This window comes from Trichosurus vulpecula, chromosome 5, assembly GCF_011100635.1.
Source record: "Trichosurus vulpecula isolate mTriVul1 chromosome 5, mTriVul1.pri, whole genome shotgun sequence".
Classification (NCBI taxonomy): domain Eukaryota; kingdom Metazoa; phylum Chordata; class Mammalia; order Diprotodontia; family Phalangeridae; genus Trichosurus; species Trichosurus vulpecula.
In genome coordinates, this window is record NC_050577.1 from 259,364,004 (window position 1) to 259,436,092 (window position 72,089).

The following is a 72,089-nucleotide window of genomic DNA, read 5'->3' on the forward strand; positions in this document are numbered from 1 at the left end:
TCTTCTTCCTCTTAGGATCTCTTGCTTTTTTCCATTTTCTGCTCAGATGCCACCTCCTATACAAAACCATTCCTGATTCTTCCCATTGTGTGTGTATAGCACATACTTATATGCATATATATGCCTGCATGTATGCATGTATGTATATATGTATATACATACCTATCCATCTATTACCAGCTTAACTATATTTTTAGTTACTTGATATCAAATCCCAATTCTTTTACCACTGATTTAACTAAACTACATTATTCTTGTTGTCATCTCTCAGTGCTCCAGGCAATTGTCTTTCAGAGAAAAAATAACTTGTATTAACTCAAATTAACTTGCATTCATCTCTTTCTGTTCCTTTTTATGTTTTCATCTCACTCCTTACTTGAAAGAATTCAAGATTCTGGAGGGCAGGGACTTCAAAAAATAATTATTTGTATGTCCAGTGCCTATGACTTACCTTTTCTCTTATGGCAGGAGCTTAATAAAAGTTTCTTGAATATATTGTTGAAATCTAAGCATTCCTCCCACCCCCACTATTCAAGTTCCATATTTCCACATGCCTGGTGAATATCTTCAACCAGGTATCCTAGTGACATTTTAAACTCAATCTGTCCAAGACTGAACTTATCTTCCTTATGGAATCTACCCTTTCTCTTAATTTACTTATATTTGTTGATGGGAATAATCTCTTTCCAGTTACCTGGAGTAATACACTCAGAGTCACCTTAAATTTTTCCTTCTTTCTCACAGTGAATATCAAATTGGTTGATAAATTCTACCAATTCCACTGGATGAGAAGTCAGAAGACACTTAATCCAACATGTTCAGAAGTTCCATTTACCTCATCTCTAAGAAGTGGACATCCAGAATCCATTTGAAGACCTTCAGAAATGAAGAATTCGTTGCCTCTAGGATAACCTATCTTTCCATCATAATGGACATTACTTCACCTCCTACACTCTGCCATCCAGTGAAAATGACCTCTCTCTTCATCATACATAATACTCCAAATCCCATCGATTTGTTCAGGCTGTCCCACAAGCTTGGAATGAACTCTTTCCTTAGCTATATTTTTTAAAAGTCCAACACTTAGTGCAGTACCTGGAACACAGTGGAAGCTTACCAAATATTTATTGATTGAGTATGTATCATCTTTTGTAGGAAGCCTTTTCTGGTTTCCCTTAACTTCCTCTGCCATCCCTTCCAAACTATCTTTTATTTTGGTACTTTGTACATACTTGTTTTAATTAATTTTATAGTATGATACATGTATATATTATATGTTATATGTATGTGGACATATATGTATGTGTTTTTGCATGTGGGTGCAGGGGGCAAAGTGGATAGAATGCTGGGCCTGAAGTCAGAAAGACTTCCTGAATTCAAATTTGGCCTCACTTACTAGGTGTGTGACCTTGGACAAGTTACTTAACCTTGGTTGCTTCAGTTCTTCATCTATAAATTGAGTTGGAGAAGAAATTGGTAAACCACTCTATTATCTTTCCCAAGAAAACCCCAAGAGGGATCACAAATAGTTGTTCACAACTGAAACAACTGAACCACAATAACAATGACAATTTGTATATGTGTGTTATACATATATATGTATATATAGAGATAGACGGACAGTACAGCTTGTCTCCCCAATTATATTGTTGATTCTTAGAGATTTTTTTTCATTTTTTTCAACTTGTATCTGTAACACCTAGCATGGTGTTTGGCACAGAGTCTGCTTTTAATGAGAACACAACAACAAAAACAACAACAACAAAAAGTGCAGATTGACTACTGAAGAGTCTATAGTATGTTTGGGTGACTAACTTTTAGAAAGGTTTTCCCAACATTGATGTAAAATCTACCTCTTTTTAACTTCCAGCCTTTGCTCCTAATCCCTCTTTTATGTGCTCATGCTTCAGAAGCAATAATTGTGCCCCACCTACATCTTCTCTTCCCTAGGCTACAACCAAACCCCATAGACCTATGCTTTCAATTTTTTCTCCAAACTGGTCATTCGTTCCAAAAATCACTCTGCTGTATAAATACCCTACATAAAAAAATGTGGTTAGTAAAACTGAGCAATATGGCAGATGTAGTCTAAACTGGCAAAGTGGCAACATCACTTGGGGATAAAGTACTAGATGAGGAGTCAGGAGGACTTGCGTGTCAGGCACAAGGGTACATTGTAAACAATGCTAAACTTGAAGTCACGTTTGACCATTTGAATCCTCCCTATGATACTTACTGACTTTGTGACCAGAGGCAATTAAATTAATAGCTTTTAATTACAGTTTCCTCATTTGCAAAATGGAGTTAACAACTGTATTAATTTCTTTAAAAGGTTCTTTTGTGGTTCAAATGAGACAGTACATGCAAAGTGTGTGTGTATGTGATTACGTGCAAAGTGCTTGTGTGTATCTATGTACATATATACAAAGTGTGTGTCCATGTATATATGTGTATATTATATATACACACACACACACACGCTATATTGTGTATAAAATCTTTGTTGTTATAATTCTATGACCACATGTGTACTCCATTGCAATGGCCTTCAAACAATCAATCAATATGCCTTCTATATGCCAGGTACTATGCAAACAGCTAGGGATACCAAAAGTCAAAAGACAGTCCCTGCCCTCAAGAAGTTTACAACCTACTCCTATCCAAAACTCTAGTCTCTGTCTTGCTCAATGCACCCTCCATATGGCTAACATGTTAATTAACTTGAAATGCCACTTTGGGGAGCAGTATAACTCTCTGCCTCAAAAACCTTTAATGTTTCCTCTTAGTCTGCAGAATAAAGTCCCAACTACCAATTCTGACCTTTAAGACCTTTTGCAATCCTACCACAACTTACTTTTTCAGGCTAAACTCTCAGTAATCTTATACATGAATTTTCTGGTCTAGACAAACTGGCCTGCACAAAGTTCCCTGAACAGGTCTTCAATTGTCCTCCTCTGCTTTGTTTATAATGCCTCATCCTCTCCCCATCCCTGAAATTCTAAATATGCCTTACATTTTTATAGTGCTTCATAATTTAAGAAGCACTTTTACATTCACATTCTTTTGTGATTATCACAATAACCTTTAGAGTTAGGTAGGGCAGGATGTTATAATCATTCTCATTTCACAGAGGAAGAAACTGAAGCCTAGGTAAAAACAAAATGAAAACAAACTTGATTATGATGGACTGAGCATATGAATCCATACTTTCTGATTCTAAGTACAGTGTTCTTTCCCTCATACCACAAGTATGTTTTGTCTTGGTCAATTTTTTATGTGTAATCCCTGCTTATATCAAATTCTACATCTTCCATATACTTTCCAGTTTCACAACAGATTGAAATAATCTCATTCTTCTCCAAAGTTCCATATTAATTTTGACTCTCATAATAGTTCTTTGAGGTTAGGGATCACACCACTAGTCCTGTTGTGCTCCTTAGTACCTAACCAAATGTCTGGTTACAAAAGTAGTTGAAAAGTTGGTATCCAATTGATAAATGTAGAATGTTTCACAGGTTTTTAAGTTTTACAACCAATCAAATTCCAGTTTCTTAATGACCATTTTAACCTAACAACATGTTTGTTGTCACACACATTTTGAGTCCTTCTTCTGACACAGGCTGGAGATGTGACCTTGGCAAGACACATCAGTTCTTAGTGCTCCAGAAGAATCTCTTGAAATGAAGGTCCTGATGTTTATTGGTTAGGAATGTTGCTCACTATATTAATGAGATCACAGGTCCAACTCTAGAAATAAAATAAAAAGAAAGATATATATTGTAAAAAGCCATGAAGTCCATTGCTCTTCCTTTAGGCCAAACTGTACAAAACAAGACAAATAGATGGATAGCTTTTATTTTCAAGGTGTTCCTGATGAGGGAATTCACTTTGTCAGCCTATTTCTGAACTTGTTTTCTATTCATATGACCAACCTTTTCTCTTGCTCTATCCATAGTAAAGAAATGGAAATTCTTCTGATTAAAATTATCTGATATTTAAAGTTATATTTATTTATTCCAAGACCCAAGTGTTACAACATGAAACCATTTAAGAAGACAAAATATTTATATTTATGTCCCTTAAAGTTACAACTGTATCAATGTCCTCATTAACTACTAATGTAATGCTACCACTCTGCATAGTTGAATAACAAAGATGAGATTGGGGTGTGTCAAAGAAAAAAAAATATTAATATTGGACCCTGATTTTTGGCACAAATCTGCCAGAAACAATTTGATTTAATCTAATATTATACTAAATCAAAGCATTTTGTAGCCTAGAGAAAGAAATGCCCAAATTTGCATAGTCCTCTCATGCCCTCAGACATATCTGTAGCCCAGGAATTTTTAAAGTAACATTTTTAGAAAGAAAAGGTTATATATGATGTACTAAAATGCAATTTCAGGTTAATATTCAACAACAAATCACTTAATCTACTAGAACTATTCAAACTACTGGATTCTTTCCTTGACCAATCCCCTCAAGGATTGCAAGGATTTTCTCCCAGTAATCACTATTTTAATTCTTGAATAGAAAAGAGGACATTGACCATAGGTGGAGAGCAGAATGACTATTTCCTGTGATGAGGAAGGCAATGACTTTAATAAGACAAGAGATTTCTCTTTGTTCAAGATTTGTTTTCTACCATTAATCCATTTTACTAAGAAAGGCATTTTTTTTTTCTTTGACTAAGGCATCACAAGGGACAAGTCTGGAAAGGGTTTTTTTTTTGTAGAATAGGGAAATATTTATTTATTAATATTACTAGAGAAACTAAAACAAGCAGTCTTTAGTACGCTTAGTATACTTGATAGGCATTTCATGCCCACTGCTAGAAACTAAAGAAATGGACCACAGATATAGAGGAGTAGGATTTTTTTTTCTAATGTAATACCTTTTTGTGTTGATAACAGAAGGGGAGTTGAAAGTATGATAGCTGCCAGTCTCTCAGAATATATTTAGGACTTCCACAACTTTATTATTCAAATTAATTAAAATTTATTAAGCATTTATAATGTGCAAAGGACTATGCTAGATGTTTTAATATAAAACAAAAAACATAGTATATTCTCTGCCCTCAAGGAGCTAATATTCTGCTGGCAAAACATGTAAAAGTAAATAAAAAGTTTATTTGAATCAGCAGATAAAATTAACAACAGGAGTCAACTCATCAACAAGCATATACTAAACTCTTATTATGTTCTAGGCTCTGAGCTAAGCACTGGGCATACAAATGTAAGCAAACAGAAAAGGAAGTCCCTGATCTCAAGGAACTTAAATTCTAATGGAAGAAAATAACTCATAAAAAGGAGCTGAAAAGCAGTGAGCATATTGGAAATGTCTGGATGGTTAGGAGTGGAGCCAGGATGAATGGTTGGCCTCGGAACTTCCTCAAAATGTAGGTTCTGAGAGGAACTCATCAATGGGAAGAAGGGCCTTCAAGGGCAGAAGGATCTTCCAGGGTGAGAAGTCCATAAAGATGAGGGGATGAAGAAAGGGACATTTGAGGAAGGCTTCATGGAGTAGGTGAGTCCTGACATAAGATAATGTTTCTTAATGCCAGAGGTGAGAAGAGCAAACATCCTGCTACACCAAACGCACACACACATACACAACCTATGTGAATCTTGTGTGAAGGCATAGTGATGGGAGATGTAATGTCTCACTTCGGACATCAGCTAGTACTCTACATTCTACTGTGTGCTAACCCCCATCAGAACATACCTATTCTAGAAGGAGATTCAAGCTAGATTGTGGAACAGGGCTTGCTTGGAATAAACTCCAGAGAAAGTACAATAGCTGCTCTGTCCAACAGAATATTCTATGACTTCTACAAAAAAGAGGGGAAAAAAGTGATTCATCTCCCAGCATGGCAGTCTGGGCTGTGAAAGCTTAGGAATTTGGCAGCTAGGCAGTGCAGTGGACAGAGAGTTGGACCTAGATTCACAAAAACCTGTTCAAACCTGGCCTTGGGATAGATATTACTAGCTCTGTGATTCTGGATAAGTCACTTAACCTCTGTTTGCCTCAGTTTCCTCAAGTGTAAAATGTAAAAAATAACATCACCTACTCAAGGTAGTTAGGATCAAATGCAATAATATCTTTAAAGTTGAGAACTGTGCAGGACTATATGCAGGTGCTATATAAATATATATTCCCTTCCTTTTCCTCTCTTGTGGCTACATTTGCATTCTTTCTTCAGTCAGTTATAATGCTTAAAGCTGTTGTGAGGATCAAATGAGATAATATTCTTAAAGTTGAGAATAGTGCTTGGCACAGAGTAGGTGCTATATAAATGTATATTTCCTTCCTTTCTCTTCTTTGTAGCCACTTTTGCATTCTCTATTCAGTCAGTTATAGGACTGACCAGGGAGGAGACCAGCAGAAGGATTAGAGTCAGTGTCAGGGCAATAATGATGGGAGTTGCCCAAGAACACAAGTCTGAAAACACAAGGAAAACAATTCTAATGAAGAGGAAAACAGGTTTGTCTACAGAAACAAATGAGAATGCACAGGGAATCAACAGGCAAACTTTTTTATTGTGTTTTATTTTTCCCTAATTACATATAAAAACAATTTTGAACATTCATTTTTAAAACTTTGAGTTCCAAATGCTCTCCCTTTCCCCCACCTCCCCTTTTGAGAAGGCAAGCAATTCAATATAGATGTGTAGTCATGCAAAACATATTTCCATATTAGTTATGCTGTGAAAGAAAACATAAACAAAAAAAACCTCAAGAAAAATAAAGTAAAAAAAAAAAGTGTGCTTCAATCTGTATTCAAATACCATCAGTTCTTTCTCTGGGGATGGATACGTTTTTCATCATACATCCTTTGGAGTGGTCTTGGATCTTTAAATTGCTGAGAATAGCTAAACCATTCATAGCTTATCATCTTACAATGTTGCTGTTACTATGTACACAGCACATTTCACTTTCCATTGGTTCATGTAAGTCTTTCCAGGTTTTTCTGAGAGCATCCTGCTCATCATTTCTTTTTCTTTTTACATTAGTCATGTTGTAAAGAAGAATTAGAACAAATGGGAGGAAACGCAAGAAAGAAGAAAAAAAATATATAGCTATAGTATGCTTCGATCTGCATTCAGTCTCCATAGTTCTTTTTCTTTGGATATGGATAGCATTTTCCATCATGAGGGTTTTGGAATTGTCTTGGATCCTTGCATTGCTAAGAACAGCTAAGTCTATCAAAGTTAGTCATCATACAGTGTTGCTGTTACTATATACACTGTTCTCTTGGTTCTGCTCACTTCACTCAGCATCAGTTCACGTAAGTCTTTCCAGGTTTTTCTGAAGTCTGCCTGTTCATCATTTCTTATAGAACAATAGTATTCCATTACATTCATATACTACAACTTGTTCAGCCATACCCCAAATGAAGGGTATCCCCTCAATTGCCAATTCTTGGCCACCACTAAAAGAGATGCTACATTTTTGTACATATAGGTCCTTTTCCTTTTTGATTTTTATGTCTTTTTCGATGCAGTACTAGTAGAGGCATTGCGAGGTCCAAAGGCATTAATAGTTTTATGGCCCTTTGGCCCTAGTTCCAAACAGCTGTAGAGAATGATTGAATCCACCAACAATGCACTAATATCTCATTTTCCCCACATCCTCTCCAACATTTCTCATTTTCTTTTTCTGTCCTGTTAACCAACCTAATAGGTAGTGAAGTAGTACCTCAGTATTCTTTTAATTTGCATTTCTCCAGTTAAGAGTGATTTGCAGCATTTTTTTTCATATGGCTATAGATAGCTTGGATTACTTCATCTAAAAACTGTTCATATCTTTTGATCATTTATCAATTGAGGAATGGCTCTTATTTTTATACATTTGACTCAGTTTGCTATATGTTTGAGAAATGAGATCTTTATCAGAACAAACTTACTTCAATTTTTTTTCACAGTTACTATTGCTAACTGTATTTCCCTCCATCATATTCCCTCCTGTTTATTCTATTCTCTTTCTCCTTTCACCCTGTCACTCAAAAGTGTTTTGCTTCTGACAAGCGCCTCCCCTAATCTGCCCTCCCTATTCTTCCTTCTCTTATTTCCTTCCCCTCCTACTTTCCTGCAGGGTAAGATAGATTTTTGTACGCAATTGTGTGTGTATGTTATTCCCTCTTTGAGCCAATTCCAATGAGAGTAAGGTTCCCTCACTCCCTCTCATCTCCACCATGTTCCCCTCCAATGTAAAAGCTTTTTCTTGCCTCTTTTATGTGAGATAATTTGCCTCATTTTACCTCCCCATTTCCCTTTCTCCCAGTGCATTCCTCTCTCACCCCTTAATTTTATTTTTTTAGATATCATCCCTTCATATTTAATTCATACCTATGCCCTTTCTCTCTATATATTCCTTCTAAGTGCCCTAATCATGAGAAAGTTCTTATGAGTTACAGCATCACCTCCCCATGTAGGAATGTAAACAGTTTGACCTGATTAAGTCCCGTATGACTTCACTTTCATGTTTACCTTTTTAATGCTTCTTTTGAATTTTGTATTTGAAAGTCAATTTTTCTATTCAGTTCTGGTCTTTCCATCAAGAATCTTTGAAAGTCCTCTCTTTCATTGAATCTATTTTTTCCCCCTGAAGCATTATACTCAGTTTTTCTGGGTAGGTGATCCTTGGTTGTAATCCTAGCTCCTTTGCCCTCCAGAATATCATGGTCCAACCCATTCAATCCTTTAATGTAGAAGCTGCAAAATCATGTGTTATCCAGATTGTGTCTCCATGATCCTAGAATTATTTCTTTCTGTCTGGTTGCAGTACTTTCTCTTTGACCTGGGAGCTCTGGAATTTGGCTATAATATTACTGAGAATTTTCATTTTGGGATCCTTTTCAGGAGGTGATCAGTGGATTCTTTCAATTTCTCTTTTACCCTCTGGTCCTGGGATATCAGGAAAGTTTTCCTTGATAATTTTATGAAAGATAACTTTTTTTTTGCTTATGGCTTTCCATTAGCTCAATAATTTTAAAATTTTCTTTCCTGGATCTATTTTCTCAGTCAGTTATTTTTCGATAAGATATTTAACATCGTCTTCTATTTTTTCATTATTTTGGTTTTGGTTTTTTGTTTCTTGATTTCTCATAAAGTCATTAGCTTCCATTTACTCAATTCTAATTTTTAAGGAATTATTTTCTTCAGTGAGCTCTTACACCTTGTTTTCCATTTGGCCTAGTCTGATTTTTAAGGTGTTATTTTCTTCAGAATTTTTTTCTCTACTTTACCAAGCTGTTGACTCTTTTCCCATGATTTTCTTGAATCACTTTAATTTCTCTTCCCAATTTTTCCACTACCTCTCTTACTTGATTTTTAAAAAAATTTTTTTTTTGAGATTTTCCATGGCCTGAGACCAATTCATATTTTTCTTGGAGGCTTTGGATGTAGGAGCTTTGACTTTGTTATTTTCTTCTGAATGTGTTTTGATTCTCCTTGTCACCATAGTAAACTTTCTATGTCCAGATCTTTTTTTTTCTGTTATTTGCTCATTTTTCAGTACATTTCTTGACTTTTATCTATTTGTTAAAGTTGGGCTCTGCTTGCAGGGTGGAGGGTGTACTATCCCAATGATCAGGGTTTTGTGCAGCTATTCAAGGGACCTATAAGTTTATGATTCTTCCAAAGTGGTATGACCTAAGGAGAGGTGTTTGCTGCTCCCCTGGACTGTGCTTTGGTCTGTAAGTGACCACAATCACTCTTTTTTGCCCTGGAACTGTGACAAGGGTTCCTGCTCCACTGTACCCCACAAGTTCTGGTGTTCCTCTTCACCCTGAGACTGCTACCCAGGAAATCTGAGTATTCACAAAGCAACAGAGTCCTGCCTCTAGTACCAGCAAGGAGACCCCTGTAATCTTTAAATCAGTTATTCAACCACCTTCCCATTTGTGGGTTGAAATCTTTGGAAGCAGCTGCTGCCACTGCTGATTCAGTGGCTCCTAAGGCCTGCTCTTGGTTTGCTGGGTCTCGGTCTGTGCTGGCGTGGTGTGAATTTGACTGTGCTTCACTCTTACCCTAGTACAACAGACCATTCCTGCCAACCTTCTAAATTGTCTTTGGCTTAAAAAGTATGTCATCCTCTCTTTTTATGTGTTCCGCTGCTCCAGGAATTATTTTATGGCATTATTTAAAGGTGTTCAGAGAGGTTTAAGGGAGAGCTCAGGCAAATTGCTGCCTTTTCTCCACCATCTTGGATTCACCTCTAAATAGTCAAATTTTAAAGATATAAATACAGAAAATGGAAGCCAGGTCAGACAACAGAGAATGAATATGAGGTATAGCATGATGTTACAAATCATGTCAGCAGTGCTAAAGCTCTTAGTGAGTTGAGACTATCAAGGGAATCTCAGGACAACAATAAAAATAATTTTATTTTTACTATATTGGGAGAAAAAAGGGAACAAAAAAAAGATATGACCTTTGGGGCAGAAAGAACTCTGCTAACTGACGGCAAAAATGAAGGCAGTGCTGCTCAATTATTATTTTGCTTCTGTTATCTCTGCAAAGGAGACAGAATGACCTTCACACCAGAAAATGACAGAACAAAAATAACTAAGAGAAACTTGATACCCAAGATAAATACAGGGATAATAAGAAAGTACCAAGCTGCCCTTGATAAATCCAAGTCACTGGATTCAAGTAAACTGCATCCTTGATTATAGAAAGAATTAGCAGTTGTGACTGAGAAGCCATGGTCAGCAATATTAGAAAGATTATTAAAAGCAAGAGAAGTTCCTCAAGATTTCAAAAGAAACATGTTATTACAGATTTTGAGAGAAGAGAATAGATCCTGCAAACTCTAGGCTGGTGAGATTGACTTTGGTTCCTGGGGAAATCTTATGGAATGTACTATTAAATACATGATAGGCATATATCTAGATAGGGACGAGGCAATTAAAAAGAGGCATCCATCACAGAGGGCTCCATCAAGACCAGGGAATGTTAGGCTAGCTTCATTTCCTTTTTGACAGGATAACTAAACTGTTAGATGGGAGATTCTGTGGTATACTTTGCCTAGACTTAGCAAAGCTTGTCATAAAATATTTTATGCTCTTCTCATAGAGAAGACAAGGAAACATGGATTAAGCAATAATACAATTCAATGAATTTAGAATTGGTTGGTTAGCTGGACTCAAAAAGCAGTTGTTAATTGTTCAATGTCAATGGGTCAGAGATCTCTGGTAGAGTACCCAAGGGGTCTGTGTTTAGTCTAATTTGTTTAATATTTTTATCAATGACATAGATAGATAAAGACATAGATGGTGTGCTCATCAAATTTCCATATGACAAAAATCTGGGGATTAAAGTTAAAATCCTAAATGATCTTGATGGTCTAGAATGTTGGACTGAATCAAATAAGATGAATTTGAGTAGTGATGATTGTAAAGTCCTGCACTTCGGTACCAAAAAAAAATTAATTTGAAAGTATATGATAAGGGAGGCATGATTAAAGACCAGTTGTTTTGATTAAAAAAAAGATAGTTATAATTCTTCTTCACAACTTGATCACTGGGAAAATAAGTTTAATGTGAAGACATATGTGGAACCTATATCAGATCACATGCTGTCTTGGAGGGAGAGGGGAAGGAGGGGGGAAGAAAATTTGGAACTCAGAAACTTGTGGAACTGAGTGTTGAAAACTAAAAGTAAAATAAACGATTTATATCTAAAAAAAGATGGTATGGGTTGGGTGTTAGTGGACTGCAAGTTGAGTGATGTCATAGTCTAAGAAGCTGATGTAGGCTGCTTCACTCAGTTGTCAAAGTGATAAAGCCCAGGTCTGACCACATCACACCTCCCTGATAAATAAACCGCATTCACTCCCTATCACTTCCAGAATCAATAATGAATCCCTCTCTTTTACTTGTAAATCCCTGTGTACCTGGCTCCTTTCTGTCTTTCAAGTTTTCTTATACCTTTTATTTCTCCAGAGTCTGACCACCCCTCTTTTGGTAAGTCCTCTACCCTTTTCCCTGATCAAATCCTCTGAGTTCTTACATTGGTTGAGCTTGCCACTCTTTGTGAGGAAAACTTTAGGGTTCCTCTGGTGACATGATTCATCATGGATCACTCTGGTAAGAATATCCTTTCTTAAATTGCATAGCTCTGATAGTTGGAGTCTCTGCATGCCTGTGCTGTTTTTTTTTTCCTCAGGCCTCTGTAAAATTATAACTGCATGCCTCTTGTCCCTCTGAGTGCCTCTGTTGTTTTGTATACTGCATGCCTTTGTAAAGGTGAAACTGCATGCATTGGTAACCATATGCCTTTGTATGGATTGTAACTGTGTACTTTGTTAAAATTATCTATGACTACATCTGTCTTGTAGTTTTATCTGTGTTTGTGTCTTTGTAAAATGGAAAATGTTTGTGCCATGTTTGTATTGTGACTTAGATTCTGTTTTCTTGAAAGATTTAAAATGCAGCCAGCAAAAACATTTTCTAAGGACTGTAGCCAGAGGGTTTAGAGCAGTGGGATAGATGAATGAACTTTCAAAGTTGAAGCAATTGTCCCAGTAATTAAGACCAACTCCCACTTTAGGCTTTCTGAGGGAGATTAGGTTATAAGAAGAAAAAAAAAACATGTAAGAAATTTTTTTTCTGTCATTTCACCTTTTGTTATGATGGAATTACAGAAATTAAGTCAGATAATCAAAGTTTGTGGAACTCCTAAATACATCTTAGCAGATTAAGGATTTTGAAGGTTAATCATTTTAAGATTGCAGAGGAGAACTCCTGGGACCTTGGGATAATTCCAGGAACTCACTCCCTTCTGAAATATCTTAGTAAGTTTTGGGATGCCATTCTGTAGAATTTGTTTTAAGGAAAAATAAGGATTAGATTTTAGAGAAAACAGTTTAATGCTGTTTCTTTCTCAAAACTTTCTATTCCATTTCATTAGAAAATTTTACATTACATTTTTGTCTTATTACCTTGTCTAATCATTTCCCATTTTGGAGGATATCATTCCTTTATTATATGTTGACCACAAAAATAGGCTAAAATTGTAAGATGTTCATACTTATATTCTATTATAGTAACTCAGAGATATTCCAGTGTCAATCTTATTTAATAGATTTAGTATTGTACTTAAAAATGTCTTATTATATAATTTACTATAAAAGGAAAAAGAGGGATATACTTATAACAATATCATATATCATAACAGTGTAGGGTTGTGGGGTGGGGGGATTGTCTTAGCTCTGTTTGATTCCAGGCATGAATCATTTCTGACAGTCAATCATGCAGTCATACTGTATCAAAAGCAAGGCTCAGGATTAACCAGGTGGGAATTTTCCTTTTCAGAAAGGAAATAGCACGATGGGGAAAGAGAGTCAGGAGGATCCTAAGTTGTGTCCGAGGCCATCCCCAAAACTTTTCCAAGCATAGACATCACCCTTTAGCAGTTCCCAGACTGCAGCACATGCCATTTTCTACTGTTGGCTTCATGACAATTCAAAAAACTATCCCTGTAATCAAAGCTCAAATCAATAGTAAATTACAGTCCTAAGAATTTTATCTTAAATAGCAAAACTTCACTAACTGTAACTTAGGGCTTGAATATCTTTCCTAATGTTTCCCTAACAGTTAACATTTCATTTGTTCTTTACTTATAAATTAAAACTACCCATATTCTGGGATTTCAGGCATACAGGAAATACCTGATAGTTTACTCATTAATATGTTGATGTTACATCTGTAAACCATGCTCTACACTTTCATAATCGCCAAGGTTTCCGAATGAAAATTTGCTATTATGGTGAACTTATTATTATCTACTTTATAACAAAATATACCTCATTAATTATTTAACAGTTTTTAAATACTTATTTTTATCTCATTCTTTTAAGCCTGTTACATTTAAATTCTATTAAATGCATAAAGATCAAGTAATTCCAATATTAAATAAATGATTTGGAATAATAGGCAAAGAAGGGATCCTACCAAACTCCTTTTATGAAACCAATATAATAGTGATAGCTAAAACCAGGAAGAATAAAAACAGAGAAAAGAAAATTATGGACTAATTTATCCAAAACCATCAGCAAGCATTGTTTGTAATAGGGATCTGGTGTGAAATAAGGAAGCCCACTGTCACCAAAATTATTTAATACTGTATTGGAAATCCTAGCAATACAATAAGAAAAGATAAAGAAATAGAAGGAATCAAAAGAGGAAATGATGTTACAAAACTATCTCTTTTGGCAGACAATATCATATCACAAACAAAACCATGCTAGAAGAGATAGTAAGAGATACCCTATTTAAAATATCACTACACAGTATAAAATACCTGGAAGTACATCTGCCAAAACAAACCCAGGAACTATAGAAAGTTTAAATAACTAGAGAAATATAAATTGTTCATCGGTAGGTAGGGCCAATATAATAAAAATTCAGAACAAATAATCAAGAGTAGCAAAGGAACTAAAAATACATAAAGGAAGGAGGTTTAGCATTATTAGATCTTATACAATATTGTAAGGCAGTAATTATCAACACTATCTGGTACTGGTTAAGAAATAGAAAGTAGCTCATGTTTTTTAAGATATATCAGGTACAGGATTTAGGTAAGGATAGAAACAGAAAATGGTATATAAACTGAAATTCTTTGAAGTTTCCAAATTAGAGAACAAAATTTAAATGGTTGAACTAAATTATATTAAGTCAGAACCATCTAGGAACCTCTAGATTTGGAACCAGAGAAGCAGAGCCTCTTTTAGAGCTGTTCTGAGAATGAAGCCTATTGTCTAAAAAAAAAGATATCTAAGGAGCAAATAACTATATGAGATATTTGGGACTTAAAGTGTGCTGGCTAAATGGCTATTGAGGATGGGTTGGGAGATGATGTCAGTGAAATATTGGTGATAACTATTGTATGTTTATGTTTCAGTTATCTCAGGTATCTTGGTGGTATGTAAACATCTCTTCTCAGAACTAGTCCATTGTGAGCCCTCTAATAGTTTCATCTGAATGTGCCGTACCTGATTTAATGTAATTATACAATTATGGGAACTGTGAGAAAAAATTTTATTGCATTGTTTGAACCTGGCCTTGTGTGGCTGGAAAACTGGATCATCTCTATGTGTTATTTAGAGACTCTTAACTAAGGACCTATGTTATGCTTACCAGAATTCAAATATTGATTTAAGCAGTTTTCTCTAAGGATCCCTATCAGGTCCTTCTGATTACTCCAATAGCTGAATGGCAGAACCCTCTGGCAACCTCAAGGTTCATCTAGTATGTATCCAGAAGCAGCTAACATTCTGATGAGATAGCTGTCACAAGATTCCAGATGAGGGCTGAGTATAACTGTCTTAGTTTTTTCTCCTCTTCCCTTTTGGTGTGTGCTCAACTACCAAGTCCCTGATTCTAGTGTGTGTTGGCATTTTCTCCCTTTTCATTCTTGGCCACCCTCTTTTCTGCTTGCAAGCAAACAATGGCTAGCAATGATATCTGAGACACACTTTCCCAATAGGTCCCATCAAATAACTGACCTCCCAGGATAAAAATGTTCCCCTTGGCCCAACTAGCCTCTCATAGCATCATAGCTTATACCTGCCTCACCATTATTTGCCAAAAGGGTAGTAGTTCTTTCAGACTCCCTCTCTTTCACCAAAAGGGGGAAATGTCAAGATATTAAGAGACATCCTGTTTTGCAGACCTAAGACCCACCAAGTAAGGTGTGCCCTGAGATTAGCACAACAATAATCCTTTGTGCTCAACCTCTGGATGATTTCACCCTCTGGCAAAATCCCACATAATTATTGTACTGCTTTGACCAGCATCAGGTGTTCTCTGAGCTCAGACAAGGTTGATCAAGCCCATGTCCAGTCATGAAACACTGCTGTGAATCAAACTTGTCTCATTGTCGCTGTCATCCTTCATTGTCAGGGCTACAGTTTACTGTGTAGCCATTGGTATAAGTATTGGTGTAAGTATAAGAGATCTCCCCATACTGCCTTGGGTTGCTCCATGAGGAGTGGTGCCCTGGCACATATGTCTTTGCTTGTAAGTCATTTTCCTCACTTGGAAATTAAACTTTTGTTTGATTCCTGACTCCCCTGTTTCTAGCTTGCTGTGTTCAGTTCTGGCCATCCACAGGTTAGAGGCTAGTTTGGACCATTGACAAACCAAACCAAAATGTGGTTCTATTACCTTTCTTGCTTTACAAGGTACTGGCTGAAATGTTCGATGGATTCATAATGTTGTTTATTGCAGGATGTTGTTTGAATTGAAATGATGATTATATTCGAATGTTAAACTGATAAATATTATTATTCATAACACTACATATTAATATAAATTATATATTAATATTAAATGAATTTAATAATAAAATACTATATTCTATTATTAGTTAGCATTCCTCCCATTAACTACTTTAAGTATATTGAACAAAATCTGCAAATTAATAGATAGGGAGAACATTTATTAAGTAGTTACTATTTTCTAATCACTGTGCTAAGGGCTGAGGGTATAAAGAAAAAGAATCAAGACAGTCCCTACCCCCCAAAAGCTTACATTCTTGTAGTGGAAATTGAGACATAAAGGAGAGCTGGAGAGGAAGGAGGCAAGTAGGAATCCATGTAGGGGCAAGGTGGCTGGTGGGGAGGAGCAGAAATACAGGGAGGTGAGTTGTGAATAAAGTGGAGCATTGAATCCTTCCTGAAATAATGATCCCAGAAGGCATTCATCAGTCAGGAGAATAGGACCTTGGAGTGGGGGTATCTCCAAGGTGTGAATGTGGCTGATGATGAAGAGATATGTGGAAGAGGATGAGGAGTGGAATTTTGAGGCAGATTTGTTTCTTTATAAAAATAGTTGAAAAGGAAAAAGAAAAAAATTACCGAGTCAAGTCTCTGACATGAAACACAAGGAGTCATTTTATTTTATTCAAGTATTGTATTATTGAGGCAAAAATATTGAGTGGAGGGAAATGAAAGAGAAATAAACCGTGTCATTAGTTGCTAAACTATAATGAATATAAAGTAAAACTTCATATTGTGAGACCTTTTACATTTCCTCAGGTTTAGGAGCATTAAATAACAGATAGGAAATTCACCGTTTCACCTGTTTGGATGCTTCGTCAGAATATGAACATGATCCAAGTTGTACAAAGGCTATGCCTTTCAGTAGAGCACAAACTCTAGCACAGCTTGCCAAGTTAGAAGGATTACATACAAGTCTATAGATGATCAGTATATCTGTTTTCTGAGGACAAACCTTGTTAAAACTTGGGAGAAACTCTTTATTTTTTTCTTTAATATTTTTAGTTTTCTGCATTGATTTTCACAAGAGTTTGAATTACAAATTTTCTCCCCATTTCTACCCTCCCCCTACTCCAAGATGGCATATATTCTGAATTGCCCCATTCCCCAGTCAGCCCTCCCTTCTGGCACCCTACTCCCCCCATCCCCTTTTCCATTACCTTCTTGTAGGGCTAGATAGATTTCTATGCCCCATTGCTCGTATATCTTATTTCCTAGTTGCATGCAAAAACTTTTTTTTGAACGTCTGTTTTTAAAACTTTGAGTTCCAAATTCTGGGAGAAACTCTTTAATGGAAGAATGGCTATGGGTGATGATTTCTCCTGCCCTCCTTCCCTTCATATTTCCCTCTGTCCCTTCCTCTGTCCTTTCCTGCCTTCCTTCCTTCCTTCCTTCTTTGGTTCTTTTCTTCCTTCCTCTCTTCCTCCCTTCATTAGTCCCTCCCCTTCCCTTTCCTTCCCTTCCCTTCTTCATTCATGCTTTCTTTCCTTTTCTTCCCCAAAGTAATTTATAAATACTACTCTCTAATGCTTAGAGGGTTTGTAATTTGCATAGGAAAATGTGAATTCATTGTTAACATAACAGATCTTTGCAATACTAAAATATAGGGAAAGAAAATATGTATTCCAAAGTTATTAAATGCCATGAAATTAAATATTTAGATAAAATTGAAGGGATGTTGAGATGGAAAGATGTAGGCCTTAGAGAGTAGTCAGAATACTATCAAATAAAATGTTACTGATATTTTATGGAAGTATTCTTTGTACTGACATGTATGTTTTTACTGCCATGTATGTGGAGTTGATTCCACAGAAAGTTTGCTGTTGTCTGTATATGGCATGCCCCTTTTAGACTAATTTACAAATTCTGTACCCTGTTCCTTCTTAGTTTTTCTGCTCTATTTTGACTTTCGTGTGATTTCATACCAATAAGGCTGACTTTCTGTACTTCTGACTATATACTATACCATTTTTCTATAAATTGTGCTTTTTTGGCTAAGTGACAGCATGTAAGTGTGTGTGTGTGTGTGTGTGTGTGTGTGTATCTGTGTCTCCTGGTCTGGAAAATGATCTGAATGCTTCAATATTATATTATTGTTATTATTTTTTAATACAATATACTATTATGCAATATATAACAATATGTAAAGCATTATATAAGCTTTTATGTTTACAAAGCATTTTGCATATATTATCTCATTTGATAATGTATCCAGTTCAGTTCTGGAGGACATAGAGACTTCCATGGAGTAGATATATAAACAATGCAACCTCAGCACCAAGAAGAAAAAAGAAAAGTAAGCCTGCTGCATAATGAGGAAGAGAATCCATCATCATCACTTTATATGAAATTAAAATGATTTATTCCTGCCCATTATTAATTAAGTTATAATTTTACCTAGGTATTTAATTGAGATTCATGGCAGGATTTTTAGAAAGTATAATTTTCTACTCAGCCAAACTCACAGGAAAGTAAAATAAAACCTTCCTGAAACTGAAGAAAATCTAAGAAACAAACAAACAAAAAAATCCTAAAGCAAAAACTTTGATGCCCCAGAATATTGTGAACATTATGCATTGAAGCTTATATATCTGCTTTGGTGGACAGTCTCAATTCTAAGGAATACACACACACACACACACACACACACACACACACACACACACACACACACACATATCATGTTAAGCTGTTTCCATTTGGTCTGACGGTAATGAGAGTCTTATTTTTACACAAAGTGAGGATTTTTGATATTCTTTATTACCAATGAAGTACAAAACACCCAACAGAACCTGGACAAAAATCTTCATGATTTTAATGAATAAGAACATGGAAAAACATCCCTTTATATAATTTATTACTGAAACATGATTTCATCATTTCTTTCTTTCAAGGGTAAAATAGCTAGTTTATTTTTACAGATGTGTTCCATATTTCCATTTATTATATTTTCATATGTTTTCCAAAAAATCATTCATTAAAAATTAATCTTGGTTGAATGACTAGATATTTCAAGATATCATTTTAGATATGTCAGCTTTATTTTTTTAAATTGAGAACAAATTACTCAAAAAATGGATTGAGATTTGCTTAATTAATCTACAACATTTTTGATTAACTTCTTCAGTGACCCAGTTAAGGTATAGTAGATATTTCTGAAGATATTCCTAAATAAAATTAAAATTACTTTAAATTGCATGTCAGAGGGGCCAAGCAATTTGTTTTATTCCAGGTTTAACTACATAAATTAGGGATGTCAAATAAGAGAACAATGTAAACAGAATATGATGTGAGGGTGAAACTATGTCTAAGCACTGGTGATGGGTTTGCTGTACTACAGCTATTATAAAGGAACTGGGCCTGATTTCTCTAGCAAGCTAGGAATAACTTGTGAATTTTTAGGGCCATTAACTCTTTCAGGCCATAGAAGAAAAGTTTAAGTTCTGTTTATATTATGTTGCCTACAGAAACCTATTTACTTTCTTAAGTACCAACAATCTCTTACCAGATAAATCCTTCATTCTTCATGACCTCTCTGTATTTTTTGATATTGCAGATCACCCACTCCTAAAAAAAGTCAGGATTCTTAGAAAAGGAAGAGAGAAAGGAGAGAATTCAAGTCCCGGAGGACGCAGGACCTGATTCTGTTCATATTCCAATAAATAATTCTAGGCTTGTAGGTCTCTTGTACCAGCAATCATTTCTGGCAACTTACAATTTGAACCCAAGAAGTGACTCATGGTTACATTTGACTCATATACATAGATTTATTTGCTAACAGTGACCATGAATACTTGGTGAAAACATTTATGCTGTAAAACAAAAGTCTCCCAACCTATGCGTTCAATCCAGAAAGAAGCTTATTCTACATTTTTTTTCTCTCTCACTTACTTGGACTTTCATATTACTAGTATCTTCAATTAAGAAATGCAAAGAATATAAACAATCTAGTCCAACATATTTTAAAGATAAGGCTCATAGAGTTTAAATGACTTACAGAGGGTCTCACAGATAGTAAAAGCCAGTATTTTATCCCATATACTCTGGGTCTAAATCAAGTACTCTTATACTTTAAAATTCTCTCTCTCTCTCTCTCTCTCTCTCTCTCTCTCTCTCTCTCTGTCTCTCTCTCTCTCTGTCTCTCTGTCTCTCTCTGTCTCTGTCTCTCTCTCTCTCTCTCTCTCTCTCTCTCTCTCTCTCTCTCTCTTTCCATTCATTTATTTGCTTTTTTTAGTGATTGATTACTACTGGGCTCCATCTCACTTCTGATTGGCATGAAAGCTCTGCATTGGGGGGGCTCACTGTAATGATTCAGGACTTATTACAGATACCTGATCAGCTTTAGTCCCACTGAAGCTTAGAATTCTGGGGTTCAAGTAATCTACCAGCATCAGCCTTCCCTAGTAACATGGATCACAGACTCATCCCAAACACTCTTTCTACTACACCATGATGACTCTTAAACATTATCAACCATTCTGATCCATCAATTTTTAAGTAAAAATTGACACTATTTAATATCTGGATGCATTATATTCCATCTTGAAGAATGTGATCATAGTAGTTGTCAATTAATTGCCAATTTTGTATTGGCTATGATATTTATAATGTGCTCATATTATGAATCATCCTTTTGATTATCTAATATCAAGATCTTTATCTGTTCATTTTTCAATGAACCCCATCATTCTTTGTAGAGCTTGCTTCTGAGAGGGATTTCAATTACGTGTTATACTACGATGTCCCAGTAGTAGATTTAAACTTTCTCATTATGTTCTCCATTTTGCTACTACCTTTAATTTTGACACTGTACTGTGTTTCTGTTAAAGAATAATAAAATCTCTTAAATCCTGACAGCTCATAGTGACTTTTATATGAGTGATGGTTAATGTGATTTTCCATTTTAGGATCATTCTCCCTTAGATAAAACATTTTTTCCCCTCCATTGGTAGCTGCATTTTATTACTTATTTTTCCATTTGACAAGCTAGAACCTTTGATAGACCTTCCACGTAAGTGAAAAAGTTGTCAGGGATCATTGTTGCAAGCACACTCTCATTAGAAGTGAGAAGTAAATTTGAATCCATCATCTATAGTCAATTCCACAGATTAACTCTACAACTTTATTACAGGCTCATCAGATTTAGAGTTTTGTCAACTTAAAATACTGACTACTCTGTGATATTCATTCCAGTGAGGATTTTGTGATATCTCAAAAACATTTTGAAAGTGAGAGAGATGGATCAGTGGGGGAATCAAAAGAAAGATAAAGAACAGCTTTATTCATAGAAACAGGGAAGTGATAAAGAAGAAGGAGTAATGAGGTCGTGGATAGGGAGTTGAGTCTCTGGCTGGGAACTACAATTGTGATGTCCTGAGCTTGTTCATAGCTGAGGCTGATGGTCAGCAACATCAGACTTACTGGCCTGGGACCAGATCTTGAGTTGGTTGTTGGACCAGATTGCTATTTCTAGGTTCTATGGATGACCTCTTGTATTGGCAATTATGTTGGGACTTTTTAACTGTTTTAGAATGCTAAATTAATGAAATGTTTTTGATTCAGCCTTACTAGGTGCAAAGCCCCAGGCCCAAACGCCTATCTACTAGGTGCTAAGCTGATGTGGGCATGAAGCCCTCAGGGCCCTAAGGGGAGTTGCTAGGACCAGAGCCAATAGTATGCGCTTAAGCTCAGATGATGTTTGATGATGTCCAAAGACTGTATAAAAAGAGAGAACAGAGCTATTTGCTTGAGGCTGTCACTCCTGGAGGCGTGTTGGTGTAAGACTCCGGGCAGCTGCTCCAAGAGCCTCCCAGCTCACCCAGATGTTGATGGTTTCTTGGTAACTATGAATCGTATTTGGTCTGTTTATAATGTATGTTTGTAATTTGTATTTGCTCTGAAGTTCAGGGTGCTGGCTTTTCTCCCTGGACTAAGTGAGTTTATATATATATATGTTGGATTAAAGTAAGATTGTTAACCCCTTAATGTTACTTTCCTCAGTAAAGCAGATCAAAGAAACTGTGCTGGCAGCGTTCTTGTTGTTGGGCTTGTGTTGGTCTTTCACCCCCATAGCAGCTGCTAGCCAAATTGTTGCTACACCTCTTCACATTGTATCTCCACACCTGGAGCATTAGGCAAGAGAAGAGCTTCTTCTGGCCCAACTACCTATTAGTATCCTCAGACCTCCTTATGGATAGCTCAGGCTAACTTTCCCTATTTTCAGGCTGGAAAGGTTCCCTTAGATATTTCCTTAATTTTAGTTGGTTGTTGACCTTCATTGTTGAAGAGAACCAAAATGACATCACTATGTGCAGGGTAAGATACAGTGTGTCTGACTGTGGCTGATCACACCAGCATGAGCTCAGAAGGCTCTACTACATGTTGGGCACAAATAGTCCACATGAACATTTGGAGTGGAGATGTCCCTAATTTTCACATCTCGCTTTTTATTTTCATTTGTTTGTTTGCTTTGCATCTCATGGCAATTCTGCTTTGGTCATAGAGTATATCAACTTCTTTTATGGGGGCATGCCACGCTGGGTGGTCCTATGCCAGTGTCTCCTATGTCTCACAATTGAGTCCAAAGTTGTTCAGGGAGACTTTGAAAGTATCCTTGTATTCCTTCTTCTGATTTCCATGTGAGCACTTTCCTCTTGTGAGTTCTGTATAAAATGGTCTTTTAGGCAAACAAACATTTGGCATTCAAACAGCTTGAAAAAGTTCCTTTTTTTGAAGTTTGTGGACCTTAGATTAAGAACCCCAGATTTAAGGCTGTATCGATATCCAGTTTCACAGGATCATAGATTTGTAGATGAAAGGGGTTTTACAGATCATCTAATAGGAACCCCTCATTTAACAGATGAGAAACTGAGGCTGAGATATAATGTGACAGAAGTGATGAATGACGAAGGAGGAATTTAAACTTAGGGTCTCTGACTCTCTACCTAGAATTCTTTTCCACTGTCACATTCCTTCTCAGCTAAGAGTCATCATCTTCTGAGTTACTACTATACTTTTCTCCAGCAGTCTTCGGATAAATGGTGAGAGGTTTTATTTTCTCATAGTTCTCTCTGACAAGACCATCCGTCACTCCTGCTTGCCTCCTCATTAGGGTTTACAACTAACTCACCAATAAGTAATAGGTGGTCATGATATATTTTTTTTTGCAGGGGCTCTACACTTTTTCTAGGTTTCTTTGTAAACTGGCAAGTCACCCAAATTTTCAAGTACTTTATATGAGATGGGTTTCTTTTTTTTTTTGATTTTTTAAAAATTTATTTATTTAACATATTTAGTTTTCAGCATTGATTTTCACAAGAGTTTGAATTACAAATTTTCTCCCCATTTCTACCCTTCCCCCCACTCCAAGATGACGTATATTCTGGTTGCCCTGTTCCCCATTCAGCCCTCCTTTCTGTCACCCCACTCCCCTCCCATCCCCTTTTCCCTTCCTTTCTTGTAGGGCAAGATAAATTTCTATGCCCCATTGCCTGTGTATCTTATTTTCTAGTTGCATGCAAAAACTTTTTTTTTTGTTTTTGAACATCTGTTTTTAAAACTTTGAGTTCCAAATTCTCTCCCCTCTTCCCTTCCCACCCACCCTCCCTAAGAAGTCAAGCAATTCAACATAGGCCACATATGTATCATTATGTATAATCCTTCCACAATACTCATGTTGTGAAAGACTAACTATATTTTGCTCCTTCCCAACCCATCCCACTTTATTGAATTTTCTCCCTTGACCCTGTCCCCTTTCAAAAGTGTTTTGTTTTTGATTACCTCCACCTCCATCTGCCCTCCTCTCCATCATCCCCCCCCTTTTTATCTTCTTCCCTCTTCTTTCCTGTGGGGTAAGATACCCAATTGAGTATGTATGGTATTCCCTCCTCAGGCCAAATTTGATGAGAGCAAGATTTACTCATTCCCCCCTCACCTGCCCTCTCCCCTCCTCTCACAGAAATGCTTCCTCTTGCCACCTTTATGCGAGATAATCCACCCCATTATATCTGTCCCTATCTCCCTCTCTCAATATATTCCTCTCTCATCCCTTAAGTTGATTTTATTTCTTTTAGATATCTTCCCTTCATCTTCAACTCCCCTGTGTCTGCTCTCTCTCTCTCTCTTTATATATATACATACACACACACATACATATATACATACATGCACATTCACTTATATATATATATATATGTATACATAAACATATATATATATATATATATATATATATATATGCATATTCCTTTCAGCTACTATGATATTGAGGTCTCATGAATCATGCACATCATCTTTCTATGTAGGAATGTAAACAAAACAGTTCAACTTCAGTAAGTCTCTTATGATTTCTCTTTCTTGTTTACCTTTTCATGCTTCTCTTGATTCTTGTGTTTGAAAGTCAAATTTTCTATTCAGCTCTGGTCTTTTCACTGAGAAAGCTTGAAAGTCCTCTATTTTACTGAAAATCCATATTTTGCCTTGGAGCATAATACTCAGTTTTGCTGGGTAGGTGATTCCAGGTTTTAATCCTAGCTCCATTGACCTCCGGAATATCGTATTCAAAGCCCTTCGATCTCTTAATGTAGAAGCTGCCAGATCTTGGGTACTCTGATTGTGTTTCCACAATACTCAAATTGTTTCTTTCCGGCTGCTTGCAGTATTTTCTCCTTGATCTGGGAGATCTGGAATTTGGTGGCAATATTCCTAGGAGATTTCTTTTGGGGGGATCTATCTGAGGCGATCGGTGGATTCTTTCAATTTCTATTTTGCCTTGTGGCTCTAGAATATCAGGGCAGTTCTCCTTGGTAATTTCTTGAAAGATGATATCTAGGCTCTTTTTTTGATCATGGCTTTCAGGTAGTCCAATAATTTTTAAATTATCTCTCCTGGATCTGTTTTCCAGGTCAGTGGTTTTTCCAAGGAGATATTTCCTATTGTCTTCCATTTTTTCATTCCTTTGGTTCTGTTTTATAATACCTTGATTTCTCATAAAGTCACTAGCTTCCACTTGCTCCAATCTAATTTTTAAGTTAGTATTTTCTTCAGTGGTCCATTGGACCTCCTTTTCCATTTCGCTAATTCTGCCTTTCAAGGCATTCTTCTCCTCGTTGGCTTTTTGGAACTCTTTTGCCATTTGAGTTAGTCTATTTTTTAAGGTGTTGTTTTCTTCAGTGTATTTTTCAGTATTTTTTGGGGTCTCCTTTAGCAAGTCATTGACTTGTTTTTCATGATTTTCTCGCATCCTTCTCATTTCTCTTCCCAATTTTTCCTCTACTTCTCTAACTTGCTTTTCCAAATCCTTTTTGAGCTCTTCCATGGCCTGGGACCAGTTCATGTTTTCCTTGGAGCCTTTTGGTGTAGGCTCTTGCACTTTGTTGACTTCTTCTGGCTGTATGTTTTGGCCTTCTTTGTCACCAAAGAAAGAATCCAAAGTCTGAGACTGAATCTGGGTGTGTTTTCGCTGCCTGGCCATATTCCCAACCAACTAACTTGACCCTTGAGTTTTTCAGCAGGGTATGACTGCTTGTAGACTAAAGAGTTCTATGTTCCATGTTTAGGGGGGATGCGCCAGCTCTGCCACACTAGCACTCCTCCTTCCCCAAGAACCCCCAACCCGAACTGGGCTTAGATCTTCAGCAGACTGTGCACTCCTGCTCTTATCTGCCACTTAATTCCTCCCACCAGGTGGGCCTGGGGAAGAAGCAACAGCAGCTGTAGCTGCCCCACCTCTGCTGCCCTGGGGGTGGTGGTCGAATCTCGAACTCCTTCCACTCCTGCAGCTTTTCCCACTAACCTTCTCCACTGTCTTTGGTGTTTTTGAGTTGAGAAGTCTGGTAACTGCTGCAGCTCACTGATTCAGGGTCCTAGGGCCTGCTCCACCTGGCTCCTGGTCTGGTTGGTCCGAGCAACTCACTCTGGGCTCTGCTCTGCTCAGCTCCCAGCTCCCAGCTCTGTGTGGGTTAGACCTCACCCAGAGACCATCCAGGCTGTCCTGGGCTGGAGCCCTACTTCCCTCTGCTATTTTGTGGGTTCTGCAGTTCTAGAATTGGTTCAGAGCCATTTTTTATAGGTTTTTGGAGGGACTCGGCAGGGAGCTCACTGCTTTCCAGCTGCCATCTTGGCTCCGCCCCCTCTTGAGATGGGTTTCTAAAGTGCTTTTAAGGTTTACAAAGCACTTTACCTATATTATCTCTTTTGATAATATACCCAGTTCCCTCTCCTCTGATTCATTCCTCAACCTTTTGTATCTGGCTTTCAAATCCATCACTCAACCGAGACTTTTCTTTCTAAAGTTGCTAGTAGTCTCTTAATTGCCAAATTTGATGGTTTTTCCCCCAGTACTCATCTTTTCCCCTGCCATATGTCTGCTGCATTGATCCCACTAACCACCTTCTCCCCCTGGATACTCTCTTCTCTCTGTTGTTTTTCGTTTTGTGATATTACTTTCTCCAGGTTTATCTCCTTATCTAACTGCTCTTTCTTAGTTTCCTTTGCTAATTAACCATATCATGTCCTCTAAATGTAAGTCTTGCTCAAGTTTCTGCCTTATGTTTTCTTCTCCTCCCCCTCTCTACTCCTACTCTTGGTAAATTCATAAATCATAGATTTGACTATCATCTCTATACAGATGACTCCCACAGCTGTATCTAGTCCCAGTGTCTCCACCGAGCTTTAATTGCCTATTAGTATTTCAAACTAGATGTCTCAGAGATGTCTTACAATCAATACGTCCAAAATGGAACTTATCTTTTCCTCTAACTTACCCCTTCTTCCAAGATTCAGCACCAGCATCCTTCCAGTCTCCCAGGTCCATAATTTCAACATTGTCCTGGACATATTTTCTCTCATCCCATGTACCTAATCAGCTGCCAAATCTTTCTGTTTCTGTCTTTACAAGATCTCTCCATCTGATCCCTTTTTTCTACCCACTCACCACCTTAGTTCAGGACTTTATTATCCTCTCTTCTAGGTTATTGAAAGAGCATCCTAATTGACCTCCTTGACTCAAGTATCTTCCCATTATAATCGATTGTATAAATTGCTGCCAAAGTAATTTTCCTTGAAAAGAGAGCTGAATATGTAGGTCCCTACTGAATCATCTGCAGTGACTTTTTATTTCCTCTAGGATAAAAAACAACTCTTTTCTTTGGTTATTAAAGTCCTATAAACTTGGTCCCAATCTATTGTTCCAGCATTGGTGGACATTACTCCCGCTTCAGTACTCCTTGATCCAGCCAAATTGACCTTTCTTTTCTCTGTTCCTCACACGTGACATTCCAACTTCTGTCTCTCAACCTTTGTTGAGTTCTTTATTCCTAAAATCCACTAACTCCTTCCTTCTTCCTTGTAGAAATACTTTTCCCTTAAAATGCAGATTAAGAACTATCTTATACATGAAATCTTTCCTGATTCCCCAGTTGGACAACTGTAAGCTCCCAAATTCCTGTATATTTGTATATGATTATATTTATTAACTTAATATTTATACTGTATATATTTTCCATATATTTGTTGCCTCCTCATTAGAATGTTAATTCCTTGAGACTGAGAATGCCTCCTTTTTTGTACTTGTATCCTTGATATCTAGCCTATTACAATAGGAACTTATATTTCTTGAATTGTATATTCCCTGTATCTCAAAATTTCTTAACAGGAACCATATTTGTCACCTGGTTGAGGACCTTGATGTTAGTACGTAAACATCATATACTCACTTATTTCCAAGTAACTTGCCAAAGGCAATACAGCTAGTTAGTTACATAATTGGAACTAGAACACAGTCTCAATACTCCTTGTTGACTTTGTTATTCTCCTCTGAATATATTGGAGGTTTTTTTGTTTGTTTCTTTTATAAAATTCTAGACTTAACAGCTACATAAAGGTTCGATTCAATTTCAAATAGCTGTATTTTTTCTCCTTCGCCACAACACGAAGAGGGTTATATAGAGGACTAAAGAGGATCAGAAAGATGCTAAATATTAAAAACCTGGTTGCTCTGGAATAAAGAGTTTAACCTTTTACTTGTTTTCATATTTTTAAAAAACATCTTCAGTTACACAGCACAGTTGATTGATGAACACACTGTAAAAACATGCTAAAAGATGCCAGCACTCAGGACTAATTAACAAAGGCTACTTATTGGAGTTAGAAGACTTCTGCATCTTAAATGCAACTATTAATTATAAAGTTAGTAGAGGATTTGTAATCACTTCAAGATTAACCTTTATTTCCTCAGGAGTTCTTTATTCATAAGAGTCACTTAGTGTCTCAGAGAGAAACTAATTAGTCACCAAATGATAAGTGTAGAAAGAACACAAATTACTTCTTTGTTTATGGCTACATGGCTGTACCACATAATTTATATTGTAATTAAAATGTTTCCTATTGTAAACAGAAAAAAAATGTGTAATTCAGTGATAATAACAATCTTTTCAAATGACATATTCAATAGGCTTCACTGCACATCCCATGCACAACACAGATGATGTGAGCTGGGAAACTGGGCTCTAATCAGACAATTGTTGGCAATGACCTTCATAGCCATTATCTACCAAAGATCCGACAAGCATTTGAGGAAGGCATAAATACAGATAACAGGTATGTGGATTCACTATTTAACATAGCCACTGGTTTTACTCAACAAATATCAACAAAGCAAATGTGTCCTATCTTATTGTGTGAAGGATTCCAGACAAAATCTTTCTGATTGGTGTCAAGAGAGCCACATCTATTGAAGTGCCTGGTCTGCCTTATCCTTAATCCCCTTTCTAGTTGAACAAGCAAACACCACAATGGAGACAATAATATTAGGGGCTTAAAATACAGAATGATTTGAAAAAGCTTCCTTTGTTTGTATACATAGTATGGGTTTGTTTACTTGGGGTACATGAATTTATTTTTTGTAATATTTTCTGTATTTCCATACAATTCATTTTCTTTGCATTCCTCTTCTGAAAGTGCTTCATAAATTTTATCAGATTGCAAAAGGGGCCTATGACCCCCTAAAAGAGTAAGAACACCTGACACAGTATTATCTGCCTCTCAGCAGTGAAGAAGATTCTACTATTTCAATGTTTCTTATAGCCATCCCATTTTCTCCTGTCATGTGACTTCCAGTCTATTTCAGGACCTCACCACTTCTTTTTTTTTTAAACAAGCATTTATCCATATTTTATTATTTAACATTTTTAATTTTCCACATTAATTTCCGCAAGATTTTGGGTTACAAATTTTCTCCCCATTTCTACTCTCTCCCCCACTCCAAGATGGCATATATTCTGATTGCCCCATTTCCCAGTCAGCCCTCCCTTCTATCACCCCACTCTACCCACCATCCTCTTTTCCCTTACTTTCTTGTGGGGCAAGATAGATTTCTATACCCCATTGCCTGTATATCTTGTTTCCCAGTTGCATGCAAAAATGATTTTTTTTTGAGCATCCACTTTTAGAAGTTTGAGTTCCAAATTCTCTCCCCTCTTCCCTCCCCATCCACCCTCCCTAAGAAAGCCAGCAATTCAACATAGGCCACACATGTATCATTATGCAATACACTTCCACAATAATCATGTTGTGAAAGACTAACTATATTTCCCTCCATCCTATCCTGTCCCCCTTTATTCAATTTTCTCCCTTGACCCTGTCCCTTTTCAAAAGTGTTTCCTTTTGATTACCTCCTCCCCCAATCTGCCTTCCCATCTATCATCCCCCTTTTCTTATTCCCTTCACCCTACTTTCCTGCGGGGTAAGATACCCAATTCAGTGTGTTTGTTATTCCCTGCTCAAGTCAAATCTGATGAGAGCAAGATTCACTCATTCCCCCTCACCTGCCCCCTCTTTCCTTCCTATAGAACTGCTTTTTCTTGCCACTTCTATGTGGGATAATTTACCCCATTCTATCTCTCCCTTTCTATCTCTCTCAATATATTCCTCTCTTACCCCTTAATTTGATTTTATTTTTCAGATATGATCCCTTCATATTCAATTCACCCTGTGCCCTCTGTCTCTCTCTCTCTCTCTCTCTCTCTCTCTCTCTCTTTATATATATATATATATATACACACATATATATGTATACATATACATATATATACACACACATACACACATATATATACATATATATGTATATGTATGTATGTATGTATGTATGTATGTATGTATGTATGTTTATTCCCTTCAACTACCCTAATACTGAGAAAGGTTTCATGAATTACACACATCATCTTTCCATGTAGGAATGTAAACAAAACAGTTCAACTTTAGTAAGTCTCTTATGATTTCTCTTTCTTGTTTATCTTTTCATGCTTCTCCTGATTCTTGTGTTTGAAAGTCAAATTTTGTATTCAGTTCTGGTCTTTTCACTGAGAAAGCTTGAAAGTCCTCTATTTTATTGAAAATTCATATTTTGCCTTGGCACATTATACTCAGTTTTGCCGGGTAGGCGATTCTTTGTTTTAATCCTAGCTCCACTGCCCTCCAGTATATCGTATTCCTAGCCTTTTGATCCCTTAATGTAGAAGCTGCTAGATCTTGGGTTATCCTGATTTTGTTTCTACAACACTTGAATTGTTTTTTTCTTGCTGCTTGCAGTATTTTCTCCTTGACCTGGGAACTCTGGAATTTGGCAACAATATTATAGGAGTTTTCTTTTAGGGATCATTTTCAAGAGGTGTTTGGTGGATTCTTGCAAGTTCTATTTTACCCTCTGGCTCTAGAATATCAGGGCAGTTTTCATTGATAATTTCTTCAAAGATGATGTCTAGGTTCTTTTTTTGATCATGGCTTTCAGGTAGTCCAATAATTTTTTAAATTTTCTCTCCTTGATCTATTCTCCATGTCAGTGGTTTTTCCAATGAGATATTTCACAGTCTTGCATTTTTTCATTCCTTTGGTTCTGTTTTATAATTTCTTGATTTCTCAAAAAGTCACTAGCTTCTACTGGCTCCAATATAATTTTTAAGGTGATATTTTCTTCAATGGTCCTTTGGACATCCTTTTCCACTTTGTTAATTCTGTCTTTCAAGGCATTTTTCTCCTCATTTGGAGCTCTTTTGCCATTTGGATTAGAATATTTTTTAAGGTGTCATTTTCTTCAGCATTTTTTGGGTCTCCTTTAGCAAGTCATTGACTTGTTTTTCATGATTTTCTTGGATCACTCTCATTTCTCTTCCCAATTTTTCTTCTACTTCTCTAACCTGCTTTTCCAAATCCTTTTTGAGCTCTTCCTTGGGCTGAGATGAATTCATATTTTTCTTGGAGGCTTTTGATATAGGCTTTTTGAATTTGTTGACTTCTTCTGGCTGTATGTTTTGATCTTCTTTGTCACCAAAAAAAAAAGATTGTATAGTCGGAGTCCATTCACTGCCTATTCATGTTCCCAGCCAACTACTTGACCCTTGAGCTTTTTGTCAGGGTATGACTGCTTATAGAGCAGCAAGTATTTTTTCCCAAGCTTTAGGTGCTACACTGCTGTTTTCAGAGCTACTCCTACTCCACTGTCACCGCAAGCTCCTCTTCCCCCAAGAACCTCCAACCAGGACTGCAACCCAGATCCAAGTAGGGCAAAGCAAGAGAACCCTGCCTCTGTGCCAGCAAAGCACTCCCTGGACTCTTGCTCTGGTCCACTGTTTGATACTTCCCACCATGTGGACCAGGGACTCTGGAAGCAGCTGATGCTGGAGCTCTGGAAGCAGCCACAGCTGAAGCTCTGGAAGCAGCAGCAGGACCTTCCTGCTGCTGCTGCTGCCATAACATCCTCACCCCTCCCCCTGCCCCCTGGGCTGAGGCTGGACTGCTCTCACTCAGATCTGGCAGTTTTCCCACTAACCTGCTCTATTGTCTTTGGTGTTTGTGGGTTGAGAAGTCCGGTAATTGCCACAGCTCAGTGATTTGTGGCCCTAAGGCCTGCACTCCCGGACTCCTGGCCTGTTGGTCTTGGTGTGGCCCATGCTGGGCTGTGTTCCACTCCCAGCGCCCATGCAATAGACCCTTTCCAGCGACCATCCAGGCTGTCCGGACTGGAGACCTGCTTCTCTCTGCTATTTTGTGGGTTCCACAGCTCTAGAATTTGTTCAGAGCCATTTTTACAGGTGTTTGGAAGGATTTGGGGTATAGCTTAAGTGAGTCCCTGCTTTCTAGCTGCCATCTTGGCTCTTCCCCCTTACCACTTCTTAAATGCCCTATTGCAGTTTTTCTTTCTTGATCTCCTTGCTCCTAGTTTCTCTTCTCTCTGATTTCCCCAGTGCTACACTCCATGTCCTTTGGGACAAAGAAAAAAAACCCATAACTTTCTAATTCCTCTTCCATATGACCTCCTTCATATACTTGAATTGTATTGTAATTGTCATGTTCCCCTCTCCACCAACCCCCATGCCCTTAAGCCTCTTCATCAGGCTCTACATTCCCACTACCTTCAACCTATCCTCTCAGGGTATTGCTATTCTTCTTGCCTTTCACTGGTTGTATTAGAAGTTGTCAATCTCTTCCCTAAAATGTTGTGCCGTATACTGAGCACAGTACTTCAGATGTGGTCTCTGCCAAAGAAGATAACAATGGAACTGTGGCCTCTCTTGCCTTGGATACTATCTATCTTTTCATACAACCTAAGATTTTTTTTGGCTGTAGTGTAATACTGGTGACTCACATTGAATTTGCAAGTCATAAACACTCCCATATCTTTTACAGATGAATTGTTTTCTAACCATCCTCCACCTCTATCTTGTACAGCAATGTAATTTTTTTTTACAAAAGTGCAGAACTTTATGTTTATTTATGTTCAGTTTCATTTTTTTAGTCTGGTCCATTATTCTAGTCTGTTATGACCTTTTTGGATCCTGGCTCAGACATACAATGTGGTTAGCTAACCCCACCCCCCCAGCTTTGTGCCCTCTTTAAATTTGATAGCCATGTTTTCTCTCTGTCTCTGTCTCTCTCTGTCTCTCTCTCTCTATATATACATATGCACACACAGACATATATATGAATGTATATAGACATGCACTTTTGTATACACATGGGTGTTTTGTGTGTATACACACATATTCAATGTACTCGTAACATGCATGTCCATATATATTTTTCATGTATATCACAATGTGTGTATATATGTATGTATATGCACATACATATACATATACATGGCATCATATCATATCACAGGTAGTAAGAACTGATCCCTGGAACACTCTTTTAAAAACTTCTCTCCAAACTGGTATTAATTTACTATTAACTCTTCTTGGGTTTGATCATTCATTTATGAATTCATCTAACTCTACTATTATTTAACCTACAACTCCCATTTTGGTTACAATTAACACAAGGAAAATTTAAAAAAAAAGATTTGCAGAAGTCCACCCTTTTCCCTCTACTCAAAACCAGTTCCTAGATTCCTGGGATATCTTCCCTAGTTTACCATCTTTCAAACATCACTCACAGGAGCTCAGCAATAGTCTTTCCCTGTTTTTTTCATTTCTTCTAATTTTGGTACCTCAAATCCATAGAGGGCACCTAGGTGCTCTTTTAGGATGTCTGCACTTTTTTCATGGTATAATTTCTTATGATATGGTATCCTCTCCTGTTATTGGCTTTATCACTCTTCTTTGGATCTATTGCAATTTCACTGATAATATTAGTCTTTGCTTTAAAGTTCTTTGAACTCTTCAATTCATTTTCAACTCCTGTGAAACATTTTTATTCTGTCTTTCTCAGTCCAACAGGCAGAATAACTTGGGCAGAGTTGTTTTTCTTTTCTTTTTATATCATATGTATGTTGTTGTTCAGTTGTTTCAGTCATGCCTGACTCTTCATGACCCCATTTTGTTTGTTTGTCCTGGGAGTAGTTTGCTCTTTCCTTTTCCAGATGAGGAAACTGAAGCAAATGGGTTAAGTGACTTGTTCAGGGTCACATAGCTAGTAAGTGTCTAAGGCCAGATTTTAACTCAGGAAGACGAATTTTCCTGATTTCAGGACTGGCTCTCTATTCACTGTGCTACTAGCTGCTCTTTTGTGCTGCCTAGTTGTGTGTATGTTTAGGCATGCAATAAAATCCATAACAAAACCGATAATAAAATAATAGCATTTTTACTATGCCTTGGATTTAGATCCATGATATGATTATGAAATTAGAGCCATGATATGATAACAAAATCCACTGTAGGGGGGAGAGACAGGAAGAAACATTTACCAAGTACTTTCTAAATGCCAGTTACTCTACAAATATTATTTCAATTTGTCTTCCCAGAAACCTTGAGAGGTATAGACCAGAATCTTATGCTGTATACCAAAATAAAGTCAAAATGGGTTCTTGATTTAGGAATAAAGGCTGATACTATAAGAAATTTGGAAGAGCAAGGAATAGTTTACCTATCAGATTTATGCAAAAGGCAAGAATTCATGACCCAACAAGAGATAGAGAGCATTATAAAATGCAAAATAGATAATTTTGATTATGTTAAATTGAAAAGTTTTTGTATAAACAAAGCCAATGAAACAAAGATTAGGAGGGAAGCAGAAAATTGGGAGAAAATCTTTACAAACAGTGTCTCTGATAAAGGCCTCATATCTAAAAAATACAAGGAACTAAGCCAAATTTATAAGAATACAAGTCATTCCCCAATTGAGAAATTGTCAAAGGATATGAACAGGCAGTTTTCAGAGGAAGAAATTAAAGATATCTATAGGCATATGAAAAAATGCTCTAAATCAGTATTGATCAGAGAAATGCAAATCAAAACAACTCTTAGGTACCGCATCTCTCCTGTCAGATTGGCTAACATGACAAAACAGGATAATGATAAATGTTAGAGAGGAAGTGGGAAAATTGGAACATTGTTGCATTATTTGTGGAGTTGTGAACAGATCCAGCCATTCTGGAGAGCAATTTGGAACTATGCCCAAAGGGCTATAAAAATGTTCATACCCTTTGACCCAGCAATACCACTTCTAGGGTTGTATTCCAAAGGGATCACGCAAGTGGGAAAAGGACCATATGTGCAAAAATATTTATAGCAGCTCTTTTTGTGGTAGCAAAGAATTGGAAATCAAGGTGATGCCCTTCAACTGGGGAATGACTAAACAAGTTGTGGTATATGAATGTAATGGAATACTATTGTGCTATAAGAAATGGGGAAGATACAGACTTCATAATAACCTGGAAAGACCCACATGACTATTGCTGAATGAGGAGAACAGATTGAGGAGAACATTGTACACAACTACAGATATATTGATTCTGTGATGACTAACTTTGATAGACTTGGCTCTTCTCAGCAATACAAGGTTCAAAGACAACTCCAAAGTACACGTGATGGGGAGAGCTATCTACATCCAGAGAAAGAACTGTGAAGTTTGAATGCAGATTGAGGCAAACTATTTGCTCTCCTTTTTTCTCTCTTTCTTGTGGTTTTGTTTTTCTTTCACATGACTCATTCCATTGGTCATAATTCTTCTTTACAACTTGACTATTGTGTAAATAAGTTTAATGTGAAGTTATATGTAGAAAATGTATCAGATTCCATGCTGTCTTGGGGGGAGATGGGAGGGAGGGGAAGAAAATCTGGAAATCAAAAACATGTGGAACTGAGTATTGTAAACTAAAAATAAAAAATCTTAATGTAAAAAAAAAACTGAGAGGCAGGTACAATTATTTGCCCCATTTTACAGATGAGGAAACTGAGGCAGACAGAAGATAAGTTATTTGTCCATGGTTATATAGCTACTAAGTATCTGCAGCTGGATTTGAGCTTGGAGGCTTTCTGACTCCAAGCCCAATTCTGTATCCATGGTGCTATCTGCTTTTGTATCATGCTAGTGTAACACAATTCCTTACACAAGGCAAGAACTTAATAACATCTTTTATAATTGAATTAGATTGAATTCCTATCTGACCCATGAGGACACTATTCCAAGAAATTAACTGGCTTCGCCAAAGTCACACAGCTAGCAAGCTGTAAAACTAGAGTTTGTCTTCTGACTCCAATTCTGCTGATCTTCTGAATACATCAAGCTGCATCTTGACAACTTTTTTACCTGTAAAAATGAGATAACTGGCATAACAGACTCATAGGGATGCTATGAGGATTCTCATCCTCATAGCTAGTGGAGCTAGTGAATATAGCAAACTTCAAAGAATGTTGACATGCAAAGAGCATTCAAGAGATAATTATAAAAGCAAACATTCACATTGCCTGCATGCTTCCTACCAGTGTGGTTTGCTCATGACTTTTAAGCATGCCAGAAATGCCATTTGTGAGCTAGGAAGAAACATCTTTGAATGATTTTAGATGGCTCCAAGTGCTGGTTCCAATTTAGGTGGCCCAAAAGGTAGTGGTGACCTCAATGGAGAAGTCAGGTTATTATCAATTACAATTATACTGGAGAGACTTCACTAGGGAGAAACTCATCTGGTTCCCACTAGGACTGAGTCACATTATAGAATGCAGACAGGTGGATGTACCCACAGTTTACAGTGACTTTTTCTATTATGACTTCTATGTTTACATTTTGCTTATATTGTCAATAATTAACTTTGCTCATAAAAAATGCTTAGTTCCTCTTATTTTCTGTCAACCTTTTCATTAACTAACCAAGCAAGTCAAGCTATAGATACTTCAATGAGCCCTTTTCTATAGAACATTCCAAAACCGTGGATAAAAGCAATGATAAAGGTTAATTGAAGTGGTATCTTATGCTTTTTACAGACTTGGCATAGTAAAAACCATAATGATTGTATTGGAAAGTACATAGGAATTGCACTTAGAATTCAGTTAACTTCAATATGACAGCCATTTATTAAGCACATGCCATGGACATGGAACTGGATTAAATGCTAGGTTTATGAAAAGAGCCAAATGAAAAACAATCCCTGTCCGCTAGGGGTTTCCATCCTACTGAAGAGAATAATGTGTAAATAGTCAAGTAAATACCTTCTTTGAAGAAGGAAAAAACATTAAGAACTGAGTAAAGGGAGTGGGATCAGGGAGGGTTTGAGTAGGAGGTAGTATGTTAGGGCTGAAGGAAGCTAAGGATTATGAGAGGCAGAGATGAAGAGGGAGGGCATTCTAGTCATGGGAAATAGCCTGGATATAGGCGCACAAGCAAGAGTCAACATCACAAAATGGTAAGAAATGGGAGTTTGAGCTTGGGAAATATCAAATAGGCCAGTCTGGGTGGAAGAGAGTATGTGAAGTGAAATTGTAGAATTGCCCAGAAAATGTGTCTGGACCTAAAACATGGAGTGTTTTAAATACTAGAATGAGGAGCTTGTTTTTTATCTTAGCAATCACAGGGAGGCACTGAAGATTTCTATGCAGGGGAGTGACATGTTTAGCCTCTTTTTCATGAAAATGATTTTGGCAGATATGTGGAGGTTGAATTAGAGGGAACAATTAAGAGGCTATTGTAGTTCAGATGAGCGATGACAAGAGACAGAATCAGGATTGGAGTCAGGGCTCTGCCATGTACTGCCAAGTCACTTTACCTTTATGAGCCTCAATTCCCTCAACTCACAAATGAGGATAATTATACCTATGTTACTTACCTTGGGTTTTTGTGAGATTCAAATGAGATAATGGATGTAAATGGCTTTGTAACTGTAAAGCTTTATCTAAATGCAATTTACTTATAGCATTCATGCTATGTTGTGTTACCTAAGGAGCTCAATACCAAGAAGCCATTCATTCAATTTAATTTACCAACATCTAGGAAGAGCAAGAAGAGAGAAAGTAGATGGCATTTTAGACTTGCCACTTGTTAGGATGAAAATAGTAACCCTAGTGTACTGATGTCTTTTTCTGATTTTTTTCCCTTCTTCTTCTTTTTCTTTTCAGCTCCTGTTAAAAATAATGTCTTTCTGGAGGAAGGAGAGGGAGATAGAAAGTGAGAAATTCAAGAGACAGAAAAACAAAGAAGTTAATAAAAACCCGTTTTTAAAAAATAAAAAGGGACCAAAAAAGAGATATTTCTTAGAGAAACAACGAGAAAGCAACCCACAAAGAAAAATCACCTACCTTGAGTAAAGATGGCTAAAGTCCCTTATTTCCAAGGATTTAATTTTCATATGACTGACATGAAGACTGTAAAATTTATAGTTGAAAAACAGTATTGGCAGACTAACTCACTGACTTCCCTACAAAATAGGTAGGTGCCAATACTTCCCTAGCAGGAGCTATGAGACTATATCGCACAGTGAATTTTATCTTTGATTACTTGAAGTGTCTTATTTATGAAGAAGTAAGCCAAAGAATTTCAGAGCTGGAAAAAAAAAACTTAGATATTTTAATTTAACTAAGATTTTAAGTCAAATTGACCCATTTTAAAGCTGAGGAAACCGAGACCTAGAAAGATGAAGTGACTTTTCCATGGTCACACAGCTACTTTAGTGACAGATCCAGGATTATGATGTCTCATGGACCTGTGCTATTTCTACTACCTGGCACTTTCTTCCAACTTCATAGCCATGTCCAATGCCTGGAAATGTAACTGTTCTTCCATTTTTCATTTTAGGTGATACACTAGCATGGTACATAGGATGCTGGACTTGTAGTCAGAGAGATCTGAGTTACAATCCTGCCTCAAATACTTAATCAGTTCCATGACTCTGGACAAGTCACTTAACTTCTGCCAGCTTCAGTATGTCAATGCAAAAGGACCACAGTAAGAGCACCTACCTCCCAAGGTTGTTGTAAAGATGAATGAGGTAACTTTGTAAACCTTAAAGCACCACAGAAATGCTGACTTCTTGTTGCTGTCATTATTATACTTTAATGGACAGTTGTTTCTTAAGGATATATAATTCCAGAATTGCATAAAGCCCCAACCCGATCATTTAAAGACAAGAAGCCATTGTGTAATGACCGTGCTCTATAATCTTCTGCTAAGCTTGAGCAATGTTTTCGTAGGTTACATTCACTTGGCTCTGTAATGAGTACTTGAGAATTTACAGAACATTTGCCAAACCAGGAGAAAACACTGATCTCAGCCTAGCACTCACTTAAGGCAATAATCTTTATGAATTTATATTATTAAATGTGCTCTAATGGAAGCTATAATTTCTAGTCTAATACGCTGAGCTTTTTGGTAGAGGAAATGTTTTAATCATAAAGTTCATATCACATCAAATTTCATGCCAGTGCTAACAACAACAAAAGCAACTCCATGGAATTACTAGAAAATGACATGGTTATTTACCCACAGCATAGGCAGAAGCCGATCATCTGAATTTGAGCCGACAGTCAGGTCAGGTTGCTGATCTAATTGATGGTGGCTCCCAGTGACTTCCTGTCACTAGGCTTCATGAAAGCTGTAGCTTTAAGGAGCTTTTGTTTAGGACTCTCAACCTTGAAGAAGAAAGATGGACCCATAGTCAAATCTTTTGCTTAGAACAGGTTCAATTCAGGGTGAACTTTATTCCAGAAGGCAAATATGACAATGGGGGAAACTCTCATATGGTCAGGGAGTAAAGCAAACCACATTGACTATTTGGTTCCGGTGATTATTGCATATCAGGCCATAAATATGCAATACACACATTCCCCAATCACCTGCAAAGTGTTTAATAGGACTCAGATGATTATAAGGCTCTTTTAAAGAGTCTTAGAAAAATGGATATGCTGCAATTAAAACGATAATTTTTTTTCTTTAGACATTTTCAACTTTTTCTTCTAAGGCTTCTAATTATGAATTGGATAATACTGGCTTTGCTTCATTAATGTGGCCAGAATACAATACAGATATGCACATATCTGTATTTACATATGGATGTTCATATATATGTATATATGTGTATATATGTATGTATGCACAAATGTAATATGTACAGTATATACATGTGCATATATGTGTTGTATGTTGATGCATATATGTGCCCAAAATGAATTGTTATGTATACATATAAAACATAAAATGTATAATATTCACATCCACAATATCCACACCTTCATTCTAAGGCTAGGATAGTGAAGCCAAAATTATTTTGGATAAAGAAGTACCTTATAAAAATAGGAAGAATAGCATGGCTATTATCAAATTTCACTCATATAAGAATTACATTACATTCTTTCCTCATTCTATATTTACATCGATAGAGGCATTACGATGCGGTAGATAAGATGAGTGACGTGGGGTAGAAAGAACTGAATTAGACTAAGACCTCTGACCATAGGCAAGTTAATTAACTCTTTGAACCTCAATTTTTTCTTCTGTAAAATTAGAATAATATTACCTGTATTAACAACAGGAGCTCATCATCAGGATCAAAAAAGATAATATATGTAAAGGGCTTTGCAAACACTCAAGGATTATATAAATGTCTGTGAAGCCAATTAGTAAGTGAAAGATCTTTCCTGCGCATTGAATAGAACTCAAGGACTCAGGTGTGGCCCACAAAGAGAGGCCTGATTGGAGACAGGCCCACACCCTTGATTGATTAAATATAGATATGTATTATGTTACCTTACATTACGTTACATTACATTATATTATAAATGAAAATTGCAATCATGAAACCACAAGAGTAAAAATAATAATAGGTATACTTATTGCATTTGTGCTGGAGAACATCATTATCTGAAGGTAGATTGTATGATATTTTAGAAGAATAGAATCTCAGAGTTGTGAAAAAAAAAAAAAAACCTCCAGAGGGCTTCTGGTTGTGTTTTTTTTTGTACATCCTTTGTTTTTTAGGGAGGCCAACAACTTTCCAGGATTGGAATCAGGGTTTGATAAGTATGGCTGTGGCATTCAGTCCAATGAGTTCAGACGACACAGCTACAGAGTAGGCACAAGTGGTCTATTGAAGCAGTTAGTGTGTGGGTGGTTCTGGATTAGTGCAACTCACATTTCTTTTCTGTTTTTATGATTCTGCTTTGCTCATGGCGTACAGTGTCTTCTTTGATATAGGCAGGCCATACTGGATGGTCCTGTGACAGTGTTTCCCATGTCTCACACTTAATATTAAAGTTCTTCAGAGATACCTTAAGAGTGTCCTTATATCATTTCTTCTGACTACCACATGAACGCTTACCTTGTGTGAGTTTTCCATAAAATAGTCTTTTTGGAAAGCATGCATTTGACATTCAAACTATGTGGCCAACTCATCGGAGCTGCACTCTCTGCAATAGAGTTTGAATGCTTGACAGTTCGGTTCTAGAGAGAACTTAAGTAGCTGGTACCTTGCTATGTAATCGTCAGGATCTCCTCAAGACATTTCAAGTGAAAAAGTAGTTCAGTTTTCTGGTATGGCACCGATGGACTACGCAGGTTTCACAGGCTTGCAACACTGTAGTCAGAGTGATGGCTCTGTAGACCTTGAATTTGGTAAACAGTGTCATACCTCTTCTATCCCATGTTTTCTTTCAGAGCCTTCCAAAAATTGAGCTAGCTCTGGCAACACATCCATCAACATCATCATCTATATATGAACATCCCTGGAGAGTAGCATTCAAAATTTCTCCATTTACTGTGACCAGTGGTTCCACATATGGATGGTATGGTGCTGGCTGGTAGAGGACCACTGTTTTCTTGGTATTGACTGATAGGCCTAAATTAGCACAGGCAACAGAGAATCTACCCATGCTCTGCTGCATCTTGGAATCAGAGGCTGCACTGAGCACAACCATCTGCAAACAAAACATTTCACACCAACTTTCTTTCTGCTTTGGTCTTGGCTTATAGCCTTTTCAAGCTAAATAGTTTACTTCAGTTGGAAAAAAAAACATCATGCTGAAGAGCTTGGGAGCAAGCACACAGCCCTGCTTCACTTAGTGGGTGACTGGAAAAGCATAAGAGCATCATTCTTCATCTAGAACCCCTGTGTGCATGCCATCATGCAACTAGCCTAAAATATTGATGAACTTCGGGCAACCAAATTTAACAATGATTGTCCAAAGGCCTCCACAACTGACATTATCAAAGGCATTGGTCAGGTCGACAAACATTATATGCAGACCTCTGTTCTGCTCCTGGAATTTCTTCTGGAGTTGTGGGGCAGCAAATACCATGTCAGCTGTTCTGTGATCCTTTCTAAAGCCATGCTGACTCTTGGGCAGGTGACAATCTTCCAGATGATTAAACAGCCAATTAAATAGGACTCTGGCAAGGATCATTTTTTTTTCTTCATTTTTTAAAATTTAATATATTTAGTTTTCAGCATTGATTTTCACAAGAGTTTGAATTACAGATTTTCTGCCCATTTCTACCCTCCCCCCACTCCAAGACGGCGTATATTCTGGTTGCCCTGTTCCCCAGTCAGCCCTCCCTTCTGTCACCACACTCCCCTCCCATCCGCTTTTCCCTTTCTTTCTTGTAGGGCAAGATAAATTTCTATGCCCCATTGCTGTATATCTTATTTTCCAGTTGCATATAAAATTTTGTTTTTTGAACATGTTTTTAAAACTTTGAGTTCCAAATTCTCTCCCCTCTTCCCTTCCCACCCACTCTCCCTAAGAAGTCAAGCAATTCAACATAGGCCACATGTGTATCATTATGTATAACCCTTCCACAATACTCATGTTGTGAAAGACTCACTATATTTTGCTCCTTGCTAACCTATCCCCCTTTATTGAATTTTCTCCCTTGACCCTGCCCCCTTTCGAAAATGTTTGTTTTTGATTACCTCCACCCCCATCTGTCCTCCCTTCTATCATCCCCCCATTTTTTATCTTCTTCTTCCTCCTTTTTTCCTGTGGGGTAAGTTACCCAATTGAGTATGTATGGTATTCCCTCCTCAGGTCAAATCTGATGAGAGCAAGATTCACTCATTCTCCCTCACCTGACTTCTCTTCCCTTCCTACAGAACTGCTTTTTCTTGCCACTTTTATGCAAGATAATTTACCCCATTCTATTTCTCCCTATCTCCTTCTCTCAATATATTGCTCTCTTATCCCTTAGTTTTATTTTATTTCTTTTAGATATCTTCCCTTCATCTTCAACTCACCCTGTGCCCTCTCTCTCTCTCTCTCTCTGTATGTATATATATACATATATATACATATATATACACACACATACATATATACATACATACTCACATATGCACATATATATGTATAAACATATATATGTGTGTGTATATATATATATATATATATATATATATATGTATATGTATATATACTTATATATGCATGTTCCCTTCAGCTACCCTACTACTGAGGTCTCATGGATCATACACATCATCTTTCCATGTAGGAATGTAAACAAAACAGTTCAACTTTAGTAAGTCCCTTGCAATTTCTTTTTCTTGTTCTTTTTCTCGATTAACTTTCATGCTTCTCTTGATTCTTGTGTTTGAAAGTCAAATTTTCTATTCAGCTCTGGTCTTTCCACTGTGAAAGCTTGAAAGTCCTCTATTTTATTGAAAATCCATATTTCGCCTTGCAGTATGATACTCAGTTTTGCTGGGTAGGTGATTCTTGGTTTTAATCCTAGCTCCATTGACCTCGAGAATATGGTATTCCAAGCCCTTCAATCTCTTAATGTAGAAGCAGCTAGATCTTGGGTTATTCTGATTGTGTTTCCACAATCCTCAAATTGTTTCTTTCTGGCTGCTTGCAAGATTTTCTCCTTGATCTGGGAGCTTTGGAATTTGGCGACAATATTCCTAGGAGATTTCTTTTTGGGATCTATTTGAAGAGGCGATCGGTGGATTCTTTCAATTTCTATTTTACCCTCTGGCTCTAGAATATCAGGGCAGTTCTCCTTGATAATTTCTTGAAAGATGATATCCAGGCTCTTTTTTTTTGATCATGGCTTTCAGGTAGTCCAATAATTTTAAAATTACCTCTCCTGGATCTATTTTCCAGGTCAGTGGTTTTTCCAAGGAGATATTTTATATTGTCTTCTATTTTTTCTTTCCTTTGGTTCTGTTTTATAATATGTTGATTTCTCATAAAGTTACTAGCTTCCACTTGCTCCAATATAATTTTTAAGGTAGTATTTTGTTCAGTGGTCCGTTGGACTTCCTTTTCCATTTGGTTAATTCTGCCTTTCAAGGCATTCTTCTCCTCATTGGCTTTTTGGAGCTCTTTTGCCATTTGAGTTAGTCTATTTTTTAAGGTGTTGTTTTCTTCAGTATATTTTTCAGCATTTTTTTGGGTCTCCTTTAGCAAGTCATTGACTTGTTTTTCAGGATTTTCTCACATCCTTCTCATTTCTCTTCCCAATTTTTCCTCTACTTCTCTAACTTGCTTTTCCAAATCCTTTTTGAGCTCTTCCATGGCCTGAGACCAATTCATGTTTTTCTTGGAGCTTTTTGATGTAGGCTCTTTGACTTTGTTGACTTCTTCTGGCTGTATGTTTTGGTCTTCTTTGTCACCAAAGTAAGATTCCAAGGTCTGAGACTGAATCTGGGTGCGTTTTCACTGCCTGGCCACATTCCCAACCAACTAACTTGACCCTTGAGTTTTTCAGCGGGGTATGACTGCTTGTAGACTAAAGAGTTCTATGTTCCATGCTTGGGGGGATGTGCCAGCTCTGCCACACTAGCACTCCTCCTTCCCCAAGAACCCCCAACCCGAACTGGGCTTAGATCTTCAGCAGGCTGTGCACTCCTGCTCTGATCCGCCACTTAATTCCTCCCACCATTTGGGCCTGGGGCTGGAAGCAACTGCAGGTGTAGTTCTGTAGCTGCCCCACCTCCGCTGCCCCCGGGGTGGTAGCCGAATCACGAACTCCTTCCACCCCCGCAGCTTTTCCCACTAACCTTCTGTCTTGTGTTTGGTGTTTGTGGGTTGAGAATTCTGGTAACTGCTGCAGCTCACTGATTCAGGGCACTAGGGCATGCTCCACCCGTCTCCTGTTCTGGTTGGTCCACACTGCCCATGCTGGGCTCTGCTCTGCTCCACTCCACTCTGCTCCCAGCTCCATGTGGGATAGACCTCACCCAGAGACCATCCTGGCTGTCCTGGGCTGGAGCCCTGCTTCCCTCTGCTCTTTTGTGGGTTCTGCAGTTCTAGAAATGGTTCAGAGCCATTTTTTATAGGTTTTTGGAGGGACTCGGCAGGGAGCTCATGCTAGCCCCTGCTTTTCAGCCGCCATCATGGCTCCATCCCTCTGGCAAGGATCTTGCCAGCAATGAGTAGGAGAGATTCCCCCTGTGGTTGTCACAGGACAGCTTGTTTCCTTTTCCTTTATAGTGATCAACATTGGAGGTCTTCCTAACTCTGTGCTCCATTCACAGTGTTACCACCTTGTTCCACCCTACCCCCAAAAGAGAGTTCTTGTTTTGCACTTATCACCATTGTATGATATCACCACCACCCCAAAAAAAGGGAGCATTTCTAACCTAAGTCACATTTTGGAGTTTTCTCCATCTTAAAAAGATGTAAAAAAGAAAAAAAAACATGTTGAGGGCTGAGTTTCAACAGCATCACCCCAAAAGCAATTTGACCAAAATAAACTATAGTAGATCTGTGACCACAATGATTCTGGACATTACTTCTATTAATGCAGAGTAAGAATTCAATCAGTTTTTGTTTTCTTAAGTTCATGAGGGACGACTTCCTCTTGCCATATGATCTGGAAGATTTTAGCCATCTGAATACTTAATCATACTTGAGCAGAACTCTTGATTGACCTGTAGGATATGATGCTAGGGGACCTTAAAGACCATGTAATCCAAGCCTTTCATTTGATCTATGAGGAAACAGAGGCCCAGAGAAAATAGGCTACTTACCAAGATTCCAAAGGAGAGTAAGTAGTAGAACCAGGTTCAAACCCAGTACGTATGATTTCAAATTCAATGCTGCTTCTACTCCAATCCTTATCTACAGCATTTCCAAGAAGTGAGCATCCAGTCTCAGGCTGAAGACCTAAAATTACAGGGAACACACAAAAGTCAGGAGCCGCCTGTTCAATTTTTTGACATCTCTAATTGTTAGCATGTTTCTTGTATGAATCTATTATACTTAGGGTGAAATAATATATCTATACTATTTCTTTATGCAAGAAAGGAATTTGTTAGAGTGGCGTTTCATTGCAAAATAGTCTATCTTTCTTTCAAAGGGCATGGGGCATGATTGAAGAATTAAATGTTACTTTTCACAGTGAATTTTCTCTTGCTGTGTACTAAAAAACCATAATTGAAGACTATTCAGGGGATAATTTTAAATGTTATTCTTTAAAATGGAACAATATGTAAATTACCAAAAGCAAAATGTCATGATTCTGGTTAAAAGTGTTTTAAGAATGTAAGTTCTCTATTGAATGGGTGCCTTTACTAAGAAAACAACTTACAGTGTGATGCCAAACAAATACATTTTTAGCGTACTGAAAGATCAGTATGAATAGAAAAAAGACTGATTGAATTCTTACTCTGCATTAAGAGAAGTAATGTCCAGAATCATTGTGGTCACAGGTCTACTATAGTTTATTTTGGTCAAATTGCATTTGGGATGATAGTGTAGCAACTCAGCCCTCAACAGTTTTTTTTCTTCTTTTTTACACTTCTTTTTAAGATGGGAGAAAACTCCAAAATGTGACTTATGTTAGAGATACTCCCTCCTTTTGGGGTCGTGGTGATATCACACAATGGTGATAAGGGTAGAACAAGGTGGCAACACTATGAATTGAGCACTGGGCCTGGAGTCAGGAAGACCTTAATTCAAATCAACCTTCAGGTACTTATTAGCTGTGTGACCCTGGGCAAGTTGCTTATCATCTTTGCCTTCATTTCCTCATCTGTAAAATGGGGATAATAATGACACTTACTTTCCAGTGTTGTTGTAAAGATCAAATGAGATAATTATAAAATGCTTCGCACAATCCTTGGCACATAGTAAGCACTGTATAAATGGTAGGTACTGTTATTCTTATTATCTGCTATCTTTACTTCTAGTTCTGTAAAATGGGGATAATAATACCTGTACTGGGCATGTTTGAGTACCATGATTGATTGAGGAGAATGAAAATCCACATATTTTTCAATCTACTCAAGATTAATTACCAAGTGATATGGAGGTATCATCTATGATGCCACATTCTGCATAGGATCAATTATTAAATAAAATTTAACAATTACTTACTATATGCCAGGCACTGAGATAAGCACTGGGGATACAAAGAAAGACAAAAACAAAGTCTTTGCCCTTAAGGATTTCACATTTTAACAGGAAAGACAAAATACAAATAATCATGTATATGTAATAGGTACACAGTGGAAATGGAAGGTAATCTTACAGGGAAGGCACTGGTAGGGGTAGATAGTAATATTGAGAAAAGTCTCCTGCAGAAGGTAGGAGCTAAGCTGTGTGTTGAAGAATTCAACAAACATTTGTTTAGCACCTCCTGGTAAATCGCAGGCATGGCATAGTGCCTTCATGGAGTGCCAGCCTTGGAATAAGGATGACTTAAGGTTCAAATCTCACTTCTAACACAATACTGATCATGTGACTTTGGGTTAGTCACTTAGCCTCCTTATGCCAAAGCAATTCTATTGTTCTTGAAGTTGGAGAAAAGTTACTTCTCTTCATTGGTAGATGGAATTTCCTCATGGACAAGTTCCCTAAGTCAATAAATGTACACATCCAGTCCAAGCACTAGGTACTGATGATGGAAAGTCAAAAACTAAAAGCCCCCTGCCCTCAAGGATGATGACTGGGAGGAGGGGAAAAGGATTATCTAATACAGTGTTTTCCAAAAGTCTTAATACAGCTTTGTTTTAATAGCTTAATACTGCACTAAGACTTTAGGGAAATCCTGTATTTGAGCACAATAATCAATTCAGGGGAATGAGAATATGAGACTAGACTTTATCCCAAATTACTTAAGATTAGTCAACTAGGGATGTGGAGGGTCTTCTCTATAAGGGTGCTATGGGTGCTATTGAGCCCAAATGGACACTGATAAATGAAGTTTTTAGGGAAGACATTCTTGATTGGTTTTGAAGGCAAAAGGAAGTAAGACATAATATTCATAGGATAATAACTATATGGGCACGCTTGTTCTAAGGAACTTCAGGGAGTTATGAGGATGAGCCATGGATAATTTTCTTGTTTGAGAATAAAAGGGCATATGAAGGTGCTTATTTTCCCCTCCTCCCACATTTTAGAATTTTAAACACTAAGATTCCCACTCTAGAAGCATATGGTCCAAAATGTACAGAGTTAGTCACACCCAGCTGGCTCTAGTAATCCAATCATGCTTCACCATCATCTTCCTGCTATTATATATAATATATAGCTGAGTCCCAATTAGTGTAAAAAAATGAATCTCCTGAAATGATCACATGGATTTGGATTCATATTATTCAAAGTTACATGATAATTGGTTCTAGTCCAAGGGAAAGATACTGTGAGAATTCAAATAGTACATCTGATTTAGGGGGATTCATTCTTCACACTAATTGGGACCTGGCTGTATTTAACCTGTTGTCCCACAACCCTTCTACTTTCAAACTTCTCCTTTGAAAATGGTAATCAAATGAATACTGGCACCACTATGGAAAGGAGAAGGCCCTATGGTTCCAATCTCTATCTTTTTGACTTCCCAGATCAAAACACTCTTTTCAGACTTTTACTGTTCTATATATGTTATCAATAACCACTGGAATGTCAGCCCCTTGAGGGCAAGTATTTCTCATCTCCTTTGTTTTTCTATACTCGGTATTTGATATGGTTCTTAGAACACAGTATGCATTTTTCATTCATATATTCATACATATGAAGATGAACTCAGATTCTATTAGGTAAGGAGAATACCTTTCCAATACATAAAGATCCTAACAAGAGGGGAAAAGACCTTAATTATTAAAATTACTTCCAAGCCTGGTTCTCTATCCACCATACCACCTACCTGCCCAAGGTCACACTTACAGTCACAGAATTCCAAGATGTGAGCATAATATTTTTTCATATATATATAATAAGAATGGTCTTAGAAATCACAAACTATGATGAGTTGAATCAGAGCAGTCACAGTTTAATAGATCTCATCTCTCAATAAGAAAAAAGGAAGTTTGGAGAAAGAATAAATGTTGTTGAGAAAATAAATTCCTTTTTCAACATGTTGAGTTTGAAATGCCTACTGGACATCCAGGTGGAGATGTCCATACAGTGATTGATGATGAAAGACTAGAGTTCCAGTGAGATTATAGCTACATATTTAGATTTTAGAATCATCTGAATAAGGATAATAATTAACTCATGAAAGCAGATAAGATCAACATCTCATCAACCAAAGAGAATGTAGAGACAGAAGAGAAAGGCGCTCATAAAAGAAAGTTGTGGAATACCAACGCTTAGAAGATGGGAGTTGGATGATCCAGTGATGGAGATGGAAATGAAGTGGTCAGAAAGGAGAGAATCAAGACAGAATGTTGTTGTTGAGTCATTTTCAGTCATGTTCATCTCTCTCTTCATGATTCCATTTGGGGTTTTCTTGGCAAAGCTACTGGTATGCTTTGCCATTTCTTTCTCCAAAAACAAGGAAGAAGACAATATCCTCAAAAACAGTGTCCTCTATTGTGTCCAATGCTTATAGAAAGAGTAAGAAAAATGAGAACTGAGAAAAGGCCATGAGAGTTATCACTTTAGAGACTATTGGTAATTTTATTGAGAGTAATTTAAAACTAGTGGTGCTCAGAAGCCAGATTGCTAGAGGATGATAAATTAGTAGGAGTAAGGAAATGGAAGCGATGGGTATAGCAAACCCTTCTTAAGGGTTTGGCTATGAAAAGGAGAGAAAACAATAGGAAGAAGACTTGAGGGGATGATAAGGTACAATAAAAGGGTTTTGTAGTTGTTGTTTGCTTGGTTTTGTTTTTACAGAATGGGTTGGACAAGGCCATGTGTATACGTAGCAATGAGAAGCCCTTGACTAAGGATAGATTGAAAATGTGAAAAGGAGAGGGAATGAACACACTCATGGAAGAAATGAGAGGAAAAGAGATTAAAAGCAAAGTGGAGAATTCAGCCTTGTAAGGGGAAAAGGCCACATGTTGCTCAGAGATCAGAACAAGAGAGAATGGGGAAAAATGAAATGAGAATTTTGTATGTGTGGAATAAAAGACAAGAAAGGATTCAATAGGAAATCTCTCTTTTCTTAGCATAATAAAGCAGCAAATATTAAAATAATCAGTAGGTCACTCCCCATCTTCCTATTTAAATTGTTTCCACATTTAATCTCATCTTAAGCTCTAGAGAAATCCAGGAACTTGTTTATATATTTCCTCATTAACTAAAATTTCAATATATCTGTAAATTAACTCTGCTCAGAGCCCTTACTAGTTTGGAAACTCTTATTTATTTAATCACGTAGACATTTGTCATTTCCCAATTTACATGTGTGTATATATATATATATATATTATATATATATATATATATACACACATACACATAGATATATGCACACACACACATATATATACATATACACACATGCATATATGTATGTATATAGTTGAATCTCTTAATCTCCAAGGTTTTATTATTAAAGTCACTGAATATGTAATTTATTAACAACAAAATCAATAAAACAATTATTTACAGTGTTTAGTTATGAAAATGATCACAACTAGAATCACTTTGAACTCTCACTGTAATTTCAGATGACTTCACTTCTGAGCACAGTCTCATGCTATTCAGTTTATTAGTCTAAATTGGGGTGATATTTTGGCTTCATAGTATTTTCCCAAGTATTCTCTTCATCTTTTTATAAGATCAAGTTTCAAATAGTTTCATTAGGAAAGAAAATCTCTGTATTCTCTTTCCTCTTGTCTTCTCCAATTTCCTTCCAGTCACAACAGGAAATGTCTTTGGTTTTTGTGAAGTCCTCATTCAATAATCTCTCTTCACACGCACAGTTAAAATTTCCATTTCTACAACATTCCATGTGGTACTTAAAGCTACCTGTAACCTATAACCTCTGTGTAAGAGGCTTCTGAAACAGGAAAATTAAGTGAAATTCATATCGAGATATATATCTAGAAAAAGGTACGATAAAAAAGAGACTTAACCTATCATCTATCTACACATACACAGCTGAATGAAGATGGAGAAAATCATGGAACTGTTCTCAGTAGGTCTATCACAAATCTATGTTACGTGACCTCAACTGGGCCCCCACTGTTGCTAGACATTTCTTCTACACTTCCCTTATCAACTCACTATCCCATACTCCATAGCAGCTCTTAAATACCTTGTCATGTCTCCTCAAACTTCCCATCCAACCCTCCGTAATAGGAGGGCAGAATTTATAATTTCAAAGAGAATCATACATATGTCTGAAAGGTTCAGAACCGCAGGATACAAGAAATTCTCTAGATAGGAGGCAGAAGAATTAAAGCATGTATTTAAGCTCCAGAGTAACAGACCGACAAACCAGCATCCCCATTTTGATATATTGATCAAAAGCCTCCAGGCCCAATAAGTCCGCCTCACGAGAGTAACCAGGAGGCCACAGAGAAGCATGATGGTATAAAGCAAAATCATATACATGCTTCCCCTCTACGGTAAAAAGATTACCCACTGGCCTCAAGTCCTTGTTCAGCACTCCTCAATCCACACGTAGGTCAGCTCTGCTACCAGCAGCTCTTGCTTCAGCTTCGGCTGTAGCTGTCTCTGGCTCCAATGGAAGCTGTTTTTAACAATCTGGCTAGCAGCTTCTGTGGGGGTGTCAGCTCTACCCACAGCTTCTACCGGTATGCTGGGTAAGCACAGGTTCTTTCAATCTGTTTAACCAAGGGAAGCAAGGTGAAGGGGTTGTCAAGCTTACTTTAATCCAGCATACACCCTCCCTGGAGTTAGCCCTACCCTACCAAAGTTTCACACCTAACAGGGCTCTGGGCCTGGGGCCCAGCACCAAGCAAGGCTCAATGAGATAAACTGAGTCACTCAAAGAAAACAAAGGCCATTCTGCTTACACCCTCTCAACAGAGATCCTTGCCTCATTCTACAGAAAAACACGATGCCATTCACCACGAGTTCCATTTTCTTCCTTGGAGCATTTTCCCTGGTCGTCCCTGCTTCTAATGCTTTCCCTCTCCATCTCTGCCTACTGGCTTCCCTGGCTTTCTTGAAGTCCTAATTAAAATTCTGTTTTGTACAAGAAGCCTTTCCTAATGTCTCTTAATTCTAATGTTTTCCCTATTTTAATTGTTTCTTATTTTTCTTACATATGACTTGTTGGCACATATTTGTTTTCTTCTTGTCTTCTCCATAAGATTGTGAGCAATTTGAGAGTAAGAACTGCCTTTAACCTTTTTGTGTTTCTTTGTTTTGTATCCTGCGCACTTAGGACAATGCCTGGCATATAGTATAAGCTTAATAAATGTTTGCCGACTGACTAAATGTTTTATTATTCTTGTCTGTTTCTGCATTTTTCTTCTGTGTATCTAAAAATTGACATTCTTTTTCATGTATCTGTTATCATCACTGTCAATGATCAGCCCTATCTTTCCTTTCCCCAAATAAAAACCCTTCTTCTTAACAAATATTCACATCCAGGAAAAGAAATCAACAAGTTGGATATTTCTGAAAATGCATATGTATTTTTTGTCTATCGAATCTTTTACTTCTCCATAAAGATGTAATGGTAGGGTGGGGGAAGGTAATTTCACTGTCTGCATCATTATTTCCTGCTTTATTCAGAGTTTTGAGGGTTTTCCCAAGTTGTTTTCTTCATATTGCTGTTGTCACTATGGAATAAATTATTCTCCTGGTCCTGCTCAATTGATTCTGCATCAGATGATACAACTTTTCGTTGGTTTCTCTGACTTAGCTTCTTTCGTCATTTCGGATGACCCAATAATATCCTACTACATTCATAGCATGTACTTTGTTCTATCTTGTTCTAGTTGATGCCCAACTATTAAGTTCCTAGTTTTTTGCCACTGCAAAAAGTATTACTACAAATATGTATTTTTGGACATGTCCTGCTTATCTAATTTTGAATTCCTGTGATATATACCTGACACTATCTTTACTAGTTTAGGAAGTATGTACCATTTAGTGTTTTTTTAATATAATTCCACGATATTTTCCAGAATTGCTATTTTCTGTTTTTGTCATTTTTGTTAACCTGATGGATGTGAAGGGTGGTTTTCTTTTTCGTGTGTCTTATTATTAGTTGTTTGGAGCAATTTTTTCTTAGGTTGCATAAAGTTGGCATTTTGGCTTTGAGATAGTCTTATCTTTTAACAGTTTATGTGTTAGAGATTGACTCTTATTTTTGTGGTTTTTAATCAGTTCTTTATATGACTTAGAGATTAGACTTTTACTAGAGACTTTTGTTAAGATTTTCTCCCTCCTCAATTAATTATTTCCTTTCTAGTTCTTGCTTATACAAAAAGTTTTCAATGAAAAAAAATCACAATTGTCTATAGTATCCTTTGTGATAATTCCTAATTCTTGTTTATATGTACCTTTGAACATTTTATGAACAGCTAGGTGGTTCAGTAGATGTAGTGCCAGGCCTGGAGTCAGGAAGACCGAAGTTCAAATCCAGCCCTAAAATCTTATTAGCTGTGTGACCCTGGACAAGTCACTTAGCCTCTGTCAGCCTCGTTTTCCTCATCTATAAAATGAGGATGATCACAGCATCTATCTCTCAGGGTTATTGTCAGGATAAAATGAGGTAACACTTGTAAAGTGCTTGACAAAACTTAAAGTTTTATGTAAATGTTAGTTATTATTACTATTATTATTATTAGGTGTTTGTGTATGTGTGTGCATGCATGTGCATGGAATATTCTCCCCTAACCCTTTTCCAAGGAATATTGATTCTTGCACGAGGGGAACAGGAACTTGGGGCCAGAGGTTAGCTTCTTTGCTGAGGGTGGGGTACTGGTCTAGAATTATGTCTAATCCCCCTCCCCCTCACATACACACATTTCTGGGGCAAATGATGTTTACGTTCAAGCTGAGATCCTGATCAATATCCCAGGCACGCCCCAAGCTATACAGCCAAGGCTTATCTTTCCACCAAATCCCAGTTCTAAAATGAACACATAACAATAGGCAAGCAGAAATTAAAGTATACAGATGAGAGCACATACCAGGCAATGCACGGAGAAAATGAGTGCTCCTACTAGGAATTAGAAATATTAACTCAAACAAGAGAAAATGTCCGATATTTTACCCACAGGGAAATTACTCAGTCTGATGTTAGGAACATGGTAATACGCTGGCCCCTCTATATGTTGGCTTCTTCCTTGGGCTTTCTTTCTATTGGGGGAATGGATGAGAGTCTGGAAGCAAGTGACTTCTGCCTAAGAAAATGGAAGCTAACTTCTCTCCACTCAATCAAACTCCGCCATTCAAATAGTTATGCAGCATCTCTACCAATAAGGAGGGCCTTATGCAAATCAGTTTTGAGACACAGGTTAAATTCTTCCTATGGCATCTTTCCCTATTTCCATTTACTGGGTTTTATTAGTAATGTACAGAAATGCTGATGGTCTTCCTGGGTTTATTTTATTTACCATTACTTCGCAGTTCTCTAATCAATATACTTCCTAATACTTTGGATAATTTAGAGTTGGCTCCATTGTCAGCTTTTAACAAAACACCAATTATACATATTGATCTGGTGGCTATCATAGTTTTGCCCATAATTAAATATTTATTCTTCATTCTTTCCTTTAATTATATAAATCATGTTTCTCCCCCTAAAAATTTTAAGAGCTAAGCCCTACATTTTGTTGTTGAATAGTTTCAGTAATGTCTGATATTTCATGACCTCAATTGGGGTTTTCTTGGTAAAGACACTGAAGTGATTTGCTGTTTCCTTCTCTAGCTTATTTTATAGACAAGGAAACTGAGGCAAACAGTGACTTCCCCAGGGTCTCACAGCAAGTAAATGTCTAAGACCATATTTGAACTCATGAAGATGAGTCTTCCTGATTTCAAACCTAGAGCTCTATACACTGTACCACCTAATTACCACTTCACTGTATTAACCCCATAAATACTTGTACTTTTGCACACTAAAAAAATTCTTGACAACTCAGATTCTCATTAAAATACCCAATCTAAAAGTAAACAGTGTAATCCTGGTACCCTAACAGCCAAACTTTTGAGATTGTCTCTCCTACTCCCTCATGCCTGTTGTTTGTGGGCACATAAGGTTTCAAACCAGAACCCAAAAACACTTGAAAAAAGCATTAAAAATGTTTCTAGGTTACATATCATTACTGCTATTATAAAAATTAAAACTAAAGGAAAAGAGAACAAGTGTAATGATTTTGCACTTAATTGATTAGCAAAGGAATGTATCAGCAGCAAATCTGTTTCTAACCTTAGACTTGTTTCAATATAGGTATAGTACCTTGCATATTGTAGATATTTAATTCTGTTTGTTGAGTTGAATGGTCTTGAATAAATGTGATATTTCTCAATCAGCAGAGACTTGACATTTTCTTCTAAATAAACCACAAGGAGTTGAAATACATTTTTACTAATGACCTTCAAAATTTATGTCACAGTGAAATTAAACAATCAGGAAGAAAAGTCAGTCAATTAATCAATTATTTTGTAGTTTATAGAACCATTACCAATGCTAAATATTATTTAGTTTAACTTAGAGATTGTGTTTGGAGAATATAACATTGGCAAATGAAACAGAAGTCATTAAGATAGTGAAGCAACAAAAAAGGTGTGTTGGGGGGAAGTACCTAATATCTGATCAGCGCAGAAAGGAGAGAAAAGAAAGCATGAGGAAAGACATAGCTATGTATTGGATTTCTCTTTCAGACCTCCGTTCAGATAAAAAATAAGGGCAATTTTTGTTTATGTCTAGGCTTTGTTGAGAAACTAGTAAACAGATCAAAGACAGTAAAGAAAATTAGTTTCCATTGCAAGAAGATTGGGAAAGTCATAGAAAAGGGCAGGAAAAATCTGAATAGGTATGGCCTCACTTAGGAATGACGGTACTTTATTCATCTTTCTGAAAGCAAACAAGTTCAACAAACAGGCAGCTTGCTGTGAGTTAGCCACAGAAACTTGCAACAGGAATGGCAGAGAAAAGAGAATACCAGTTGCAATGCATATGAAACACCATAGGAATATTCAAAAGACCAAAACGTCAAATGACCACTTCCTGTGCAAAAACCCAAGTTATCCTCACTCAGAGAGGAGTGATTGAAAGGATTAGAGAAACACCTCATTAATCTTCACTTTAACTAGGAGAACGAAATCTTTTTTGAGAGAATGGAAAAAGCATTTGAAGGGGGAAAAAAGGAGAAAAAGGAATCTGACAACCAAGAATTGTGTTAGGACATGTTAAAATCCTAACCTAGGTCAGATACAACAGTAGTAAATAAAGTGATACAGGGGAGACATGGAAGAAAAAGGGCCACTGAATCTCTGGATGTGTATATTGACCATTCTTAGCCTCTCCTCATAATGTGTACTTGGGTCTTCTGAGGAGAAAGCAGACTCACAAGGTTCTAGCAATGGTGACTGAAATCCATAGGCGTGCCAAAACAAGAAGTCACCCAGAAAACAACAACAGCCAACAACAAAACATTGCTAAGATTTTGAAGCTTTAGGTATGGAATCTAGGGCCTTAGAGAGAGCAGGAGATGTTTTCATTCTTTCTGTCACTTAAAAGTAAAGACTTCCAAAGGGAATGATTTGTGAATTGAAGAGGTGGATAAAGATTTTGATTAAATTTTGGGATGATACACTGATGTGCAATTATGGAGTCTTCATTAGAATTGTAATGTATCTTTTGAATGCTGGTAAAATACATTTATTTGGAGACTCTTGGAAATGATCAAAAAGATTAAAACCAAATATAAAAAAGAAGAGAAACAATCACATATGTCTCTCAAGTTAGCACAAAGTTATTCAAAACAACAATGGACATTCTCTGGTTGTGGTGGGTTTCTCCTCTCTGGAGGTCTTCAAACAAAGACTTGCTTTTTGTCCATTGGGTAGGGGTGTTTTTGGCAGGATACTTTCTCAGGTTCAGGTTGCATTTGAGGACCTCCTAGGTCCCTTCTCATTCTGAATATATGTGATTTTTGAACTGTTATTCTTTTTTTTCTTTTACTTTTTTTTGGTACTTTTTAAAAATTATTTATTTATTTAATATTTTTAGTTTTCAGCACTAATTTCCACAAGAGTTTGAATTACAAATTTTCTCCCCATTTCTACCCTCCCACCCACTCTAAGATGGCATATATTCTGATTGCCCCATTCCCCAGTCAGCCCTCCCTTCTGCCACTACCCCCATCCCCTTTTCCCTTACTTTCTTGTAGGGCAAGATAGATTTCTATGCCCCGTTGCCTGACCAATATCTTATTTCCTAGTTGCATGTAAATTTTTTTTAACATCTACTTTTAAAACTTTGAGTTCCAAATTCTCTCCCCTCTTCCCTCCCCACTCACCCTCCCTGAAAAGGCAAGCAATTCAACATAGGTCACATGTGTATCATTATGCAAAACCATTCCACAACACTCATGTTGTGAAAGAATAACTATATTTTGGTCCCTCCTATTGTATCCCCCTTTATTCAGTATTCTCCATTGACCCTGTCCCTTTTTGAAAGTGTTTGCTTTTGATTGTCTCCTCCCTCATTTGCCCTCCCTTTTATTGTCCCCCCTTTTTTTATCTCCTTCCTCCTTCTTTCCTGTGGGGTGAGATGCCCAATTGAGTGTGTATGGTATTCCCTCCTCAGGTTGAATCCAATGAGAGCAAGATTCACTCATTCCCCCTCACCTGCCCCCTCTTCCCTCCCAACAGAACTGCTTTTTCTTGCCACTTTTCTGTGAGATAATTTACCCCATTCTATCTCTCCTTTTCTCCCTCTCTCGATATATTCCTCTCTCATCCATTAATTTGACTTTGTTTTTTTAGATATCATTCCCTCATATTCAACTCACCCTGTGCCCTCTGTCTATGGATACACACACACATACACACACACACACACACACACACACACACGTATGTAGGTATGTATATTCCCTTCAGCTACCCTAATACTGAGGTCTCATGAATCATACACATCATCTTTCCATGTAGGAATGTAAACAAAACAGTCCAACCTTAGTAAGTCCCTTATGATTTCTCTTTCTTGCTTATCTTTTCATGCTTCTCTTGATACTTGTGTTTGAAAATCAAATTTTCTATTCGGCTTTGGTCTTTTTCACTGAGAAAGCTTGAAAGTCCTCTATTTTATTGAAAATCCATATTTTGCCTTGGAGCATTATACTCAGTTTTGCTGGGTAGGTGATTCTTGGTTTTAATCCTAGCTCCATTGACCTCTAGAATATCATATTCCAAGCCCTTCGATCCCTTAATGAAGAAGCTGCTAGATCTTGTGTTATCCTGATTGTGTTTCCACAATACTGAAATTGTTTCTTTCTGGCTGCTTGCAGGATTTTCTCCTTGATCTGGGAGCTCTGGAATTTGGCAACAATATTCCTAGGAGTTTTCTTTTTGGGATCTTTTTCAGGAGGTGATCTGTGGATTCTTTCAATTTCTATTTTGCCCTGTGGCTCTAGAATATCAGGGCAGTTTTCCTTGATAATTTCTTAAAAGATGATCTCGAGGCTCTTTATTTGATCATGGCTTTCAGATAGTCCAACAATTTTTAAATTATCTCTTCTAGACCTCTTTTCCAAGTCAGTGGTTTTTCCAATGAGATATTTTGCATTGTCTTCCATTTTTTCATTCCTTTGGTTCTGTTTTATAATATCTTGATTTCTCATCAAGTCACTAGCTTCCACTTGCTCCAATCTAATTTTTAAGGTGATATTTTCTTCAGTGGTCTTTTCCATTTGGCTAATTCTGCCTTTCAAGGCATTCTTCTCCTCATTGGCAGTGGTGGGGTAGTGGCCGAACCACGAACTCTTTTCAGTCTGTCTCCCAGTTTTTCCCATTAACCTTCTCTGTTGTCTTTGGTGTTTGTGGGTTGAGAAGTCTGGTAAGTGCCACAGCTCACTGATTCAGGGTGCTATGGCCTGTTCTGCCTGGCTCCCAGTCTGGTTGGTCCAAGTGTAGCCCACACTGGGCTCTGCTTTGCTCCACTCCCAGCATGGTGCGATAGACCTTACCCAGCAACCATCCAGGCTTTCCTGGGCTGGAGCCCTGCTTCCCTCTACTATTTTGTGGGTTCTGCAGTTCTAGAATTTGTTCAGAGCCATTTTTATAGGTGTTTTGAGGATCCTGGGGAAGAGCTTTAGGCAAGTCCCTGCTTTCCAGCAACCATCTTGGCTACTTCCCTCAACACCCCCCATCTCTTATTCTTTTACTCCTTGCTCCTTTTCAAGTCCATTGCTCTTAGTTTGAATTACTTTGTTTCTCTGTCTGTCTTGGACCTCATGTTCAACCACTTCACCAATATGTTCTTCAGTCCTTTCAAAGGCTTTGTTTTCTGTGGCCTCTGTATCATCTTACGCCTCTATACCTTTTTCTCTATCCCAAACAGCATCTGACTAATTCAGGCCTCAATGTCTCTTCCTTGGATGACCATGATAACATCGTAACTGGTCACTCTTCCTTCACATTATCTGCTCTAATTTATTACATGCGTCCCTTCCAGAATATCTTCCCAATATATCCATCTAATTGGTATACTAAGACTTTAAAAAGAATCATCAATAACTCTCTCATCCATCTACTACATCCAGTATAGTGCAGCTAGGTGGCATAGAGAATAGAGTGCCAGGCCTTGAGACAGGAAGACTTATCTTTGTACTTCCCATGTGATAAGGAACTCATACCAATGAGCACTCCATTCTGTCATGGTTATAAATCAACCTATCACAAAATTCATCTCTACACTGAGTTAAAATCTACTTCCCTTTAACTTCCATCCATTGTCATACAAAGTATGTTTATTCCCAAAATCTTTAAATAAGATCTGTGAACTTAAAAAAAAAGATTTTGATAACTGTATTTCATCATGATTTCCTTCATAATTCTCTGTATTATATTTTATAGATTTAAAAACATTCTTTTGAGAAAAGGCCATTGGCTTCACCAGATACCACATAAGGGGTCCAAGACATAAGAAAGATTAAAAATTCCTGGTCTATGCATTCTGATAATTTTGTATTCTTTTTTTTTTAAATTAAGATAGTGATTTTTATTTTTTATTTATTTTTTATTTTTTTTTTTGCCTGTGTATCTTATTTTTTAATTGTACGCAAAAACTTTTTTTTTTGTTTTTGAACATCTGATTTTAAACCTTTGAGTTCCAAATTCTCTCCCCTCTTCCCTTCCCACCCACCCTCCCTAAGAAGTCGAGCAATTCAACCTAGGCCACATGTGTATCATTATGTATAACCCTTCCACAATACTCATGTTGTGAAAGACTAACTACCTTTTGCTCCTTCCCAACCCATCCCGCTTTATTGAATTTTCTCCCTTGACCCTGTCCCCTTTCAAAAGTGTTTGTTTTTGATTACCTCCACCCCCATCTGCCCTCCCCTCCATCATCCCCCCCCCCCTTTTATGTTTTTTTTTATCTTCCTCCCTCTTCTTTCCTGTGGGGTAAGATACACAACTGAGTATGTATGGTATTCCCTCCTCAGGCCAAATCTGATGAGAGCAAGGTTCACTCATTCCCCCCTCACCTGCCCTCTCCCCTCCTTCCACAGATCTGCTTCCTCTTGCCACCTTTATGTGAGATAATCCACCCCATTCTATCTCTCCCTATCTCCCTCTCTCAGTATGTTACTCTCTCATCCCTTAATTTCATTTTATTTCTTTTAGATATCTTCCCTTCATCTTCAACTCACCCTGTGTCTGCTCTCTCTCTTTTACATATATATATATATATATATATATATATATATATATATACAGACATATATATATATACACATACATACGCATACATACATATACACATAGATATATACATACATACACATTCACTTATATATATATATATACATAAACATATATATATATACATATATGCATATTCCCTTCAACTACCCTAATACTGAGGTCTCATGAATCATACACATCGTCTTTCCATGTAGGAATGTAAACAAAACAATTCAACTTTAGTAAGTCCCTTGCAATTTCCGTTTCTTGATTACCTTTCATGCTTCTCTTCATTCTTGTGTTTGAAAGTCAAATTTTCTATTCAGTTCTGGTCTTTTCACTGAGAAAGCTTGAAAGTCCTCTATTTTATTGAAAATCCATATTTTGCCTTGGAACATGATACTCAGTTTTGCTGGGTAGGTGATTCTAGGTTTTAATCCTAGCTCCATCGACCTCCAGAATATCGCATTTCAAGCCCTTCGATCTCTTAATGTAGAAGCTGCCAGATCCTGGGTTATTCTGATTGGGTTTCCACAATACTCAAATTGTTTCTTTCTGGCTGCTTGCAGTATTTTCTCCTTGATCTGGGAGCTCTGGAATTTGGCAACAATATTCCTAGGAGATTTCTTTTTTGGATCTATTTGGGGAGGCGATCGATGGATTCTTTCATTTTCTATTTTGCCCTGTGGTTCTAGAATATCAGGGCAGTTCTCCTTGATAATTTCTTGAAAGATGATATCTAGGCTCTTTTTTTGATCATGGCTTTCAGGTAGTCCAATAATTTTTAAATTATCTCTCCTGGATCTATTTTCCAGGTCAGTGGTTTTTCCAAGGAGATATTTCACATTGTCTTCCATTTTTTCATTCCTTTGGTTCTGTTTTATAATATCCTGATTTCTCATAAAGTGACTAGTTTCCACTTGCTCCAATCTAATTTTTAAAGTAGTATTTTCTTCAGTGGTCTTTTGGACCTCCTTTTTCATTTGGCTAATTCTGCCTTTCAAGGCATTCTTCTCCTCATTGGCTTTTTGGAGCTCTTTTGCCATTTGAGTTAATCTATTTTTTACGGTGTTGTTTTCTTCAGTGTATTTTTCAGTATTTTTTTGTGTCTCCTTTAGCAAGTCATTGACTTGTTTTTCATGGTTTTCTCGCACCTTTCTCATTTCTCTTCCCAATTTTTCCTCTACTTCTCTAACTTGCTTTTCCAAATCCTTTTTGAGCTCTTCCATGGCCTGGGACCAGTTCCTGTTTTTCTTGGAGGTTTCTGTTGTAGGCTCTTTGAGTTTATTAATTTCTTCTGTCTGTATGTTTTGGTCTTCTTTGTCAGCAAAGAAAGAATGCAGAGTCTGAGACTGAATCTCGGTGCGTTTTCGCTGCCTGGCCATAATCCCAGCCAACTAACTTGACCTTTGAGTTTTTCAGTGGGGTATGACTGCTTGTAGACTACAGAGTTCTATGTTCCACGTTTGGGGGGGAGGTGCCAGCTCTGCCAGACCAGCACTGCTCCTTCCCCAAGAACCCCCAACCCGAACTGGGCTTAGATCTTCGGCAGGCTGTGCACCCGTGCTCTGATCCGCCACTTAATTCCTCCCACCAGGTGGGCCTGAAGCCGGAAGCAGCAGCAGCCGTAGCTGCCCCACCTCCGCTGCCCCCGGGGCTGGAAGCCGAACTGTGAACTCCTTCCACTCCCACAGCTTTTCCCACTAACCTTCTCAGCAGTCTTTGGTGTTTGTGGGTTGAGAAGTCTCGTAACTGCTGCAGCTCACTGAATCAGGGCACTAGGGCCCCCTCTGCCCAGCTTCTGGTCTGGATGATCCACGCCGCTCAGGCTGGGCTCTGCTCCACTCCGTTCCCAGCTCCCAGCTCCCAGCTCCCAGCTCCTAGCTCCGTGTGGGATAGACCTCACCCAGAGACCATCCAGGCTGTCCTGGGCTGCAGCCCTGCTTCCCTCTGCTGTTCTGTGGGTTCTGCCGTTCTAGAATTGGTTCAGAGCCATTTTTTATAGGTTTTTGGAGGGGCTCTGCAGGGAGCTCAGGCTGGTCCCTGCTTTCCAGCTGCCATCTTGGCTCCGCCCCATAATTTTGTATTCTTGATGAGAGTTATTCTGATCATACTAAATTCTTATCTTCTCCAAGCCAAATGGTCAAAATTTCTTCATCAATTCCTGATATAGTATTATTTTTGAATCACCTCCCTGTCCTGGTCTCTCTCCCTAGGACATGATATATACCTTGTTCTCAAGGTGATCTCTATTGGCCAGTTAAAACATGGGCTAGTCAGACCACTCTCATTGAGTAGGGGTGAGAACCTAAAGAAAAGACTATTTGGCTTGCTAAAGTTTAAAAAGCTCTTTTGGCCACAACAGTAAACAACTTCAATATAATAGAAATAATATAACATAATAGAAATAACAATATAACATAAAGCAACACAATAGAATAGAATATGTTATATGTATATTTATATATAGAATAGTTTCTCAGCTGGGTTTCAGTCATCCCTCCACAGTGTCTTTAAATTTCTTCTCTCTTTCCTTTTGTGGGGCTATCCCTCATCTCAGTCCACAATCATCTCATATCTGAGTTAAAGAGCATCCTTTACTGGTCTCCTGTCTCCAATTTCTCATAACCTTTAATCACCCTACAGACAAATACTGTCGTAATTTATCTGAAACATTATTTTCATCTTGTCATTTTTTTACCAAGCACCTATATTGAATCCTAAATATAATATTTATATATGTATGTATATATGTGTAACCTACACATAATATACACTATGGATACATCATATATATATATATATATATATATATATATGGATTTATACACCTATACATATTGCATGTATAATATATGTGTATATTTTATATATACATACATATGTACACATATGAATATGTGATTTCATTGTTGCTGTAAACTTCCAGGGAGAACAATTCATCTGCTGATACAGATTAGCAATTGCAGTGAACTTGTACTCTTAGTCAATTGCCTTGGAGACAGAGAAGTTAAATGACTTCTTCAAGGTCACACAGCTACTGTGTGTCATAGGTAGAACTGGAACCCAGGTTTTTCTAAGTACACTGACATCTCTTTAGCCACAATGCCATTCCTTTTGGATACAGCGCCTACTGTACCAAAACTAAAGTTAGTACAGTAGGTAAGACCTTTCTTTAACTTCGTTCTTATATGTATACACCTGGGCTCTGTGATCTTTTTCTTCTGCCTCCCTTTGTAAAATGAATGATGTTTTCTGGCAGGATGGTTGATAGGTGGGCTTAGAGGAATGCAAGGCAACTTGACCCAGAGGAAAGAACATTGGATTTGCTAGTACCTAAGATCAAGTCACTTCATTCCTTTCCACATCAGTATTCTCATCTTTCAAATGAGGACTCTGGATTCATTAACCCTGGAGGTCACTTCCGACTCCAAACCTACAATCTTAGGAATTGCTTTTTCCTCTTGCTCCACTGGAGTGCTTTTAATAGTCCCATACATTTGCCTAAGAGAGTTTTTAGAAGAGATAATTAGGGAGAAATTGAAGCTCATTATTGGCTCTTGAGATGTCTGTAGAGCTCCTTCTGTTAGGTACCACATCCTCTAGATGTCAGAGGGGAAAAAAGGACATTGAAATTTGTAGTCACTGTCACTATGGATGACACATATATTGTGGAGCATCAGGTAATGACTTTCAAAGGTTCTCTGAGTGAGTATTACAAGTGGGAGAAAAAATTTTCCTGTGAGAGCCAAGGGTTTTTATTACTGTTGTTCATGGTATCTTTGACACCATTAACTAATATAATTTCTTTGTGCTCCATTATTATTTCTCCCATCTAGCAAGGCCAGACTCTTACAATTTTTAGATAGATAGAGATGATATGTAGACATCAATATAGGTTTAGATATAGACATATAGATATGGATGATAAAAATATAGATATTGATATAGACAGATTGATGATAGAGATACAAATGTATCTTATTTGTCCTTTTCCTCATGTATTTGTTCATATTATTCCCCTCTCTAGCATGCATTCTCATTTCTTCACTTGCCAATAATCATGTATTATCAATTTTGCTACTCAAGGCCTTGTTCAAGAGGACCTTTTCTTAAGAGATAATCCCTTAATAACCCTATCTTACCATAGTCACACATTTGTTCTGTGCTCCTTAGCACTCATACATAGCATTAGCAACATTGCAGGGGAAAAAGAACTGGTAGGAATAACAGCCATTCCACCTAGGCTAGGTTAGTTTTGTAACATCCACTAAGGGCCTTATTACCCAGGCTAGGCTAGTGGTTTCTTTTCTTTTTTTAATTTTTAAAGAGGAATGAGGGGAAAGCCTTTCTCAGAATCAGGAAGTTGTTGTTTAGGCATTTCAGTTGTGTCTGCCTCTCCATGATCCCTTTTGGGGTTTTCTTGGTAGAGAAACCAGAATGGTTTTCCATGTCATTTTGCAACTCATTTTACAGATGAGGAAACCAAGGCAAACAAGGTTAAGTAACTTGCTCAGGGTCACACAGCTAGTAGGTATCTGAGGCTGGATTTTGAAGTCAGGAAAATGATTCTTAATCCCCAGCCTAATACTCTATTCACTGCACCACCTAGCTTCCTAGTGTTTTTTTCTAAAAAGGCAATGAATATATCTTTTGATTTCATTGCTCCAGAAGACTTATCCAGAACCATTGACATACCTTCCTGGTTACCTAAGGCATAGAAAAGATGAGTGTATATTAATATTCAAAGCTCCTCCAACTTGATAGACTACTGGCTGCCATGTGCATCAACCCACCTTTCTGACCAAGTCTGCTACTGGGACCCATTCAGAGATGAGACACCTCAATCTATCTGAACCAATGGTGTATCTTTGCTGACTATCCTTTTAAAGTTATTGTTAAATAAACTCCTTTTGTTAAATGTGATGTAGTCATCAAATGTCTCATTTCATTCTGGGTTCCAGCCTAAACCATTCTAGCAGACTGAACCAGTCCTGACCCAGAATATGTCATAATCAAGAGGACTGGCACACAATGACCTCGGGGCTGATGTGAGAAAGGGATCATAAGGGGACAGGAACCCTGGTTGGCTGGGTGTGCTTGTATAGCTTCTGCACTTCCATCCATTTTTCTGATTGTTTATCTTGAATGCTCTCAATGGGATAGGGAGGGAGCCTCCACTGACCAAGATAAGAGTACTGCCATTAAGAAGAGTAGTCTAAATGTCGAATTGGCTTTCTAGAAGACATAGAGTTTAACTGAGTTGTCTGATACATTGCAGAGAGTCAGAAAATCAGGCCAACAAGCATTTATTAAGCCCTTATTGTTTGCTGGTCAGAGCTAAGCACTGAACATATGAAAAAAAATCTCCCTACTCTTAAGGAACTCATATGTCGTCAATGAGGAAGGTGAATGACACCTAGCATCTAAGATGCACTATAAAGAACTAAAGAAGTGATTGCAGCAGCCAGTTCTGATCTTGTTTTGTGGTGGACAACTAGAGATAGTGATGTGTTGACATGTACAGGCTGGTGAACAATAATTCAGTAGGTCTCAGTAAAGTGGGCACTGGCTCCAGCAAATGCAGTAACTCAGGGAGAATTATGTAGCTGATAATGTCCTTACACATTTTTTCTAACACACAGTGCTCAGAGGACAATAGCAAAGAGGTCATAAACCTTTTCCATATAACGTGTCACATCTCTATTCAAGAGCCAAATGGTGAAATCATTGGGAGGTACCTTGTTTTGAGTAACTGAGAGGTAGAATTGTTTGGAGCTATTTTGCTTTCTAATGACAGGGGTAGGGCTAAACTACCTCTGAATAACTACCCAAATTCAATCCATGGAAAAATAAGATAGCTTTCAGTACATGTCCCTAAAAGGGTGAAGATTTGGCATCACCCTCCCTCATCCCCATCCCAACTACTAGGGATCCCAGGGAGAGGAAGGTTATGACAGGGGGATGAAAAGAACTGAAAGAATGGTGGTGCTGTTGGATTTTAGTGTCATTTTAGGCTCCATGATATGTTGTATCCAAAAGATTTATGACCTCTTTGCTACTGTCCTCTAGATGACCCTGACCCAAAATAAGGATTGATGATGACACTGGAAGTGTCATCTAAACTCTGGAGAAGGTTACCCACCTTCCTCATCATGACAAACAACAAATACTGACCAGCTACCACCAGTTGGCAGATGAGCACAGGAGCCCTGGGAGTGGCACCACTCTCAAGATCACCAGTACTACTTCTAGCCCAACCCTCTCAGCTCCTGTGGAGAAGGAGCATTCATCCCTATCAACTGCCACTAACAGGACAGGAGAATCAACTTAGCTGAAGCAATAAGGTACCCCGAGGGAGAAAAAGGAGGCAGGATGTGCCAGGCAACTCACATCATCACCTTGTTGTGACTGCCTTGACTGCCATCTTTCCTCAGACACTGATGGAGACACCCCAGGACCCAAGTACTTTGGGAACTGAAGTGACCCCTGTGAAGAGGCTTCCTGGCAACTGCTCCTGCAGGTGCTACAGCCCTAGGCTTTGTCAATATCAAAAGCTGATATGAATTTGAAATCTCAGTAACCATGGACAAGTCATTTAATTTCTCTCAGTCTCAGTTTCTTCATCTACAAAATGGAACAATAACATTACCTATGACTATTGTGAGGTTCAAATGAGAAAATGTCGTTAAAGTGCATTGCACATCTTAAAACCCTGAAAAACCGTAAACTATTTGTAAGGCTATTTAACCTTGTCAACTGCTACTACCCCAGACATGTTTTTTTTTCCTTTCTTTGTATCTCAAGTGCTTAGCAAGGTGCCTGGAACATCGGAAACACTTAATAAATACTTCTTGACTTGGTTTCTTGTCAATTTAAAGAAGGATGGGTATTGTTTCAGGATTATAAATGAGCATAAGCACTGGTGACAGGCAGATTGAATGCCCTTGAGTTGTAACTGGCGTTAAGGCATAGAATAGGGACTAGACCCATGATTCCACTGGTATAGTTGGCATCCAGGTGAGGAAACTCCTTTTAACATTACAGGCTGACATCCTCTCTGCAATTTATAATTTTAGAAAGTAGCCAATAGGACTGAAAGACCAAGTGATTTGTTACATAAACAACATATGTCAGAGGCAAGATGCAAACCCTGGTCTTCCTGACTTCAAAGCAAGCTCCTAATCCATTGCCATGCCACTTCTAAGTGTGGGTAACTCATTAACCTGTACTAAATACTAATCCATATCTTTTTCAGTGATTCAATGTAATTGCTGAGACCTTTATAGAAGTAAAAATTATTATAGATTAATAAATGTAGAAGAAAATAAACACTGGTACATCAAAATATCTTCTCATTATATTGCCCAATTTGGCCCTTCTTTTTAGTACAAGCTATTTCTTCTAGTACAAATCCATAGGATTATAGTGGTCAAAACAATGTAACTATATTTTAAAATTCCTTTGCCGAGATAATAAATACTTTCCCAAGTCTAACTTGCTTGTGGTAACTGGAGTCTACTGAAAATAATGGTAAAACATCATATGAGATGATAGCCTGATGTCATGTGGTCCAGTCCAATCAATTTCAGTTGTCAAGAAAGAGACAGTCGGCTTATAAGGGTCCCGTGGGAGGTTAGAACACCGTGTGTTAATGCATGGAACCATCAGATGCTGAAGGAAGATGTCATCTGAGCTCCTACTCTTTGGAAGCTGACAGCAATTTTGGAACAGGATACAATGCTGTGGTTTTGTGAAATCACCACACTGAGCAACAGACTGAATAAATGTTAAGGAGCACTGTGGAAAGTCTCGTATAACATCAGGGATTGTTTTCACCGAGGAATTATCCAATAAATGAAATAGGAGTTTGGGGCACTAAAATAGGAAAGCTATAAGGCTACAATTTTTGAAATAAGCACCATATTTGAGATAGGTTGTTTAAGACAAGGTTTAAGAGGTACATTTCAGGCATTTTTTTGAAAAGAACAAAATATTTCAACTTAACAGAAGTCAGGTTTGTGTGCATCTACATAGTTTTATTTTATATCATTTTTATTTTAAAGTGAACATGAGTGCTCAAACTTAAAGATGTCCTTATCTATCAAACAAAAGAAACTAAAACTTAAAATCTTTATTTCTTGTTAACTTAACTTTGCTTAAAAATACAAGCAAAAATAGGCATTTAAGACATACATAAAAATAAGAAGTATTTTTGACATTGAGGTTTGCCTGGGTATTTCTGGTAACCCTATGACCAAATGAAGGTAAAAAATAAGGCAAAAAGTGGCCTCTTTTGCCCAGTTGAAACAAACAAACAAACAAACAATTTGGGAGAGGAAGACCCTCAGGGTTTCTGCCTAAAAAAGAATCAATTACTATTTGCACTCAGTCTGAGGTGAAGTTGGTGACTTTACAGAGCTCCGCCTCACTTAAATCCATTTCACTTGCAAGTCATGACATCACCTTCCTGATGTCATGGTCCTTTTCAAAGACAAAGGACAAGCAACAGTAACAAGAAGAGGAACAACGTGACTATAACTACCATTAGTCATGGTGTCCTCCATTCACTTCTATGAGAAAAAGCCCTAGCTTATCATAGCCAGGACTATATTATTTACATCTGTATGTAGGAGGCAGTCATTTATGTGGTCTAGAGAAGTAAAGGATAACTAGGTTAAGAATTAGGAAACCTAGGTTAGTTACTCCGTGCCAGCTACCGTACCAAGAATTTTAGAAATATTCCATTTGGTCCTCACAGCCACTTTATGAGATACAGCTATTGTTTTACAATTGAGAAACAGACAAACATAGCTGAAATAAATTACTTACTCAAGGTCACACAGTCAATAAGTGTCTGAAGCTGAATTTGAAGTCAGGTCTTCCTAAACTTCAGCTATCTGGCCCAGTGCCAATTAGTTGATCAGCAAAACCTGCGATTATTATAGAATTACAAAATCTTAGATTTGGTATAGAACTCAAAAGTCATCTAATCCAATCCATGCCCAGAAAAAGAAGTCCTTTCTGTAACATCACTCGACCAGTGATCATCCATCCACAGTGGGAACACATTACGTCCCACAAAAATCCACTCCACTGTGGGGAAGCTCTAAGTCTTTCTTTACAGAGAACTCGTATTTGTCTCTCTTCACCTTCAACCCATCGCTTCTACTTTTAATTGTGGCAAAGAAAGCATGTCAAACCACAAGTTAAATACTTGTGTAGCTCCAGGTAAGATCACAGAGACTTTGGAGGAAACACACACACACACACACACACACACACACACACACACACACATACACACACACAAATAAGTACGGACACACATCCAAAATATAAACAAAAACAGGAACCTCTGTGACCTAGCTTCCAGGTATAGATATATATATATATAGGCTTAAGAACTGAGACACTACAACACAGCACTTTATTATCAGAAGAAACATAAGAAGATGTTGGGAAAATAACAAGTGCCATAAATATTCAAATTTGAAGGACACTGTGAGGAGCCTTAAGAAGTTCATGCCAAGACACATAGCACATGAGAAATAGCGTGCTATTATGATAAGAGCACTGTACTTGGAGTCAGGAGAGACCTTCATTTAAATACCAAGTTCCACACTTCCTAGCTGTACAACCATAGACACATGACCTTTAACTTCTCTGAAACTTGGTTCACTTTATTTAGATAATAGAGAAGCAGAGTCAAGATGTTAGAGTAGAGAAGCATTCAGCTGAGCTCTCTCATTTTCTCCTCCAAACAACTATAAAAAAATAATTCAAATAGGTTTCTGGAGTGGCAGAACCAACAAAAGTTTAGGTAAAATAATTTTTCAGCCCAAGACAACCTGGCAGGTGGAAGGAAAAGTTTGTCTCACCAGGGTGGTGGTTGTGCTTGGAGTGTGGTGCAGTCCATTTGCTTAGGCCACTCCACGGAGCCAGCAATGGGCTGGGAAGCAGCTTCATTTGCTGCGAGAACAGCTTCTGGAGTTCCTAGCCCACCGAGGGTGGTGAGCAAACAACCGTTCAGACGGTGATTGCAGGGGACCCTTTGGTAGCAATGGATCCAGGACCCTGTGGTGTTGCCTATAAACAATTCCTGGTCACAGTCCCAGGGTCAAAATGAGAAATAACACTTGTGGCCACAGTGTAACAGGTGCCCGGACATACTTCCAGGGCTTAAGGAGTACTTGTGGTCACTCACAAAAGAGTAGGGATCTAGGTCTCAGTTCCAAGACAGAAGGGGCACTAATAATTGTGGATACAGGAGAGCAGAGGGCCTGATCACACTCAAAGGGCCAGGAGGAATGCTAAAGCTGCAGTCTACAGGGGAACAAAGTCCCTTCATGGGTTGTTGTTGTTTGTTCTTTGAAGAGAACCAATGTCTTGCCTCAAGTGTGAATGGAAGTGAAGAAGAGTTGCATCAGCTTCACTCTTTCTTCCAGAGTCATCAAAGTTCAGTGGGATGACAAAAGTCAGGAGGATTGGCCATGGCTTGCAATGCAGTGGATGACCTTGGTGTCTTTGATGTCTGATCAGGCTCTAAGCACTCCATAGCACCCGTTTAAGTCGCCTTCATGGCTATTGGAACAAATTTTTCTCCTCTGTCCATTCTGCTGGGGACAGTCTTCATGTGTTTGTGTAGAACACCCCCTAATTTGCTGATTGGTTTGTGGACTGTTGTAGAGCTAAACTCTAGTTTAGCCCATCCTTCAAGAAGGTTTTACCTGGGTGTGGCAACTGTATGTGTAAGCTTCTTGTGAGAATTGAGTGTCAAATAGACATCAAACGTGGATGAGCAGTAAGAGCAGGATAGCAATGACCATACTTCTCCGTAGATCACAGCATTTTGGAAGCACCAAAAACCTACTGACCCTCAGAGTTAGGTCTGAAAACAGTAGGTAGAAACACCTGAAATTTAGGAAAATTTCTCCCTACCCAAGGAGCAGAGATCAACTTTAGCATAAAATTAAAAGTCAAAAAATAGACAGGAAAAATGAGCAGACAAAACAAAACAAAAGAACCTGACCATAACAAATTACTATGGTGATGGGAAAGATCAATGCAGAAATCCAGAAGAAAACAA